At 43.0% G+C, this 61,958-nt stretch overlaps 1 protein-coding gene across 1 annotated transcript; it reads right to left on the reverse strand.

Annotated features, from left to right (window-relative positions):
* Positions 1-35,215: 35,215 nt before the first annotated feature.
* On the reverse strand, positions 35,216-58,419 carry TNFSF8 (TNF superfamily member 8). Its single transcript, XM_077835972.1, has 4 exons — positions 58,085-58,419; positions 49,762-49,807; positions 37,513-37,581; positions 35,216-37,002 (listed from the first exon to the last, which is right to left on the reverse strand). The coding sequence occupies exons 1-4, from the start codon at positions 58,277-58,279 to the stop codon at positions 36,545-36,547; spliced, it is 768 nt and encodes a 255-aa protein (XP_077692098.1). The 5' UTR covers positions 58,280-58,419; the 3' UTR covers positions 35,216-36,544.
* Positions 58,420-61,958: the final 3,539 nt, after the last annotated feature.

The raw sequence follows: 61,958 nt of genomic DNA on the forward strand, positions 1-61,958 counted from the left end.
TCTCAGTGTAGCTCTAGGATAGGGGAGCGTCTCCTCATTGCTTTGTGACCTGATGTCTCTGTCTATGCACGCCAGCAGCACAATGATTCTGTTTTGTTTTTGCATCTTTTCATCTCTTTCTTTTTGCTTCCAAGGAATTGGCGTCAGGTTGAGGTGAAGACCTTCTGCTCTCACTGCCTTCAGTGGATTGTAACTGTCTCCCAGGGTCAGGTACCCGTAGGCATTCAGACACTCTGAGTGGGTGTGTGTCAGGTGGCAGATTATGCTCCATTACAGCTCATGGTTGGTGTAGACAGGGAGCTTGGCGCTCATCCCGGAGCTTGAAAGAGATGTGGAAATGTATTCTACTGAAGTCGTTGACTCTAGAAATTGCAACACATAAGTTGTTATGTTGAAATGGCATATGAAAGTTTCAGTCCGGATCACAGGGTTTGCAAATCAAACAAGGCTTGGGACGTTGTACATTTCAGGCCCTGAGGTCCCATGACCCACCATAGTTTACTATCAAATAATACAGATGGGTGACCAAGAAAAGGGCAACTCATACCATGACTGGAGGGGTGTGTGGGGATGTGGGGGACAGGATTAAAAATAAAGAGGAGAAGAAAGTATTGCCATGGCGCACAAAGTAAGTTGTCATAGTTCCAAATGCAGAAGTGAAACAAGTGCTTCAATGCGGGTATTGGTCATTTGTAGAATGAGTAAGCTTTTCTTCACTTGTTTACAATGATGTGGTTTTAATGCCTGAATTTAACGCTCTGAGCTTGCTCTCGGAGCAGATTCACACATGGGACTGAGGAGGTAGTCAGAGCTGGAAAGCACTACTCACGGAGAGCAATACCTTTATCCTATCATTACAGAACATGGTAAATTCCGTGCACCTTTGGGGCTTACATGGTTCCTTCCATTGGAGGATCTCAATGTGCTTTGTAAATCGGAACTCACCGGGCCTCACAGCATCTTGGGACATAGGGATTACCTGAACCGTTTCACCCATCCCTTTGCGGAGTAGGTTGCTTTAAATGATAGCCTTAGAAAAATGCTAAGCACCCAGCCATTTTTCTGACAAAGGGAAGCGTTTTAAGGAAGACTTCAAAGACTTTTTTCTTGGTGACTTTCACAAGCACAATAAAAGGCAGTGTGGTTTAATGAACAGGACAGGAGACTCGGGGGGGAGAGGGGTTCTAATCCCAGCTTTGCTACTGACTTGCTGTGTGACACCGAGCAAGTTACTTCTTCACTCTGTTTTCCCTCTCACCCTTTGTCTCGCTGGTCTATTTGCTTGTAATCTATCCATGGAACCGTCTCTTGTGATGCGTTTGCACGGTGCCTAATGCAGTGGGCCCTGATTTTAGTTGGGGCCTCTGGGTTCTGCTGTAATGTAAATGAACCACGTGAAAAGCCACTTGTGTCTCTTGCCAAGAAGAGCGGTGCTTGAAACCAGCGGGAGCTGAAAATAGCTCTGCTGAGTTCAAAGAAAACAAGGCCCTGTTTGCATACAAAGGTCAACATGGTAGTTCCCTGACCATGTTATAAAACAGCAACTTCTTGGTCTTGTTTGTCTAGATGGGCCCAATCATGGCCCCGTCACTCCACCTACAGAACTTACCCTTCATGTACAGATAAGGGACAAGTGTCCCTGTTGTTACCTAAACCGCTGGAGGGCTGTCTATAGATGAGGGAAAAAGGAATGGGGAATGAGCCTGCTAGGGGAGATGGGCTGGCAGTGATGCTGGAAGAGAGGGACACATATTATCCCAACTTGTGCCCAGTGAAGTCAATACATCTCCAGACAAGCTGTACTAATTTTTTCTGCCCTTTCCTCCATGGATGGGGACCCACTGGGAGGTGGTTATCCCTGGAGCAGCCACCAGATGTAGAAACGTGCTGCCATGGAGCAAAGGGGCTATAAAGCTTCCATGGAAGCAAAGGGCCTCTGAATGGAAAGCTTTGCTTCCCTATCGATCCCCCTGGATCTGTGGGGAATGTGGGCCACTGCCACAGCCTTTTCTGTGGGGAGCAGAAGGCACCCTTCCCGGAATGGGATAATTGGCATGGACCTCACAGAGATCCCCCTGCCCTTTGCCCCTCCAGTGAGTTTCCCCGATTGCCAAATAAGGCATAGGCTGAACTCGGTTTGAGTGAGCTATGCAATAAAGATTTAGGAATAACTAATGTCTCTGCAAAGACCAAGATCCCTTCTCCAGCAATTCACATAGTGGTCAAATGGCTAAATGTGCTGGCTAATTTACTCACCGCAAATAAGCCGGCCATCCCCAGGTCCAGGAACATTGAGCCATGATTTTCAAAAGTGACAAATGATCATGTGATTCAGTTTTAGGGGGCCCAACCTAAGTCACCTTGAAAGAGGCCTGATATTTAGCAAATATTGAGGATCCACCCTCTGGAATTCAGGCCCTTTTAGGTATCTCAGGTTAGACACCCAAAATTTCTAGTCAGTTTAAAAAACCTTATCCCGTGTTCTAGTCTTCTAACCAGCATGCTGCTTGTGTAGCCAAGGTTTGATACTATTTATTTATGGCACTAGTTCAAAACTAATCCCCCTCCCCCAGTATGTAGCTGATAGTGGGGTTAGTAATTCCAAATAGCTCTGGCTTCAAGTGTAATTTTTTTTTTAAATCCCACCTCCATTCTGCAACATAACTTGATGTTGCCAGACACTATTGGGATGTAAAACGAAACACATGGCAACACCCTCCCCACAGAACCCATGTTCTCTGTCTCTACTGGAAATACCTTGCCTGTTGCATCCTAGAATCACATTAGCATCTTTCATGGCTGCATCACATTGGCGGTTCCTAGTCATCCTGTGATCAGCCAGTATACTCAGGTCTCTCTCCTCCTCTGTTGCTTGCAAGTGATACATCCCCAGCTTATAGCAAAAATTCTTGACATTGCACTTAAGAACATAAGAGAGGCCATACTGGGTCAGACCAAAGGTCCATCTAGCCCAGTATCCTGTCTTCCGACAGTGGCCAATGCCAGATGCCCCAGAGGGAATGGACAGAGCAGGTGATCACTGAGTGATCCCTCCCCTGTTGCCCAGTCCCAGCTTTTGGCAAACAGAGGCTAGGGACACCATTCCTGCCCATCCTGGCTAATAGCCATTGGTGGACCTCTCCTCCATGAATTTATCTAGTTCTTTTTTATCCCTGTTATAGTCTTGGCCTTCACAACATCCTCTGGCAAAGAGTTCCACAGGTTGACTGTGTGTTGTGTGAAGAAATACATCCTTTTGTTTTCAACCTACTGCCTATTGATTTCATTTGGTGACCCCTAGCTGTAGCTCACGAAAGCTTATGCTCAAATAAATTTGTTAGTCTCTAAAGTGCCACAAGTCCTCCTTTTCTTTTTCCTAGTTCTTGTGTTATGAGTAACACTTCTTTATGTACACTTCCTTATGTACTTTCCCCACACCAGTCATGATTTTATAGACCTCTATCATATCCCTCCTTAGTTCTCTATTTTCCAAGCTGAAAAGTCCCCACCTTATTAATCTCTCCTCATATGGAAGCTGTTCCATACTCCCATTTTCCGAACCTTTTCCAGTTCCAATATATCTTTTTTGAGATGGGGCGACCACATCTGCGTGCAGTATTCAAGATGTGGGAATATCATGGATTTATATAGAGGGAATATGATTTTTTTGGTCTTATTGTCTATCCCTTTCTTAATGATTCCCAACATTCTGTTTGCTTTTTTGACTGCCACTGTACATTGAGTGGATTTTTTCAGAGAACTATCCACAATGGTTCCAAGATCTCTCTCTCTCTCTTAGCACTATTAAATTTCATCCAGTTTTCAGGGTCCTCCAGATTTTCTTGTATAATATTCCAGTCCTCCTCCATTTTGGCAATACCTTCCAACTTTGTGTCATCTGCAAATTTTATTAGCACAGTCCCACTTCTTGTGCCAAAGTCATGAATGAAAATGTCAAATAAGACTTGCTCCAAGATTGATCCCTGAGGAACTCCATTAGTAACCTCCCTCCAGCCTGACAGTTCACCTTTCAGTATGGCCTATTGTAGTTCCCCTTCAAGCAGTTCCTTATCCACCTTTCAAAACTCATATTAATCACCATCCTCTCCAATTTAACTAATTTATCATGTGGAACTATATCAAGTACCTTACTGAAATCCAGGGAGATCTGATCTATTGTATTTCCTTTGTCTAAAAAAACCCAGTTATCTTCTCAAAGAGATTAGCTTGGTCCAGCATGGTCTACCATTTGTAAAACCATGTATTTTATCCCAGTTTCTCTTGACCTCTATGCCCTTAACTACTTTCTCTTTCAAAATTTTGTTCCAGGATCTTGAGGTCAAATTAACGGGCCTGTAGTTTCCGAGATCACTTTTTTCCCCTTTCTTAAAAGTAGGTACTATATTAGGAATTCTCTGGTCATGGAGTAGCACCCCCAAGCTTACGGATTCATTAAAAAACATCTCCCTCTTGCTCTGTTCTCTTCCCTTCTCTCCCTGCCCACCCCAAATGTGCTCTGAATCATTCCAATCATTTTAAACTATCTTTAGTATTTGTCGTCTCCTCCTTCCATGTTCCAAACTCCCATTGCAATCAGTAGGGAATATGCATGTGCAAGGATGGCAGCAACGGACCCTCTGGGTATTCTTTGCTTCTCCTCAACACTGTTCTCCCTCAATCCATTTCCAAGGGCCTGAAACTCTCCTCACAGATGAAAACAAGGGAAGTGGGGTCTTATTGTACACTGTAAAATACAAACAACTCCCATTGTCTTTCATTGGAATGGAAATTCTGTGGCAAGAGAATAAGACGCAAGGCTACAAGTCAGTGCAGAAACAAAATCTTTCTGTCCTCTCTCTGCATATTTCGCCTTTTCTTGCCACTATCTCTGCTTATTTCTTCTCTCCCTTATCTATTCTATGTTTTGTCCCTGCTAGATCATCCCTTTCAGGCCCTGATTCATTCAGCCTCAGCCACTACTATGTTCCATCCTTGCTTGGTTCTCCCTGCTCATTTCGCTCCCTTCTGTATAACTGACACGTTTTTTTGGGGGGGGGTGGGGGAGAGGGCGGCGGGAAATCCTGCCATGCAGTCTTGGATGCCTTGCTGCTGTATCTCCCACTGGAGCTGCTTACAAACAGCCTGCCAGCATGCAGGTCACGCCCTGAGCATCTCTGTATGGCCACGGTTCTGGTTCAGCAACTCTGATGCCAGAAGCCTGTCAGCAAACACCAGCCCCATTCTGGCTCCCACCACCCTTGGTTATTACAGGGTGGCAACAATACACTCCCAGGCCTGAATTTCCCCCCAAAAACAACTCTCCTGGCCAGTTCAGATACTTTTAGGCTTGTTGTCCCTGTAAGGGAACAATGAAGTAACTTGCCATCTTAAGTAGTTATCCACCACGTTCAAAACACTGGATTAATTTTCATTAAAGAACAAAACATTATTTCTTTGTAGTTAAATAGCTTAAGTGAGTACAAGTATTAAAATAAAAAATGGTTACAAGAAAAATAAAGACAAAATGCTTTCTAGTACTGAACTTAACAGACTGGACTTGGTTGAAGGTGAAATTCTTACCACAGTTTCCAAGTATTGTTGCTGACCAAGTTTCAGGTCAGGATCTGCCCCCAAGGCCGTAGGCTGTTTCTTTTGTCATCTTAGTTGGAAAAGAGAGATGGATAGGGAGAGAGAACTTCAGGTGTTTTTGCCCCTCACATTTATAGTTCCATTATGCCCTGAAATGTATTTTCCAGAGATCAGAGTAGCTCATCTTAATTAATTAGCCTCTTACAGTTTTTATGGCAACTTCCACCTTCTCTCTCTCTCTCTCTCTCTCTCTCTGTGTGTATATATATACATATATATAATCTTCTTACTATATGTTCCATTCTATGCATCCGATGAAGTGGGCTGTAGCCCACAAAAGCTTATGCTCTAATAAATGTGTTTAGTCTCTAAGGTGCCACAAGTCCTCCTGTTCCATTTTCCAGAGAGTGACCCTTAGGTAAAGTTCTCTCCAACAGAGAGCAAGGAGACATGGAGTTTGGTGAGGAAGAGGTGTTATGCTATTGCTTTTCACCTGTGCATGCTAAAATGCAGATTGTGTTTCTTTCTTTGCTCTCTTGCTGTCTGAGTTTATATGCAAACGGAGGTAAACACACATCCCTTTAAGACATGTTTGCTTGACCAGTTCCATGTGAGTTTGAATGTGTGCTTTTAACATCATACAGGGGGATTTCATAACTTTACACACAATGTTGCTACATACATTTCACCATGATACTACTGACCAGAGAATTATTTAGTTTTCAAATGATACCTTGTGGCATATTTTGTACAAAGATTTTAACGATAGTGCATGGGGTGTGAATACAGGGGTGCATTCAGGCATAGTAACATACAAGGAGGAGCACGTGTTCAATCATGCAGACAGAGAGCAACCAGGTAGTTTCTGCATGCAATTCATTAAAGCTAGATAACTGATGGGGAAAAGAGCCAGATAAGATAAAGAAGCTGTGGGTTCCAGGTGAATAACACCACTTACGTAACAGTTTCCATACACAGTGCTTCACAAAGAGAAATACATATAATTACCCCCATTTTACAGATGAAGTAACATAGGCATAGCAGGGAAAGGTCACATAGAAGAACCAGGAATTGAGCACAGCTCCCTCAACTCCTAGACTAATGCCCTAACGACTGGATCGTGCTGGCAGACTTAAAGCAAAGTTTGCTCCTTTCCATACATCAACCCATCCAGATCAGCAGGACGGTCTCCTCCTTTCTCTAAAGGGCTTCAGTGCCTCCACTCATCTGTCTGGGGTTCAGGGCTGGTCTATGCTTTGTTAGTGGTCTCAAAGTATTTTACCATCCAATTAATACAAATGTCACTGTTCAAAATAAAAGAGCACAATCTAATACAGTAGTTTCTTTTGGGCATCTCCAAGTCAAGAAAGAGAAATGGGGAAAAGATCCAGAAATATGTAACACAAATCAATGAAGGCTGGGAGAGAATGAAAGAAATGTGCTCCTTGGCTAAAAGACAGTTGTTTGATAATTGGTTACAACTAGTGGAAGGATAGTCTTAAAGTGGAGGTAGTGGGGCCCAGTGGATAGAGCACACTGGCCTGGGACTGGGTAAATATAGGTTCCATTATCAGCTCTACCATTGGCCTGCAGAGTAACCTGGGGCAAGTCACTTTCCTTCTTTGTGCCTCAATGTCTCCATTTGTAATATGGGCATAATGACACACCTCTTTTGTAAAGTGCTTTGACAAGTGCATACAAGGTGGTGTTGTTGTTTGTTATTAAAACAAAGGTAGAACAGGTAGGGGATTGCCAGATCAGGTTCTTATTACATGCTGAGCCTTTCCACCTACAACATCAGTCATTTAGCTTAATCAGTGTTACGTGTAGCTTTCTAAGGGTTGGTTTATACAGTGTTTGTACACCTACATAAATATATATCTTTACAAACAGATATAGTGAGCGGCACAGCCCCTGGGCGTGGATGTAGTTATACTGGGATAAAGGTACTTATGTGGGAATAAGCCTCAGGGCCTTTGAAAATCCTACTAAGTTACTGCGTGCATCTTTAGGTGCATAAATACCTTTACAAATCTGTCCCCCAGTCTCTCTGTGCCTCAGTTTCTCATCTTCCAAATTGGGGATAAAAATATTTCCTATAGAATATCAGGGTTGGAAGGGACCTCAGGAGGTCATCTAGTCCAACCTCCTGCTCAAAGCAGGACCAATCCCCAACTAAATCATCCCAGCCAGGGCTTTGTCAAGCCTGACCTTAAAAACCTCAAAGGAAGGAGATTCTACCACCTCCCTAGGTAACGCATTCCAGTGTTTTACCACCCTCCTAGTGAAACAGTTTTTCCTAATATCCAACCTAAACCTCCCCAACTGCAACTTGAGACCATTATTCCTTGTTCTGCCACCACTGAGAACAGTCTAGATCCATCCTCTTTGGAACCCCCTTTCAGGTAGTTGAAAGCAGCTATCAAATCCCCCCTCATTCTTCTGTAGACTAAACAATCCCAGTTCCCTCAGCCACTCCTCATAAGTCATGTGTTCCAGTCCCCTAATCATTTTTGTTGCCCTCCGTTGGACTCTTTCCAATTTTTCCACATCCTTCTTGTAGTGTGGGGCCCAAAACTGGACACATTACTCCAGATGAGGCCTCACCAATGTCGAATAGAGGGGAACGATCACGTCCCTCGATCTGCTGGCAATGCCCCTACTTTTACAGCCCAAAATGTGGTTAGCCTTCTTGGCAACAAGGGCACACTGTTGACTCATATCCGGCTTCTCGTCCACTGTAACCCCTAGGTCCTTTTCTGCAGAACTGCTGCCTAGCCATTCGGTCCCTAGTCTATAGTGGTGCATGGGATTCTTCCGTCCTAATTGCAGGACTCTGCACTTGTCCTTGTTGAACCTCAACAGATTTCTTTTGGCCCAATCCTCCAATTTGTCTAGGTCCCTCTGTATCCTATCCCTACCCTCCAGCGTATTTACCTCTCCTCCCAGTTTAGTGTCATCTGCAAACTTGCTGAGGGTGCTATCCACGCCATCCTCCAGATCATTAATGAAGATATTGAACAAAACCGGCCCCAGAACCTATCCTTGGGGCACTCCGCTTGATACCGACTGCCAACTAGACATGGAGCCATTCATCAGTACCCGTTGAGCCCGACGATCTAGCCAGCTTTTTATCCACCTTATAGTCCATTCATCCAGCCCAGACTTCTTTAACTTGCTGGCAAGAATACTGTGGGAGACCGTGTCAAAAGCTTTGCTAAAGTCAAGGAACAACACGTCCACTGCTTTCCCCTCATCCACAGACCCAGTTATTTCATCATAGAAGGCAATTAGATTAGTCAGGCATGACTTGCCCTTGGTGAATCCATGCTGACTGTTCCTGATCACTTTCCTCTCCTCTAAGTGCTTCAGAATTGATTCCTTCAGGACTTGCTCCATGATTTTTCCAGAGACTGAGGTGAGGCTGACTGGCCTGTAGTTCCCAGGATCCTCCTCCTTCCCTTTTTTAAGGGTGGGCACCACATTAGCCTTTTTCCAATTGTCCGGGACTTCCCCCGATCACCATGAGTTTTCAAAGATAATGGCCAATGGCTCTGCAATCACATCCGCCAACTCCTTTAGCACTCTCGGATGCAGTGCATCCGGCCCCATGGACTTGTGCTCATCCAGCTTTTCTACATAGTCCCGAACCACTTCTTTCTCCGCAGAGGGCTGGTCACCTTCTCCCCATGCTATGCTGCTCAGTGCAGCAGTCTGGGAGCTGACCTTGTTCGTGAAGACAGAGGCAAAAAAAGCATTGAGTACATTAGCTTTTTCCACATCCTCTGTCACTAGGTTGCCTCCCTCATTCAGCAAGGGGCCCACACTTTCCTTGACTTTCTTCTTGTTGCTAACATACCTGAAGAAACCCTTCTTGTTACTCTTAACATCTCTCACTAGCTGCAACTCAAGGTGTGATTTGGCCTTCCTGATTCCACTCCTGCATGCCCAAGCAATATTTTTATACTCCACCCTGGTCATTTGTCCAATCTTCCACTTCTTGTAAGCTTCTTTTTTGTGTTTAAGATCAGCAAGGATTTCACTGTAAGCGAAGCTGGTCGCCTGCCATATTTACTATTCTTTCTACACATCGGGATGGTTTGTTCCTGTAACCTCAATAAGAATTCTTTAAAATACAGCCAGCTCTCCTGGACTCCTTTCCCCCTCATGTTATTCTCCCAGGGGATTCTGCCCATCAGTTTCCTGAGGGAGTCAAAGTCTGCTTTTCTGAAGTCCAGGGTCCGTATTCTGCTGCTCTCCTTTCTTCCTTGTGTCAGGATCCTGAACTCGACCATCTCATGGTCACTGCCTCCCAGGTTCCCATCCACTTTTGCTTCCCCTACTAATTCTTCCCAGTTTGTGAGCAGTAGGTCAAGAAGATCTCTGACCCTAGTTGATTCCTCCAGCACTTGCACCAGGAAATTGTCCCCTACACTTTCCAAAAACTTCTTGGATTGTCTGTGCACTGCTGTATTGCTCTCCCAGCAGATATCAGGGTGATTTAAGTCTCCCATGAGAACCAGGGCCTGCGATCTAGTAACTTCCGTGAGTTGCCGGAAGAAAGCCTCATCCACCTCATCCCCCTGGTCCGGTGGTCTATAGCAGACTCCCACCACGACATCACCCTTGTTGCTCACACTTCTAAACTTAATCCAGAGACTCTCAGGTTTTTCTGCAATTTCATACCGGAGCTCTGAGCAGTCATATTGCTCTCTTACATACAAAGCAACTCCCCCACCTTTTCTGCCCTGCCTGTCCTTCCTGAAAGGTTTATATCCACCCATGACAGTATTCCAGTCATGTGAGTTATCCCACCAAGTCTCTGTTATTCCAATCCCATCATAATTCCTTGACTGTGCCAGGACTTCCAGTTCTCCCTGCTAGTTTCCCAGGCTTCTTGCATTTGTGTATAGGCACTTAAGATAACTCGCTGATGGTCTTGCTTTCTCAGTATGAGGCAGGAGACCGCCCCTCTTGCGTTCTCCTGCTCGTGCTTCCTCCCGGTATCCCACTTCCCCACTTACCTCAGGGCTTTGGTCTCCTTCCCCTGGTGAACCTAGTTTAAAGCACTCCTCACTAGGTTAGCCTCTCTTGCTATTTAGATTGAAAGGCTATTAGATCAGGGATTGGCTTACTGTATTTATACAGAACCTGGCAGAAAGCGACCTCAGTCTCAGATGATGCTATTGAAATCCAAAGAATAATTATGGGTGTCAATATTAAGCAGAGGGAAGAATGGCTATCCTAGAAGAATGCCATGAATTGAGGCCAGCATACCAAGGAGAAACTTCCTGATAATTGAAGGCAAATTAAACTGTGGGGTCATTTTCTTTGGGAAGTGGTGGAACCCTCACTACTGGAGTTAATCAAAGGCTTAGCGTAGCAATTGTCGACATCACCATAAACTGCACTAATCACTGGCAGCCTGAGCCAAATTCAAGCAAACTTTGCAGCTTTAGCAACCAGCTATAGAGATGTCTTTTCTGATTTACATTAATTAGTTTTGTTCCATGTGGTTAAGGTTCTAAGTTATGGAATTTTGCCCATTATTGATCAGTTTCTAAGTTTATTATGCTAATAGGACTCTAATTGCATTTAGTGATGTGGTCTTTGTTTTAAACAGCTGCCAGAAGAAACTGTGCTCGTCTGATCTGTAAATTCTTATTAGTAATCTTTATTTTGGAAATGGAAGTGTACATGGGACCATAGCACACTGTGGGCGACTTTGTTTTCTTCAGTTGCTGTGAATTGGCATAGCTCTGTCATGGGGTTTGTTTTTTTTAATTAGAACTGGTTAGGAATTTTTTTACATGAAATTTTTTTACAAAGGTGAATTCAATTTTTGTCATTTTTAGTTTTTACACTAAAAACCCTGATCTTAAAGGATTATTACAAAAAGCTGTAACCCATTAACTGCATGCTCCCCCCGCTTTTTTTGTCCTATGACTGAAAAGGTATTAACGGGCCACTTCACCTTGAATGGTCTCTTAGAATGTATTAATTACTAACGCTACACACTCTGTTCCACTTTGTATTTAACTGGGACCAGAGGCACCGATTTTCTAACGTGCCACGGAGTGCTCGACCCCTGCTCTGCCCCAGGCCCCACCCCCATTCCACCTCTTCCCCTATTCCCCCCCTTCCCAGAGCACCCACAGAGTCAGCACCTACGTCTGTGACCTTTCCCAGACCTCAAGAAGAGCTCTGTGTAGCTGAAAGCTTGTGTCTTTCACCAACAGAAGTAATCCAATAAAAGATAGTTACCTCACCTACCTTGTCTCTTTTCACCTGCATTATTTTGTTTTGTTGGGAGGGAGGCAAAATTTCCCATTTACTTGAAAGTCGTCCACTTTCTGTAGTTTTTTTTTTTTTTAAAAAAGATGCAAATGTTTTGATTAGCCCTTAATGTTCTCTGGCCCACTTTACAGAAAGCTCAGCCCAGCCAAGAAGGCTGGGAGCTTTAATCTGCTCCAGGAATCTTACACACATTGCATTCGGTCATCACTCTGTGCTGCTTAAGTGCTTTCAGCTTGTCTTACTAAGAACTGGCAAAGCCAGCAGACAAAAGCATAACAAAAGCCACTGGGGGAAAGCTGAATCTAGAAAAATTCAGACTAGAAATCAGGCAAGAACTTTTAACAGTGAGGGTAATAGACCACAGAAAAAAATTACACAGGGTTATAGCGCAGTTTTCATCCTGTCTCTTTAAAACTGTAGGGGAGGCTGTGAGGTCAAGTGTCTGCAGTACCTCTGTAGGGGTCAGGAGAACTTGGTTCTATTCCCAGTTCGGCTGCTGGGTGACCTGGAGCAAGTTACTTCACCGCCTTATCACTCAATTTCCCTATCTGTAAAAATGTGGCTAGTAATGGTGCCCAGTTGGCTTATAAAGTTGCTTTGAGGTCTATGGACAAGAAGTGCTAAGTAAGAGCTAGTATTTTTAAAAGACGCTTTATTGCTCATCTCAAACGTATGGTTTTGATGATGGAATGTTTGGGGACAGTTAGTTTTATGGCTTTTGATTGGCAGGAAGTCAGATTAGATGATCACGATGGTTCCATGTGGCTTTAGAATCTGAGTTTAGCCCGAAAGAGATTCAACTGCCCCACCCCCAGCTAGTTTCTTTATTTAAAACAAGAAGTGGTTGAAGCGTGTAACTGAGAAAGGAATATGACCCAAAGTGTCTAATTTCCTTTTTAGAATGTTGTAAACCAGGAGTAACTGCAGTGGAATTACACTGGTGTAAAACAAACATGAGAATTAAGTCCTAAATATGTTTCATGTTGTATCTTTCTAACTCCCTCCAACTTGTTCTATCTCCACCACTGTAGGGTGCCTTAGATGATAACAGGTTGCATATAAGCTGTGCCTGCTGCATGCTAAGTATGTCCCTCTGTATGCTGTCCATAATGGAACAGCACTCCGGCCCCATAGTTTGACCTATCAGAGTTTGCGTCATCTGCATGTTCCCTTGGTTGAACAATTTCAACCAACTCTATTCATTGCAGTTTTCCCTCATAAAATGCTGATTCAGCTAAACTGAAATGTTTTATGGGACGGTGTTGGTTTTTTTGGTCTAAAATTTCAACAAAAAGGAATTTCATTTTAATAAAGGTGAAACTTTGCTTTACATTTTTTGTTTCTACTTGTCTTGTTTTAATATAATGATAGAAATTTAGGGCTGGAAGAGACTTTGAAGTCAGGTCCAGCCCCCTTTGTTGAGGCAAGACCAAGTAAACCTAGACCATCCCTGACAGGTGTTGATCCACCCTGTTCTTTAAAACCGCCAATGATGGGGATTCCACAACCTCCCTTGGATGCCTGTTCCAGAGCTTAACTACCCATAAAGTTAGAAAGTTTTTCTTAATATCTAACCTAAATCTCCTTTACTGCAGATTAAACCCATTACTTCTTGTCCTGCCTTCGGTGGACACGGAGAACAATTGTTCTCCATCCTCTTTAGAACAGCTCTTAGGGTTAGGGCAGCCCTTCACATATTTTGAAGACTACCAGGTCTTTTATCGTGACTAAACATGCCCAGTTTTTTAGCCTTTCCTCAAAGTCAGACTCTTTCCAATTTGTCCTCATCTTTCCTAAAGTGTGGTACCCAGAAATGGACACAATATTCCAGCTGAGTCCTCACCAGTGCCAAATTGTCATAAATATAAAGGGAAGGGTAACCACCTTTCTGTATACAGTGCTATAAAATCCCTCCTGGCCAGAGGCAAAACCCTTTCACCTGTAAAGGGTTAAGAAGCTAAGGTAACATCGCTGGCACCTAACCCAAAATGACCAATGAGGGGACAAGATACTTTCAAATCTGGAGTGGGGGGTGGAACAAAGGGTCTGTCTGTGTGATGCTTTTGTCAGGAACAGATCAGGAATGCAGCCTTCCAACTCCTGTAAAGTTAGTAAGTAATCTAGCTAGAACATGCGTTAGATTTTCTTTTGTTTAATGGCTGGTAAAATAAGCTGTGTCTTTTTGTAGCTTAAGGTTTTGCCTAGAGGGATTCTCTATGTTTTGAATCTGATTACCCTGTAAGGTATTTACCATCCTGATTTTACAGAGGGGATTCTTTTACCTTTTCTTTAATTAAAATTCTTCTTTTAAGAACCTGATTGATTTTTCATTGTTCGTAAGATCCAAGGGTTTGGGTCTGTGTTCACCTGTACCAATTGGTGAGGATTTTTATCAAGCCTTCCCCAGGAAAGGGGGTGTAGGGATTGGGGGGATATTTTGGGGGAAGATGTCTCCAAGTGGTCCCTTTCCCTGTTCTTTGTTTAAAATGCTTGGTGGTGGCAGCATACGGTTCAAGGACAAGGCAAAGTTTGTACCTTGGGGAAGTTTTTAACCTAAGCTGGTAAGAATAAGCTTAGGGGGTCTTCATGCAGGTCCCCACATCTGTACCCTAGAGTTCAGAGTGGGGAAGGAACCTTGACACAAGTAGAGCAGCTCCTGTGTCTGTATCACACTCCTGTTACTACCTGCCAGAATATTAGTGGTTTTTACAATTGCGTCACATTGATTCGTGTTCAAATTGTCATCCACTATAACCCGCAGACTTTTTCAGCAATACTACCCCTTAGCCAAGTATATTTCATTTTGTAGTTATGTATTTCTTTTCTCTTCCTAAGCATAGTACAGTGTGTGTGTGTGTGTGTGTGTACGTGTGTGTACACAATTTGATAAGATTGTTTGGACACTTCCAAAACAATTTTTTTCAGGATTTTTGATTTGCAGCATTTTTTTTTAAACTGGTTGCAGAGTAACAGCCGTGTTAGTCTGTATCCGCAAAAAGAAAAGGAGAACTTGTGGCACCTTAGAGACTAACCAATTTATTTGAGCATGAGCTTTCGTGAGCTACAGCTCACTTCATCGGATATGAAGTGAGCTGTAGCTCACGAAAGCTTATGCTCAAATAAGTTGGTTAGTCTCTAAGATGCTACAAGTCCTCCTTTTCTTTTTTTAAACTGTGACTTTCCATTCCAATTCAGGATGAAAGGAAACTTCAAAATGTTGACATTTTCTCGCAGAATGAACATTGTTAGTTTTGATCAGCTCTAGCAAAGACAAAGCAGGAAGTTGGAGGGTGTCTTAACAATCACACTTTCCAAGGGGTAAAAGAGGGTGTTGTTTTGGAGTACAAATTGTATTGCACAAGCAGATCTACACATATGTTCCATATGCCCCAATTCTGCTGGCACAGAGACTGCTGTTGCAATGTTCTCCTACGTAATAGCTGAAGTTTGTATTCATGGAAAAGGGAATATCTTAAAATGAGAAACAGAAGTTCAAGCCTTTCTATGCAAGAACTGCTGTGATTGGCGTGTGGTCAGCATCCCTTTGTGAAATCAACGTCTCAGTCTTTGCACGCTTGCCCTGTTTAGGCGACTGCTTCGCTTTTCCAAAGGTAATTTATGAATTCTAACTCTCATAAACACCAGTGTAAACTTAGGAGCAATTTCACTGATTCAGTGACTCCAAATTTATACCAGGGTAACTGAAAGCAGAATTAGGCCCAAAATATTCACCTATATAGCACTTTTCATTTATATATAGTACCTCCGGACTTTTACAGAATCTATACACAGCCAGCATTCTGGCCTCTCATGCATTCATGTGGGAGGACATGGATTTTTAATGATCTAAGAGTCGGTAAGAAATATCTAGGGCCAGGCTCTAGGATATGGCTCAGGGACTCTCAGTGCCCATCTAGTGAGCAGTATGTGTCCAGAAATGGTTTACACTCCCTTGGAATTGTCAGGATCTTAGGGCTTGCCTATACTACAGGTACTATACTGGCATAGCTATGGGGCCATAGCTATGCTGGCATAACCTTATAGTGTAAACCAGTGGTCGGCAACCTTTAGCACGCGGCCCATCAGGATAATCTGCTGGCAGGCCGCGAGACGCTTTGTTTACGTTGACTGTCCACAGGCACGGCCCCCTGCAGCTCCAAGAGGCCGTGGTTTGCAGTTCCCAGCCAATGGAAGCTGCAGGAAGCAGATGAATAAATTGAGTTCCATACAGCGTATTCTGTGTGTGTATGTGGTGTTAAACATTGCATAGCTCCCGTCCAGTAGGGTGTGCTTTAGTATCTTTGGACAAAATATGCCTTTCCTGGTTGTTCAATGTGGTGGTTGCATAACTCGTCACTCTCCTCCCCAGAGCTGTGGAATGGAAGGCATTCTGTGAATGTAAAGGATGATTATTGAATCGAATCTGGCTCTCAGTCACACTGCGACATGTGTACCAATCGTTGAGCTTTTCTGGCCTGCTCTATACTAACAATGTCCATAAAAATGGAAATGTTTCAGAAATATTTTTGCACTCTAGCCCCATTTTCCAACCAGGTATGGGAATTCCGTTTTACTTGATATTGGTAACAGAGCTCACCTTAAAGATATATACAGTGATCAACAGCAAAAAAAAAAAAAAAAAAAAAAGATATTTACCAAGAACAACCAACTAATAACTGAGATCAGTTTGTTTCCATGGTAATCAGAAACCATAGCATCACCTATACTGTTGGCAAATATTGACCTTTTAGTGGCGACCACTTGCTGGACTAGTGAAGTACCTTTCCAGTTGGCAGCATGCCTGAGAGTGGTGGCATAAAGCTGGCTAATATAATACACCACAGCTTCTGTCAGTCACTGATTTTTGATGAACGCAAGTTCCTTGTTTGGCTATTGTAGTAGAGCGGGTTGAGTGGTGGTGCAATTTTCATTGCACTGATCTGGAGGCTTTGAAAAGGAACAATTTTTAATTCCCCCCCCCCCCACATTTTTTAAAACAAACTTGAAAAGGCGGGAGGGCTGGGGAGGCAAAGAAAAGGAAAACAAAACAAAAATAAACTTCCTCTTAAAATTTCTTTTTGAATCTTATTTTCAGTTTTCCTTCCCCTCTCCAACTTTCTCTCCTCTTCCCTCCACATTGCCACTGATACAGAAGGGTGAGAAAGCGGGGACAAGGAAAGAAAACAATATTCAAGCAAAGATCTAAAAAGGAAAAGAAATAAACAAGACAATTGTTTGATTTTGGAAAAAAAAGAAAACTTAAAACAAAGTCACGATATTCTTTCGAAAAGTTCCAATTCTTGCTGATAAAAATGCTCATTCAGGTTGACAAGCTCTATTTTATTGTGTGGGTTATGAGTACAACATTGTAGGGAAAATACACAACGATGTATATGGACTTTACAAAAATTGAATTTTCAGAGCCTGTCTCATGTCCTGTTACAAGGAAATGGAAGTTCCATAGCCTCTCCCTTACTACTTCCCCCCTCCACCCTCCACACACACACTCCCACACAAGCTTTCTTGTTAAGCCAACTATAAAATGTCTGGGAAGAAAAGTGAGATAAGCCCACTGTGCTTACATGGAGAAACTGGTGTATACCTTCAAAGTGACAGAACTAGCTAGGAATGTGGTGGGTGTTACAAACTATGTCAGGTTTGAAGTTCACAAGAGAACCGAGGAATGTTTAAAATAAACTTCCTGTTGGTTATCTGGGCAGGAAAGAAAGAGAGCATGTCTGAGTAATCAGGGATGGATAATGGTGTCAAGTGGACAGGAAGGAAAAAAAGTCACAAGCATCCTGTAAGTCCTTATTATGGGCAAGTTTAAACCCGCCTTTCATGGGTAGCTGAGAGGCCTGTCTATTGGAAAACTAGGACCCCACTTGTAAAGCTTGTAACATCACTAAGATGTTAGCACTTAGTCCACACCCATTGAAGTCAGTGGCGAGACTCTCTTTCACTTAGAAGGACTTAAATCAGGCCCTTATCGAACTGAATTAAAGTATGCATTTGCAAATGAGAATTAATTGCCTTATCGCTACACTGCGATAACAGATAGGTTCATCAAAGAGATAAACACTCTCTACCATAGGCACAGACTCTCTAGTAATTTGGGGGAAAAAATTAGTAAGGTGCTTAGCACCCACCAGCAGCCAGCTCCCACCTCCCACCCAGCGCCTCCCGTCCACCGGAAGCCCTGTCAATCAGCTTCTCCCCATCCCTCCCAGTATCTTCTGCCTGCCATGATCAGCTGTTCCGCAGCATGCCAGATAAATAATTCCTTCAATAATGACCTCTGTTCCATGACATTTGCGTGCCTCAATTGGACCTTTTCTGTCCCATCTCCCCAAAATATATATTTTTTCAGGGGTCATGACACAAAGACACCCATTGCCTAAATCAAACACACTTGTACCATTAGGGGCTAAATACTGTATTATACATTGCCCACTTGAATGGTTTAGATGACATCCCTCTAAAGACCAAGTTAGCTGTGGGCACACCCATTTATTTCCCCCTGCTGCTCACAATGGTTTATCAATTCCACTAATTTAGAGCCCCCCCCCCTTCCTGGATCAAGTGTGTTCCACTTATTTCTAATTTTCCGTTAATAATCTTCAGCAGCACCCAGGCCATTGCCGCTCTTTTCTTTTTTCCAGTGTGACGTGATAGCATCCTTCCCTTCCAATCCCCTTTTAGCTTGGTTTGATTCCAATTAAACCTAAGGTGGTTCTTCCATCCTATAATTCATTGTTTCCATATATGGGAGTCTTTGAACCATTAAAAGGGCCATTGCCCATTATTCAGTATATTGACTATTCTCTCTATATACTGTATCCCATAAGCTTGAATCATTTCTAACACAGTCTTGTTATTAATTTCTGACACACTCCATAAACTTGCATTTAAAGATGTTTCCAAGGCTTGTATCTGTTTTAATTGGAACATTACATTCCTTATTCCTTGCTCTGATAATGTGCTGAAATTTTGTTTTACGTGCATTTGTATGGCTCCCAAAACCTCACCCAAGACATTTTCCCTCCTAACACCTCAATATCAAATGAATTCAACACCCCAACCTCTGCACCGAGGCCACCCACAATAAATTATCCTATACCTCTTTGACTTTGACCCATTGTTGTTGCCATGCTAGTAACAGAGGCAAACATATTCATAGCTCTACACGCGGGCAGAGTCTGCTCCCCAATATTCCATTCCCAGCTCTGATGCCGCAGAGCCTAGCCTGTGTCCCCCTTCCATCATTCTCTTTTCCAGTTCTCTATTTTGTTTTTCCAGGTGTTCCAGCCGAGTCTGCATTGCTTGTGCTTGCCTTACTTCCTTCTCTAAACTTCCCTGGCAGAATTTAGAACTTTCTTGCAGGGTCTGTAGCCCTGTACATGCCTCCCCCTTGTATTCAATTACCTTTTACGTAGCCTGCCACAACAACCATGTCACAGCTGCCTGCTTCTTGCTGGCATTATGCATGTATAGCTGTACATACTTCTCAAACATGTTTTCTAATGTATCAATTATCACATCAGGTTCCACTGCATCCTCCATCCAAGGCAGTTCCCAAATGCAATAATCTCCTTCTCTAACATAGAAAGGGCTTTAACTTTAATCCACTGGGGTGCTTCCTCTACCCCTTTACTCTTTGTTAAACATTATCTCAATAACCCCACGCAGTATCTCCCCACATGCTCTCACTCACTTATCCTTAATGTAGCATGTTCCCAAAACTCCACGCAGTATCTCCCCATCTGTACTTTTAATCTCACAAATCCCACAAATAAGGAGTCACCCTTTAGACTCCCCCAACACTGTGAGACCCCGTCTCACAATCCAGCACTCCTTATATCTCTCCCCCTAGCCCGTCCCCCTCCTCCCCCCCCAATTTTCCACTGTGTCCAGTATCTGTCCGCATTCTCCTCCAAATGTTAGACTCTGATAGAGGCCTACAGGATGGGGGAGCAGGCAGATACCAGACATAGTGTTGGCATATAATATTCTAAATATTTTTATTGATTACAATATAAACCCCATTCACTCCACATTCACAGTCCTTTCATACTACACCAGAATCTGAACATCCAAATGAAATCCCAATGGCCAGTCGAAATTCAGTCTGATCACAAAGTCTGGGGAGCTGGTGTTACACACCTTTTCTTTTTCAGAGCTCTGAATCAATGTCTGACTCCAAATTTCAGATATGTCAGGCAATTATTTATAGACCAGTTTGTTGCATCCTCAACTTTGTTTCTGTTTACAAAGCCTTTCACCCATAACTCCAGGCAAACAGTTCTGGGCAGGCCACCATAATCCAAGAGGTTCCATTTCCCCCAATTTTTGCATAACTGCACAGCTGGTGTTATTCCCTTCTCTGCTAATTCCTCATATTCCCCATAGACATAAAAGTTGGTTTTGCAGATCACTCATAACCTTGAATGCTTGCTTCAGCTGCCAGCATGCAACTCACGTGCTCATGTCAAACATACAGCATTTATACTAGGCCCATATGGCCTATAGCATATAGCATACATCACAACACAAACACTTCCATGCTGCAAGCTCTGCTGCTCCTTCTAAGTTCCATGCAAGTTGCTGCAGCCTAGGCTTTGATATTATGTCACTTAACTGCATTGTTGTTGTTGTCTTGTGCTATTGGCTGAGGAAAATCTGAGCATGTGGTCAACCGGGATGTCACAGTGATGGAATTTATGACCCAAATGCTGGTCTATGCTCCACTACTTCCTTTACTATTTTTGAACCATTCTTGGCCTGAATTCTGTCTCATGGAAGCCAAAAGCACACTGGACTTCAAGGAATGCAGAAAGAGGCCTGTTTGTTTTTGCACAGGGCTAAATCCTGGACCCATTGAAGCCAATGCTGAAATTCCTGTTGATTTCACTAGGGTCTGACCTTTTTTCTCTCTCTTTTTTTTTTTAAAAAAAAAAGAAAGCATCATTGATGCATTGAATGAGAAAGAAGCCAAATACAATAGGAAAAAGATTATTATCTGTGCTACAGACTTAAGCAAAACCAAAGGAAACAATAAAGTGTAATGTACAATGCAATGGTCAAGTCTTTGCCTTTCAATTTTAATGAAAATTTAGCATAATTAAATGTGAAGTGGGTGCCTTGTTATTGCTCTGGTCCTTTTGATTAAGAGGCAGGGTGCTATCTGCTTATTACTTCCTGGACCCTCTGAGTTGGGGAGGAGCTAAAGCGTGACTTTTCAGGCTGTATGCACTGAGTTGATGGAATATCGGAGGCAGTGGATCTCGTACATCCTGGACATGTCTATGTGCATGGGGGAAAAAGGAATGAAAACGATCCTTTATTGTGACAGCATGGTTGTAAGGATATGTGGAACGTTTATTTAAATCTGTAGCAGGAAGCCAGGCCAAAGGGGGAAGCAAGGAATGTTCCAAATAGAGTTCTAACACAGAGCGAGAGAATGTAGCTTCCAGATAATATTGTTTTCACTTGTTCTAATGAAGCTCTGTGTTCAGTGTCAGAAGCCAATGGTTCTTTCCGTGATGCTGTACCATTGCCATACGACAGCAGCTGCTGAATTACTCCTGTCTAGAGGGAGGCCGAAGAGAGGGGCACACAGCTAAGGATCTCATTAGCATGTTAGTGATTATGCTTAAACTCATGTTTCCTCAGCCATGCACATTCTCCTACCACCCTGTGCTCTTGTAAGGGAGTGGCTGTGCAAGAGGCTTGAGTTGCACTTTTACTGAGGGATCAGGATTATGCCTAGCCATTTTACCCTACTTTCACCTAGATGCAGCTACCACTCATGCTTGCACTGGGGAACAACAGCGTTGTACATCCTGTTGCCCACCACATGGAGGATCAAGAAAAGGAGTACTTGTGGCACCTTAGAGACTAACCAATTTATTTGAGCATAAGCTTTCGTGAGCTACAGCTCACTTCATCAGATGCATCCGATGAAGTGAGCTGTAGCTCACGAAAGCTTATGCTCAAATAAATTGGTTAGTCTCTAAGGTGCCACAAGTACTCCTTTTCTTTTTGTGAAAACAGACTAACATGGCTGCTACTCTGAAGGATGAAATGATTTCTCTTAGATCCCATGATCCAAGGCACAAAAGAACCCCTGTGACATTCCCCTCTGGTGTTATCTGGACCAGTGATCTTCTAGGCCTCTCCAATCCTTGACTCTGGAGCCAGCCTTATCCTGCTCTGCTCTGAGAACCCCCCACTCCTGGGCTGTTCACACACAGCCTCTGGTATGTAAGCTGCTCCCAGCTACTTGCAAGTGAATGACACTAACCAGTATCTCCGGTCCCAGACACAATCCTAGGAACCTCCGTCTTCCAGTGTCCAGTTATGCCCGCTGGACTCTGCAAGCTTATATGAGTTCATCAATTTAACAAAGAAATTGATATGTACCATGCTTCTTATCCCAAGGTGAGCCTCTGACACACTTCAAACCAAATGCACTGCTTCAAGTAGAATAAACAAACAGATTTACTAACTATAAAGATAGATTTTAAGTGATTATAAGTCAAAGCATAAGAAGTCAGATTTCGTCAAATGAAATAAAAGCAAAACACATGTTGGTGATTATGCTTAAACTCATGTTAACTTCGGGATTCTAGGTGTTCCCCAGAAGTACAGAGCATCACAACCCCCCCTTTCTTGAATTCCAAATCCTAAAAGTGCTCCTATACTTGGAGAAGTGACTGTAGAAATAGCAGCACTGCATTCTGCAGTTGTTCCCTCCTTCCCTTCTAGGTCCAGTTTCTCCCTTTACAAATCAAAGGCTGGCTTTGCTGTCTGCAAGGGTCACTAACTCAGCCTGACATCTGAAAACTCACCTGTGCCCCTTCTGCCTCTTGCATTACAAGAGCTTCTAATAAATGTTCTGCAATCTGAGCTGATAGGCAGGTTGTCCCTGGCTGCAGCACTGGGACAAGGAAGAAGGAAAGGTGCAAAGAGCATGCCAATTGCGGTCAGTGTGCAATGGGGAGTCCACTGTGCACCTGCTGGAGACAGAATCTATCCCAAAGGGAGAGACAGGGCCATGGTCTCAGTCCCTCTTCACACTCAGTGTACCTATCCCTCTGAAAATGAGGCCCTAAGAGACTTGGTCAGGGTCACACTGAGTCAGTAGCAAAGCCAAGCCTGACCCATGTCTTTTTGAGTCCCAGTGCAATGCGTGAACCACAGAATCACCCTTCCAGCTGTAACATTGCTATATCAGATCAGCATCCTCACCCTGCACAACGCAGGAACTTGCTAAATTGTTAGCAAGGTCCAAAATTGCCCTATTAACAACACACTTGCTTTCTTTAGTAAGGAGAGCTAGAAGGGCTCTGGTGAAAGATCATAGACTGAGAATATGTCCTTTATCTGCTTTGCTATGATTTATGTTAATTAGTAGGTGAATGAAGGAGGCTATATAGTTGTAATTTAGAAATGCACAATGGGGTACCTTAAGCAAAAGGTAAACACGCCTTTTTTATTGAACAAGTGTATAAATAAATGCATAAAATATTACTTACAAGATACAGGGTCTGATCCAATGTCTGAGAAAGTCTATGGGAGTCTTCCTTAATTCTGATTGGGTCAGACCCACAATTCCTATTTCCTGATATCCTACAGAAAAAGATAAGAGGAGAATGTTTTCATTCATTCCTATAAGATAATAGAGACATTAACTGATCACACCAAGTTGTCTCTCTCTTGACTTCTTTTAAGCATCCCTTCTGAATCATCTTGTTTTCAAGTCTTTCCTGTCATCTATTTGTCACTGACTTGAAAAATCCATTATCTCCAGGAAGGAAGAGATCGAAACATTTCCAGTTCCGTAAGTTACAACAAATGATTCCAGGACTTGGAGGGCTGCAGGAAAGTTGGCTACAACCCAATTTTCATAATTAGACCTCTGAGATAAAGGGGTTTCACCTAGTGTTTCACGGATAAGGTGTGTGGGTTTACATAAAGTTGATCTTCTAGTCATCTTCCTTCTATTTTAGACCTAGCAGGCTCATGATGGTTCATCTGTCCCTTAGGTGTTTCCTAGCTTTGCATCTGGGTTGCCGATCAGTGACACAATGGGAAGTAGGAGTACTTGTGGCACCTTGTAGTCTAACTGTCAGTGGGAGTTTAAGAACCAAGAATTATTGGAGGTAGGGAAGACTGATCTGAGCCCAACGTTCTTAAAGAGATGCATATCCTTGAATCATTTGTCTCTAAATGGTCATCTACCAGTATTGCTAGAGTGTCATCCTTTGCATTCAATCCCTTATCTTGGAATGTATGTGGTGCCACTATTCCATTATCATCAAGTTCTAGTACATTCAAATCTCTTTATAATCACAGATTTTTTTTTAAATTCGAGCAACTCCCAAAATAAAAGAACAAAGATTATCAATGAATCACATTAGAAAGGCCGTTGTCGACATTTTCCATGCCAGGACCCTGTTTAGCAAGTGGTTGACTTTTTTTGGACACCTGTTTACAACCCTCAGGTCCAGAAACCAGACTTTGCAAAAAGTGTCTTCCTAAATTGGAATTGCATTAACTCGCTAGGTTTTTCTACAATGTTCAGACACTCTCACACTACAGTGATATCTGATTAAGATGACCAACGACAAATATTGTTATGACCTTTCTTTCTAGGTAGGAGAACCTAGGGCACTGGTAGGATTAAGTCAAGAGTTCTCAGAAGTGGCCACTGACTGTGGGTGTCCCTGAGTTCTGGGTGCCATCACAAGCTTTGCTCCGGAAAATGGAGTCAGCCAATATCAGTCACTTCTGAAAACATTGTCCTGACTCTCACTATGTGACCTTTAATAAGTCAGTCAGTCAGTAGAGCTGGGAGGAGAGGCTGGGAGTTTCAAGGAAGTTTCAAAGGAGTTTAGGAAACCAAATCTTACTGAATTTCAATGGGACTTGAGCACTTAACTACCTTTTAGGTTAGCTGTAACCCACAACGAACATGGCCTTTCTTGTAACAGCCGCATTGGCCTGTTATAAGACCAGGAAACAGGCACTAAGATGTTCTATGATTGCGTGTACATGCTGCATCACTGCTTAAGAATTCCATTAATCTTCCATTTCTGCTTCTTTCACTTTCCAACCGACAGAACATCTGGTCTGAGCAATATCTCCTATGTGGGAGTGGAAGGTGGCAGACTCAGCAGCTGGGATAAGCAGAGCAAAGAGTGAGAACAAAACAATTGAGGAAATGAAAAGAGGAAGTGACAGTCAAAAAAGATTGCTCACACCTTCCTCCCTCCTTCATGGCTGAGGAAAACAGGGGGCTGTAGGGCTGGGGAACTCTCTCTAGAAACCTCCTTCACTCTTCCTTTGTGACCATTACCAGTCTGCTCTTGAAAGGGAAGAGAAACTAGAGTTTAAAATCCTACCCTTGCATGTCGTCATGTTCCCTGCCACTGGTATTGGGAATCTTCTCAACAGGGCCAGTGCAAGGAGGTTTCACACCCTAGGCAAAACTTCCACCTCGCGCCATCCGCCCCCTCCCCTTGGCCTGGGGAGCCCCCCCTGCGGCAGCTCCCCACCGTCCCCTCCCTCAGCCCGGGGAGTCCCCCCTGAGGCAGCTTCCCTCCACCCCCTTGCTCCCCTCGGCTCAGGGAGCTGCGTGGAGCAGCTCCCTGCCCCAGCTCACCTCTGCTCTGCCTCCTCCCCGAGCACGCTGCTTTTCCCGCCTCCCAGGCTTGCGGCGCCAATCAGCTGTTTGGCGCAAAAGCCTGGGAGGGAGAGAAGTGGAGCAGGCTTATGACTAGTCTAGAGTAGATGTGTGCCTCTCTCTTTCTCCCTCCCCCACAAAAAATATTGAAATGTCTTGGTTTTGATCCAACATGGCATTAAACCAAATTCTGAAAGCTCAAAGTTATTTTACAAACGGGAATTCTTGTTTTCTAGCCAGCCTTAATTGTAATGAATCTATTGCCTCCTTGGACTCTTGGGGCCAGCTGGATTAGGCTACATACCCTGGCTGGCCCCTTGGAACTTCATATTGATGGTGAAGATAGAATTCAGATCTTCCTGCTCTGAAAACACAGCTCCCTCTAATCTGAACGAAAGGGAAATCCTCATTATCAGTAAAGAGCTTCTGGCATATGATTGAGCGTTCCAATTCCATGCAGTGCTGGAGTGCAATGGCAAACATACAAACTAACCTGGGAATTATGACCAATCCATATGCACTGCTTTAAAAAGCTAGATCTAGATCTTCAGGTGATGTAAACTAGTGTAATTGACTTGGATGGAGCTACGCTGCTGTAAACCAGCTGAGGATCTGACCCTAAAGTGTAACTTGGGCTACCCAATCAGTTACATTTTAGAAATGAAAGGGAGCCTATGAACTTCATCACACTATCGTTTAAAATTGTTACCTTTGCCAATACAAATAACCCCTATGAGTCCTGCTACTGAAAGAGATTAGAGAAAAAAAAATATCCCCTCTCCCGCTTCTCCCCCCGACATACACACACTTAGTTTTTCCAGTGTGTTCACATCCAGTAAAATGCATGGAGTAAAGCCAGATTTTCGTAAAAGTTCAGCCACCTGAAATTCCCACTCACGTTGATGGGCAGATTTCCGAAAGGGCTCAACTCTGAACAAGCTGTGCTCTTTTGATAAATTGGTCCTCTCTGTAATATTTGTTTCTTCTGCATGAGTAGTCAGTTTCACTCTTTCCTCTTTGTAGTCAGTATCCCTTGTTGTTTGTGGAGTTCTTTCACAAAGCAACACAAGACAGGAAAACATTTTTGGAATGTGATTGGAAATCCTCAATAATAGCCCAGTTCAAAACCCAATAAAAGGGAATACGTTTGAACACAACTGTATAATTAGACTGGAAATCGCTAAGGCTGAGAATTTAGCAAGATTCAAAAAGGGATTGGACATTTATAGGGATATCAAGAATATCCAGAGTTCTTCTTAATGCCAGCAAACATTTTGGAGCGGATATAAACATGCTTCATGGTTTAACCGAGCTCTGTTACAGATAGTTGGTATGAGGGTGGGGGAACACCTGGCAGATTATCCCACATCTGTTGACTTCAGGTTTCTTTTTCATCTGAAACAGTTGGTACTGGCCACTACTGGAGACAAGATGGTCCTTGGGTCTGACTCAGTCTGGAAATTCCTATATTTCTGCAAAAGTACCTGAAACTACTTTTAACTTGCTTTTTGTTAAGTTGACAACGTCTCTTTAGCCATCACTATTAACGAAATATAGCCTTGTCAATTAATAAAATCCCAGCTTCTTCCCTTTTTATATAACCAGGAGGATTATTAAATCCTCAGGATAGTAAGTTCACACTACTGGGAAATCTCACATTTAACTACAGACCTTAGCAGAATTCTCTTTATAATTACACAGGCATAACTGTTGTGGTGTATACCATAGATTTTAAAGACCAACCTGGACCCAACATTTCTCCACTAACAAACCTGTATCAACAGCCTCATCTCTGAGGGTGAGCTTGGGGCGGGGGGAACCCTCCGTTCCCAAAGGTACCCCTTCCCTCCCAACACCCGCTGCCCTTGTTCTATCTCCGGCTGCCTCCTGTCCACGGGATAGGTGTGGCAGCAGCTGCATGCCCCTCTCCTCATGGCCACTGCCTCAGTGTTCTGTGTGTTGTGGAGAGAGAGGCATTGCCTCACTAGGTGGCCCACGCCCAGAGCAGGGAGGTGGCGGGGGCCAGCAGGAGCAGGGCTCCCATCCTTTCCCGTGCCAACCCCAGAGGCTGGAGGAGGTCATCAGAGACAGCCCAACCTGAGCATGAGCGGGTTGCGTTTTTTCAGGCCTGACCTGAACATGACGCTTGTTGTTTGGTCCCAGGGGGGGTTGAGTCAGGTTGCAAGGCTCTAGTTTCCTGTCTGGAAAGCGGTTTCCTAAGTAGTGAACCTTTAAGAGTCAGTTGGCACGCCTAGAGTGTCTACAACATGGAATTCAAGATGGATGCATTTACAGAATGCATCACTCACACTGTTCACTCTCTTATGGGGACATTATATTCGTTCTTTCTTTCTTGATTTCTCTTACTCTGCAATAAAAACTATCCAGTCTGAAAGCTACTGAGCTCTTTGCCTAGGGAAACATCACAACCTTCAGCTCCTGTTAGCCTTTGAGTGGCTTCAGTGAATAGTAAAACAAAATTCACACTGAAGTCACTGTTGAATATTGGATTTCACAACCTTAAAATTGCATTAAAGTTATTCAGGGTTTTTTTGTGGTTTTTTTTTAAACATTTAATATATATGATAATGAGGAATCAAAGTGCTTGAGCAATTGTTTAAAGTATTAGCAGAAGGTAAATGTACCAAGATTGAATCACCTTATAGCTTTACAGGCTGAAATGGCATTGGCTTTGGAAAGCACCCAAGCTGCACTTAAGTCCAGTCCCATTCAGGACAGCCCCCAAACACATGCTTAACTTTAAACATGTGCTTATGACCCACTGACTTCAATAAGACATAAGCATGTGCTTAAAGCTAAACAAGCGTTTAAGTTTTTCTCTGCATCAGGGACAGGTTACTGAGCACCTTGCTGGATCAAGCCAGTGGAAAAGCGGCAATGAATATATTAAAACACCATTATGCAAGCCATTAACTCTTGCTACAGCCATTTTATTGATAGAAATGTCCTATAGCTGTCCCAGAGATGGATAACCTTTCTGCAGAAATTTTAAACCAATCTTTAAAATTCCACAGCAGGGATCTCATTCTCAATTAAATTCTATGGGCCCAATTGTCCTCTCATTTACACCCATGTAACAGCAGGGGAATTGCATTGCTTTCAATGATGTTACTCCAAATTTCTGCTGGTGTAAGTGAGCCCAAAGTCAGGCCCTGTGTGTCATTAGAGTAATTTGTTTTAAATCCTGGTTCATTTCCATAGACCCAAATTATGTGTTTTAAAAACATGGGGTCTGATTTTTCCCTTCACTTATACCAGTTTAACTCAATTGCCTCTTGATTTACACTAACTGAAGAGTTTCCATGGAGTTCCATTGGTCTCTGGACTTCTGATCAGTGGAAGCAGAACGCGAGGATCAATGCCGGAACAATTAGACTTGCACACAAATCTGTTCCCGCCCTCTGCGCCCCCCCCAAGAACTTACATGTATTGAGTTAACCAACACTAAGCCGAAGTCAGCTGAATACCAGTCCACAACCCTGTCTGCAGTCTGCACCAGAATGTCTAATGCTTGTCTGTACCATGGGGCTTGTATCTTTATCTCTGATACTTCCTGAGATTAAAAACAAACCATTACTGAGTTACCAACCAGATCTATTTATTCAGATTTCTAAAAAGAAAATAACAATTTACAAAAAGTCTGCTTCATTTTAGTTTGTTTACATGACATTTATTTAGACGTCCTATATCTGTGTTCATTGCTAAAGCCCCTGGCTACACTATCTCACTGAACACAATCCTGTTTATACATATTTTGTTTAAATAGCCTTTAACGGTAAAGGCTTTGACACACTAGGCCCAATCCTGCTCACAATGGGACCTGATTCTGATCGGCATCAATCTGGATGAACTCATTTGAAATCAGTGGAGTTAGCACAGTGCAAGATTCTCATCCTTCAAGGATTTCCACATGTACGTAACCCTAAACATGTGAATAGTCTCATCAATTTCAAGCATAGGGACACTTATTTTCAGGATAGTGACCTAAACTGGGATTAATTTTAAGTGACGTCAATGGGGATGCAGCAGTACTGGAACTGAAATTGTTTGAACAAAACCATTGTTTGTTGAACATTTTCAAGAAAAAAATATTGGCTTTCAAACTTTTCTTTTTAAAAATGTGTTTTTAGAAATTGGCAAACAAACAAAAAATGGCTGTTTGGAGAGTTTTTTTTATTGCGTGTGGGGGTTTTGGGGGTTGGTTTTTCCTTTGTCCTCCCTTCCTTCCTCCCTCCTTTCTCCCACCCATTTTTCAGTGGAAAAAGGAAGACATTGGGGGGGGGGGGGAGAAGGAGGGAGAGGGGAAAACAAAGAAACTAAAAAATCTGAAAAGTTGAAACATTTCAAAAATGAATGTTTGGAGAAAAAATATTCAATAAAATATTGATGAAAAGGTAGAGTAAACAATAAATTATTCCTCTTCAAAACCTGCAGCATTAAAATGACAGGCATTTTAATTTTGGGGGGGCTCCCCGCCCCGCCCCGCCCCGCCCCCCCTTCATTTTTGACCATTGGTGATGAGTGTAAACTGGTAAAAGTGAAATCTGATTCAGCCATTGACTGCAATAGCATCCACTCTCATTCCTTTTTCTTTTCTCTCTCCATGTACTGGAAAAATAAAATCTAAACATGCCCTAACCAGGAACGCAAGCACAACTATCTAAATATTCTCCAGCCCTGCTCTGCACTTGGCATCAATGATTTGCTGCACAAGCAGATGCCACTGGGAAGATGTGGGACTGGCCGCTGCTCTGAAATGTCATACTTTCCCTAGATAAATTCAGGGAGGATAGGTCCATCCATAGCTATTAGCCACGATGGACAGGGATGGCGTCCCTAGCTTCTGTTTGCCAGAAGCTGGGATTGAGCGACAGGGGATGGATCACTTGATGATTCCCTGTTCTGTTTATTTCCTTTGGGGCACCTGCCATTGGCCACTGTCAGAAGACAGGATACTGGGCTAGATGGACCTTTGATCTGACTCAGTATGGCCGCTCTTATGTTCTTAATACCAAGCAATCTTCTGTTGGGCCTCTACTGTAAGAAATGATCACACGTCAGGGCTAATTACCTTTATAGTAATCTTGTATTAAACAGGATTGAAGAAGACAAGGGCCCTGGAATATCATTGGTATCTGAGCCTATCATTGGGTAGAACACTATCATGACACTAGTTAAGGGCCTAATCCTGCAAACACACAGGCCCTGATCCTACAACCACTTACACGTGTGCTTATCCTCACATAAATGAGATGCTCATGAGTAATCCTCTTGGAGTCAAAAGTTGCTTCCACTCTTAAGCATTCGAAGGATCAGGTCTTAATTTAGTAGTGTCCCAGCAAAGAACAGGGCCTACATTTGTATTTGCACAGTGCCTAGCACAATGGGAGTCTGGTCCATGACTAGCGCTCCTAGGCAAAATAATAATGCATTTTCAAAATTAACCAGCGGTGCCAGGTGTTTTGAAGGCACCCAGATTAAAGCACCTTAAAGAGACCTGAATTTCAGAAAGTGATAAACTCCTATCCTCTGAAAAGCAGGACCCTCAAGGAGGTGTCAAGTTGGGCCCTCAAAATCATCAATTGCTTCTGAAAAATTAGCCCTGGACATTTCTGCATGACATTTCTTTGGGGGGGGGGGTCTCTAAAAGTAATATTTTCCAAAAGCATCCAAGTCCCACTGACTTTATATTAACCTTAGAGCGTGTCTACACGGTGTGCCAATGTGCACTATGGGGGTGTGATGTCTAAAGCTCACTAATGTGTTGCACATTAATTGGTCCGTGTAGACCAAGTTGGTGCACACTAAAGTTTCCCTAGGGTGCTTTAACACTGTGCTGTTTCAAACCATTTTTGCACATCAGCAGGGCCTACGTGGACCAATTAATGCACTTTAGAAATCACATCCTATAGTGTGCATTACACTCATGTAAACAGGCCCTTAGGCTCCTAACTTCTTCAGATATGTTGGAAAATTGGATTTGGCCCAGATTCTCAAAAACTCCATTGATTTCAATGGGAGTTAGGCACCCAAATGCCATTGAGGATCTGGGCCTAAATTACTCAGGCTCCTATGAAAATTTTACTCCAAGTTTTACTGTACAGCCTCAGGCATGTCTACACTTACAGTGCTGCAGTGTGTATGGTGAAGATGCTCTATGTTGATGGGAGAGAGCTCTCCTGGCAGCATAAAAATACCCGCGAGCCGCAGAAACTATGTTCGTGGGAGATGCTCTCCTGCTGATATTGCGGTGTGCACATAAGCGCTTATGCTGGCCTAATTTATGTCACTCATGGGGGTGGAATATTCACATTCCTGAGCGACATAAATTAGGCCAGCATAAGCTGTAGTGTAAACGTAGCCTTACTCTAACGGCTTAGTTCAGTCAGTTTGGTGGAAGTTGTATCTTTATTATTGTTCCCTCTATAGGAGCCCCGTTGTGGAGGACCAAAACAAGGCCTATGCAACATTTATGTTCAACTTGGATTCTCACAATATGGAGTTAGTGGGATCGATGTGGTGCATATACCCATGCCAGCCCTCAGCATAGTGAAGAATTTCACGCAGATTGTGTGGAATCTTGCCCCCAGATCCCTGGCCAGGAAGATCTGAAGAATGGACATAAATGGAGAAGAAAACTTCAAGACACCTGATGAAACCACCCATTGCCTAGGTTAAGAATATGTAACAGTTAGAACACAACTAAATCCCTCAGACCTGGCCACCTCTGAATTTTGGGAAAGTTTGGATCAAGATCAGAAGTTTGCAGGTGACCTCAAGCTTTATAATGGTGTGAGTCAAAAACCTGGCTCCCAAGCCTTCCTCCTTTGGGGAAGTTCAGGTCCACCTCTGAAATCGATGACTCCAGCTCATCCCTCTGATTTTTAATTATCAGAGGGTGGGATTATTAAAAGCACTCAACTCTGCTCCTATTGAAGTCAATGGTAAAGCAACAGGAGCAGACTTAGACCAATGCTGAGCATTTTTGAAAATCTCGCCTATATTTATCAGTGACAGACAAATCTTCCAGCACCTGTAGACTCAGGTCAAGAAAGCATAAAAAGATTCAGAGGACTTAGATTCTTTGGTTTCTGAACAAGGACCAGAAACCCAGAAAGAACAGACTGCTGTGTGAGGTTTCTGCTGCTTCCCGTTTCTGGTCAAGTTAGGAACAGAGAGTACGCACAGAAAGCCACAGGACTGCCACATCTGAGGACTATGGGGAGGGATAGTCAAAAGCGTCTATGTGACATAGGCTCTTTCAATCGTCCAAGATTGTTCTGTCTTTTGAGGGAACCTCAGAGAAGGTACATCCAGAACTTGTGGATTTGAGAGACAATGAGAAGAGCAAAAGAGGAAAAACTCCTGATTCCAAAGAGCTCTAGAGGTCTTTGGGAGTCTTGCTTAAGTAAGGACTGCAGGGTGGGCTTCCACTCTTACTGAAGGAACTTTGCATAACCAGTGTGTCCTGGGACTAAGACCAACCTAATTAATACAGGAGAACAACCACCTTCTGAAAAGTGGCCTTCGTTGAGAATTTGGTCTTCGGCAACCCGTGAAGTCTAGGCCTGTGGAATTATTTGTCCTCCAAAGGCTGTTGCCACGGACCTTGCTGAAAAGGCATGATGTAGTTCAAAGAACTGAAATGGGTTTTCTTATTCTATAAACATGGCCAAAAACAAGGAGAAGAGAGGGGGCAGGGCAGAAGATGAAATAGTAAAGTGGTTTGGAATCGGCAATGAAGTGTGGAGTCTGATGCCTGGCCCAGGGCTTTGTTTTAATGAAAGCCGTTTGACACACATTTAGCTGATGGTCTGACTTTCTGGCTATAATTTATGCTTATTTCTTGGATGTGGCATGGTAAGGGCAAGATTGTTCTACCCTGCCATCGTGCAAAGCCAGGGACTGATCGGTCTAGTTCCACTCTTCCATTATTTCCCCCATTTGCTGAAAGAATAGTGACATATCGTCCTATGCAGGGGGATTTTTTTTTTTTTAAAAAAGAGCTATTTTCCCCTTCAAATTCAAAGCCTTTTTTGGTGTCAGTGCTGCTCCTGCATTCACATTGGCTGAGAAATCAACTCTTGTTAAAGGTTCCTAAGAGGGACGAGCCTCTTTAACCTTTGTTGGGTTCTACTCATATGACACACAAGTGCAGGCTGATGCTGGATAGAAAGCCATTCAGAGACCAGTATAGATTTTTAAGAGCAGAGGGATGATTTGATTCTACCAAGGGTCTGAATGGGTAGAGCTAGGTGAATGCTGCAAAAAATATATGCCTTTAAATAAAAAACATGGTTTTGTTTCCACAGTATCTGTGATCCCTTTCACTCATTTTTTGCAAGTGTGTGTATGTGTGTGAAATATTTTTCACATGCATGGTCACCAAAACAGAATGATCTAAAACAGTGGTTCTCAAACTTTTTTTTCTGCGGACCAGTTGAAAATTTCTGAGGGTCTCAGGGGACCACTTAATGATCTTTCCAAATGTTATTTGTACTGTTAGCTAACTACTGTAAAGCACTTTGTAGAAAAAAACCCCTTAATAATAATGGTTTTTTTTGTTCTACAAATAAAAGCACACAATTCATATTTTAATACCAATAGTCTTACCTTTCTAATGCAATGGATGTGCCCTCTCTTCCCCTCTGCAGCAGCACCCGAGCTGGGACTGTGAAGGGTGGCGGGGGTCTCTCCCTTTCTTTCCCAGTGCAGTAGCCCCCCGAGCTGGGGCTGGGAAGGAGGGCCGTCTCTCCCCCGCTGCTACAGCCCTGGCTCTGGGGAAATTTGCCTCTTTCTCTGGCCACCACAGCCTTGCACATCCCAAATTCCTCCCACCCCCTCTTCTCACCCCACTGCCCCCTCCCACCTACCCCCTAATCCCCCCAAGGCCATCACCTCACCTTACATGTGCGTCTTCTCCAGGGTCCAGGCACCTAATTAGTGGAGACACCTGCACATCTCCACTAATTGGGTGCGTGGCCCTTTATTCTCTCATGTGTGGCCGCCCAGGCATGCACTTTAGAGGGAACTATCGACAGACCATCTGAATGGAGCTCGCGGACCACTGGTGGTCCACGGACCACAGTTTGAGAACCTCTGATCTAAAAGATATACTCTAGTTCAAACAGAAATTATTTTGGAGGAGTTCTATAGCCTGCAAGACTAGATAACCACACTGGTCCCTTCTGCCCTTGGAATCTATGACTTATGTAATTATGTTCCCCCCCCCACACACACACATTTTTGTGTGACTGTGTATTTGCACAGATGAAGTGGATGTGTTTTGAAAGCTCTTTGTGCATTTTGAAATCATCTGACCAGGGAGCAGAAACCATACCATGTGACTTGGGTGACCAGTTACATGGCACAAATAATGAATGATTAATATTACAGATATTCTGAATGTGCTCACACAAGCCATTAATCAGAAAAACCTGAATGACAAAACCCATAGTAAAAACTGTAGTCTGTTTAGGGGAAATTCACAAAGACACAAGGGAGCTAAATCCAGTGAAAAACTCCACTGTGAACAGTTCACCCAGGTCCAGTCATGTGGCTAAAACAAAATATAGGTACTCATGAAAAATCTTTATAGCAGTAGGCTTTTGATGGTGAAAAGAGAGTATGATCTAGTGCTTGCTTTCTTAATTTTACATTTTCTGCTGTCACCAGTAGTACAGGAATTACATTTTAATTAAACATGTTTGTGAAGCTGGAATTTCACGTAAAACTCTGATTTACTGTACTATAGATAAATAACTTCATCACTTTAGAGCATGGTCGTCTCCTGTCGCATCCTCCATCCTCTACACTCAGAAGTAACAGATGCAAGGTCAAACCAAAAGCACAGTGCAGCCCTGATCCAAATGCCAGATCTCGATGGTGGCCCATATCAAAACTCCAGATGCAAACATTCCCAAATATGGGTGCTCAAATCCAGAGCTCAGTCTAAAATGTCACAAAATGGCAGGTGTTTAGTGCAGTGTGGGCCATTCCTTCCTCCTCTGAGCCCCCTAAAAGCAAATGTTTATATGCATGTATGCTGTGGTGACATTCAGATTACATTTAAAACTTGACTTCACAAAGCACTTCAACATATACTGTAAGGGACAAGCCTGTTACATGGCACATGGACTAGATTATTATTACTACTTTTAATATTTGTATTATGCATGTACCTAGAGGTCCCAATTGAGATCAGCATCCCATTGTGCTGGGCACTGTACAAATACATAGTCCCTGCCCCAGAGAGCTTACAATTTAAATACAAAAGATGGACCAATGGTGAAACACCTTGTGCAAAGCCACCCTGCAGGTCAGTAGCAGAATAGGGAACAGAACCCAAGTCTCAGTCCAGTGCCCTAACTGCTGGGCCACATTGCCTCTCATGACCTAACTTCTTCCCACCTCTGCTTTCAACGATGCTGCTCACAGGCTATCTCACAGATTTACAGCTGCTTGCTCTAGTTGTAAAGAAAGCATCAGTAATCAGCTTTGACTGCTAGTTTTTGGAAAAAACTAGCTCAAAGTACCATCGTGTATAATTCCAAAATCCTCAGATGACAAGAGGTTCCATTCCCCCCAGGCTAGTTATGCTTGCCCAGCTGCTTCTGTAAGTGGAAGATATCAGATATCTGATCATTTTCAGCATGGAAAGTTCTTCTCCTAATTTGGTTGTTTTTGTTTTGAGGCGCCATTGTCATGACTGCGAGTCACTTGCTGGCCTCGTTCCTGACGGACAGTCTTCTGGCATCACAGGCAATCCCACTTTCGGCCAAAGCAGAGTGTTTTCCTATGTTTATTGGGTGAATGTTTTATTGTGTTTTAGATTTCTCTTTTGGACGCTTGGAAAGTTCCTTATTTCCCCTTAGGATGAGGTAATGTATGTCAACTAAGACCAGGTATTGTCCAGCAGAGGCATTGTCATTGAAGGTAGGTTACTTTGAGCTACAAGGAGCAGTCAGAGCACTCCTTACTTTTATCACTGTACCTGAGGACTGCAAGAACATTGTCATTGGGAAAGAAATCTAAATCCAAATATTTGTACTGCTTAGTTTTTACTGATATCCAGTCATTTGCATCTAGGTTCACCAGATGGAGTATGGAGAGCTCCTGAAATATCCTGTTAGAGTCTGCAACTGATGCACACTGCTTGAATACTGTTTGCCTGTTGGTGGTGGGACAGTGTGTGAGTAACGTTTGCCTGTTGGTGGTGTTATTCACAAGAAGCTCCACATGTAGGTCGATTGTGTTTGAGAAGTTGGTTAGATGAAAGTGCAAGTTGCAGTAGACCAAGTACAAGCCTGGCGTCTGGATCACTGGGTCTCCGTTGCTGTTGTACGTGATGTCTTGGAGAATACGATTTTTAGTCCACTTCAGTTTTGGACTATTTATTGGCTTTGACACTAGAAAGAAAAGGAGAATGAGCTAATACAATATACCAATACAGTGTATATTCTATTTAAACACACAAATGAGAGCTTGCTGGACTTATTTGCTGGTAAATGGTAGCCATGTATTCTGTCATTCTCCTATAGGAGACAACCACTGTCCTAGGCCCACTAGGCTTTAGGCTGAGAATTTTGAACACCTCTCTTCCCAACTTAAACCTCTCCTCCCAACTTAAACACAAGCAGATGTAGTCAAAATGTTGTCAGGAACATGTGGTGGGAAATAGTGGGCACAAAGACATTCGTTCATTCAATTTTTGTTTTCATCATTTAAAAACAAAATATTTGGTTGCTGAAAACTTAAAAAAAATAAATAATTTTCCCCGCAAAACCAGTACTATTTTCATGAAAATATCCACTTAGTCAAAAGGCCATTTTCCAGCAAAATTTTTTTTATGGAAAATCTTCAGCCAGTTTGAGATATAGGCTCCCATAAACTTGAATTAACTTGACTCATTCACTGACCTGTCATGTATGCCGCCGCTTTCTTAAATGAAGCATTCTGTAGGGTTGTTAAAACATCTAAATCATTCCCTGGAGGAAACAAAAGATAAATAACCATTGCAGTTTCATTTCCATTAGAGGGTTTGCTACCAGTATTCTTTTGCAGTGATTCTCCAACCCACACCATCATGAACCGTTCCCCATCCCAAGTAAAAAGACCAAGTCCCATGGTTCTCAACGCAGCATAATCCTATTCTAGCTTCATTTCATTTTTTAATGAATGGAGAAAATTCATTCCTTGTTTAACTTTACTGAAGTCAGGGAAGACTTTAGCTCGGTATTGCTTTAAATTCATTCTGCTGACACCCAGATGGAATACTTGTCAGCTGAGGATGCCAATAAAAGACAACAGAGAAAGAACTTGAAAATAAACCAAATATTATCCCAGAAATTAATTTGCTGGGAGTTAATAAATCAATGTTCTGGAAACATAATTGTCCCTATATTAATACATTTTGCAATAATTGTCCCTATTGTACTGCAAATGACTTAGCCGAAGTACCATTTTCAGAAAAGATTTTGGCATCTATGGGCATGTCTGCACTTGCCATTTAAAGCGCAAAAAGTCCCTTTTTGTGCGCAAAAACTGTGGGAGCATCTATACTTGCCAGTGACTTTTTGCAGTGAACTCAGAAGTTTCACCGCAAAAAGAAAACCACCTCCACGAGAGGCGTACAGCTCTTCCCGATGATGTTTTTGCACTGACGGGCATGTGAAGACCCGTTTTTCCTGTTTACAGTGCTTTTAGCCTCCACAGAATATCCCACAGTGCCTAGGTGACCACTCTGACCAGCAGCTTTGCTGCTCTGAGGCCAGGTAAACAGACGTCCGCCCCTCCCCGTGTAAAGCCCCGGAACTTTGAAACTCCCCTTCCTGTTGTCTTGGCAAGTGCTCACTTCTCCTCTGGCCAGGTGACAATGGCTGCTCCATGGAGCAAAGGATCCCCTGCTTGGAGCAATGCTGAGTTACTGGAGCTGTTTGGGGACAGGCGGCTGTGCAGGGACCCAGGATGCCCCGCCATCACCCCACACTTCCCACAAGACAAGACCTACCCTCAAAATGGAGAGATAGCTGCCCTAGAGCGCTGCTCTCATCAGCAAAGGAAGTGCTGCAAATGTGAACACTATCTGACGCCGGTGGAAGTCAGTGAGAACACAAACCAGTGCTTTTCTTTCACCGGTTCCCCATCACCGGTGAAACTGACAGCGCAAAAACTCTGCAAGTGTAGACATAGCCTAAGCCTTATTAACTTTCTAAATAACACCTGACCACACACAGATTTCGTATCAGTATAACTATCTCATTTAGTAAAAAGAAAAGGAGGACTTGTGGCACCTTAGAGACTAACCAATTTATTAGAGCATAAGCTTTCGTGGGCTACAGCTCACTTCATCGGATGCATACTCACGAAAGCTTATGCTCTAATAAATTTGTTAGTCTCCAAGGTGCCACAAGTCCTTCTTTTCTTTTTACGGATACAGACTAACATGGCTGCTACTCTGAAACCTATCTCATTTAGGGGTATGATTTTTTTACTGATATCATTATACTGGTGCAAGCCTTCGGACCCAGTTACGCTGGTCTAAAGGTGACATACACGGGTACCCCTTCTTCCCCATCCCGTATGGGGATAAGTTATAAGAGTATAAGCACATTTAACCACCCTAGCGAGTTTCATTGCTTTAACCAGACCAATGTAGTTAAAGCGGTACAGCTTTCTAGGGTAGACAAGGCCTTGCTTTTGAAAAGGGGATTTAGGCTCACACGGGCACTTTTGACAATTTTACCCTATTTCTTTATAATTAGAGAAATGTTAAGATGAGCTCAAAGATGTTCATGGGAGTTTGATGACCCTCTAGACCTGAAGGCCACAGGTTACTTCATACAAGACAATTTGATTTTTGTATACGTTTCTTCCTGCATAACAATAGTGAAAGAGGAATTGGTACACACAATGCAAGCACCTTCAGTCAATCCAGGAACTGAAGCTGGGGAAGAATGGGGCATGGGGAAAGTCAGTAAAACCCAACAAAAGATGCTTGAGATGTTTTCCATTAGCTCTTCAGACTCCGTTGCCATCCTTGAGCCTGGAACTACTATTTGCTCATTGTCATGCCCTAAATCACTGCCCTATCAGCATAATCAAGCTGTAGACAGAGGACAGAAGGACTGTATAAAGAGGACTTTAAATTTTTTTAGTGGTTCAGGAACTCTTGCAAACTCCCTAAATGTTATGAAACAATTGACCCTTTTATATACCATCTCAGAGGTTTTATTTCCATTACGCACAAATGCATTTCCCCCACATCCTTTTCTCTGATGATGAGGCAATAAGAAATGGCTGATTTGCAAGCGTGAAGCTGAGCGACTCAAATTATGCAATGGAGAGGTGATCTCATGCATACTGCGTGTGAACCATAGACTGCAGTGAGTAGGGCACTGTACTTCTGTAGCTGCTTTACCGTTGCTCAAAAGCAGGAGAACAGGTCCCCCTACTGGGCAAAAATAGTGCAGCATAGCTGAATTCTGCCAATACAAAAGGGAGTGAATTTCACATTCTACCACAGTGTGGATGCAGATGTTTGTAAGCCAGACCTCCTCCCTTCTTAACCAACGATCCTGTCAGCTCTTACCCTCTTGCTCACCTGTCCCCCAATTCTCCTTCTTTTATTGATTACTGCAACAGCCTTCTCCAATGTAATCTTACCCCGCTCCTATCCATTCAGAATGCTGCTGCAAAGACCATTTTCCTAGCCCGTCGCTTTGAGCATGTCACACTTCTCTTTGAATCACTCGACTGGCTCCCTCTTCTCTAGCGTGTCCAATAAAAGGTACTTTTCTTCATTTCCAAAGCCCTTCACAACCTTGCTCCATCCTACCTATCATCTCTCCTTCACTGTCAATGCTTGCCTCCAGTCTACCTATGCTACCACCTCCACTGCCCACTGTTTCAATTTTCAAACAAGCGCCTTCAGGCTTTCTCCCACGCTGCCCCTCACGCTTGGGCGTTGCTCTCCGTTAACATCTACAAAGCTACCTCATTTAGCCACCTTCAAATCTCCCCTTTGCTGGGATGCCAACAAAAAACCTTGACACAGTTCAGCTGCTGGTGTGCTGACTGCCAATTCTGTCTCATTGTTTCCCTGCACTCATCCCCTCTAAATATAGCTATTTGTTGTCTCTTGTATTATACTGGGATTGTAAACCCTTGGGGAAGGGAATGTCTTTTGTTCTGCGTTTGTATAATCCCTAGCACAGTGGGACCTTGCTCCGTGACTGGGTCTCCCTTGCACTATGGTAGCACAAACAATAAATAGTAATAATAACCATTACTTCGTGATTAAGACAGACAGATCTTGCATCTCTTGTGTTTCACCCCCCCCCCCACCCCCGCTCCATAGTTTCCCTGACTGTTTTGGCTATAAACTAGGTGTTATAAACTAGTGCACACGGTCCAGGAAATATATTTCAGTGCACAACTAATCATTTCCTCCAGATGGATGAATGCTACTTTCACATAGTACATGAAAGCCCCATTGACTAAGTCACATAGAATTACACAGGGCATAAGTAAAATCTGTGACCTGTAATCCAGACGCGGAGAGTGTGTTGTCTAGTGGCTAAAACAGGAGAACAGAAGTCAGGATTCATGGGTTCTGTACCTGGATCTGACACTACAGGGCCAAATTCTCCAGGTGTAAATGGGCTTTAATGAGCTGTGTCATTTTATACCAGCAAAGAATTTGGCCCAAGATATACAGCCCAAATGCAAGTCACTTACACCTTTCTATGCCTCAATTTCTCCTTCTGTTAAACTGGAATAATACTTATCAACCTCACAGGGTTCTTACGAAGCCTTGTTAATGATAGGGCCAACTTCTGCTGTCAAAGCACATCAGTAGTAAATCTGGAGTAACTCCACTGGGATCAGTAGAGTTACTCATTTACACCGTGTAAATGAGAACAAACTGTGGCCTGTGTGTAAAACTAGTTAAGATTTTCAGATAAAATTTGCTATAAAAGTGTAAGAAAAGAGATCCTAATGTCTAGGTCTCAAGAACATCGGCTTAGGCTGACTTTGATGTCAGAAGGTAGAGGTTGCCTGTCATTGGGGAGGGCAAACAGGGGAGCAGTTGAGCAGCTATAGATAATCCTACTGGCTGGCCATTTGTAATGTTGCAATCTTTGTACGCATACCACCAAACCATTGGCCAGGCAGGTAACGAACACAGGAATGAATTAAATTAGATAACACTAAACATATGACCGAGGCTGGGATTTTCAAAAGGGCCAAAGGTAGGTGACTGTTGCACACAAAAAGTCCATGACAGTGGGTCCTTTATTGTTGAAAATCCCAGTCAAAGAAAGACCAAAGCACAGTCTTAATCACATTGCTTCATGCATGACTGGAAATTGCCCAGATACTACAGTGATGAGAATAGAATAGAATAGAATAGAAAGCTTTATGACTATCCTAGATACTTAAAACCTGCATCATGATGAAAAATAGGATTTGGTAATATACATTCATAGCCCTGGACCCTAAAATCTTCATCTGTCCTACAGGAGGGTAGAGTCTGATTTTGGGGGTGGGAGTTTAACAGAAACTCAGTGTTAGTGAGTGGAATTCACCTTTCAGATCAGAAAAGCCCCTGTAGCATTTAAAGCTCCAGCACTCCAAGCTCTATTGATCAAGCAAAGAATGCTGCCTTGAAATAAAGAGCATGATTGAGCAAAGAGCTGAGTACCTCACTAGATAACTTCAGGCGATTCAAGGCATCTCCCATGATCAGCTCTGAGCTGAAGTGACTGTACCTGGCCTTTGTAAACCTGAACTTGCTTTCATTGACGTCAGTAAGTTTTAATAGCATTTATTTGGTGACATCAGCTGTGTTTCTGAGAAAACCAAGCATGGAAAAAAAAAGTCTGGTTGTAAAGAAGCATTTCCTGAGCTCAAGCTGCCACTGGGGCTGCTTATAACCATTTTTCAGTTTTGCTTTTCTAGTTAGTTATTCTGATCGCAATTGGCCCAGTGCAAATCAAAGGAGTTCCATGAGCATAAAACTAGTGTGAGTGTGTTCAGAAGCACAGGAAGATCCGTGTGTGCAGGGCTTAATTCTCTTACGTACAATGGTGTAAATCAGGAGTAATGCCACTGAAGTCGGTTGGGTTACATCAGTTTTAAACCACAGTAAGTATGAGGAAAACCAGGGCCAGACTCTGGAAACAAGGGTAAGGGAATCTTTGCTGGCTGCATTTTTGTCCCCTGAGATGTGTGGTACCTGAAGGTCACATATGGTGCAAACTTGAGAAGAGTCTGACAGTGGGAGAGAAGCCCTAGAGGGAAGGTGTGTAGACTTATTCTGTCCTGAAGATGCTACTTATGTCATGAGACTCTCAACATTTGTATGCCATTGCCATGGATGCTGGGAGTAAGTTACATGTGGCTCCCAAAGGAACCTATCTTGAGGGATGCGGTATCTGCATACTGAAAGACAGGAGACAGTAACAGCTCACACAAGCCTAGTGTATCTCCTTGGGGTCCAGATCAAGGGAGGCTCCCTGTCTGATGCGACCAATAGAGCTCGCTATGTCTATGGAACATGCGTCTCAGGTGGGCTACAGCCACATCTGCAGTAACGTTGAGAACATGACTCAGATTCCACCAGTCATGCAAGAAGGCGGGTGTCTATAACAGGTACATAATGTTATTCAGTGGACTGTAGCTTCAGGACAGGAAGAATCTGAAGGCTATACACATGCATCTGGTCTTTCTGTCTCATACACACAGAACATGAAAAGAAAAGGAGGACTTGTGGCACCTTAGAGACTAACCAATTTATTTGAGCATGAGCTTTCGTGAGCTACAGCTCGCTTCATCGGATGCATCTAAGGTGCCACAAGGACTCCTTTTCTTTTGGCGAATACAGACTAACACAGCTGTTACTCTGAAACACAGAAGATGGTGAATCCAGCCACCAGATGGAGCACTCTGGCAACAGGATCAAGGAGTAAACAGGAGAAGATGCTTAGACAGGATGTCTTGGCAGATGAAGTTTACCCTGATTACGTAGTCGCCCCATTTCAATGAAATTCTCCTGCACATGGTGGAGCATCAGGTTTGGTTGGAGCTGAAGATTTGTGATTCTTATGGAATTATTTAGGAGGTTCATAAAATGTGGTCAGCTTATTTGAAGTATAATTTGAACCAAAATGATTCTACAAGTCTGATTCAAATAATACTACAAATTTCTAGCTAAACAGCTGCCTGTGAAGAGACCCCTGTAGCTAGGCAGCCACAACCTGAGTGATCTATTTTTGGGATCCAGTACACAGTGTATCTGCTTTTCAGCTAGACCCTCTCTCTTCTCTGGCTGTTCCTCTCCATCTCCTAAGGGGATGGTGAACCCACTAGCCATCACCTACAGCCCCCAACTCAAACCTCTCCAAAGGATCATCAAGGATCTACAACCTATCCTGAAGGACGATTCCTCACTCTTACAGACCTTGGGAGACAGGCCAGTCCTTGCTTACAGACAGCCCCCCAACCTGAAACAAATACTCACCAGCAACTACAAACCACACAACAAAAACACTAACCCAGAAACCAAACCCTGCAACAAATCCAGTGCCAACTCTGTCCACATATCTATTAAAGGGACACCATCATAGGACCTAAGCACATGAGCCACACCATCAGGGGCTCGTTCACTTGCACATCTACCAATGTGATATATGCCATCATGTGCCAGCAACGTGCCCTCTGCCATGTACATTGGCCAAACCAGACAGTCTCTACGCAAAAGAATAAATGGGCACAAATCTGACATCAAGAATTATAACATTCAAAAACCAGTAGGAGAACACTTCAATCTCCCTGGTCACTCAATAACAGACTTAAAAGTGGCCATTCTTCAACAACAAAACTTCAAAAACAGACTTCAACAAGAAACTGCAGAACTGGAATTAATTTGCAAACTGCACACCATCAAATTAGGCCTCAATAAAGTCTGGGAGTGGATGGGTCACTACAAAAACTAATTTCTCCCCACTGATATTCACACCTTCTTGTCAACTGTTTGAAATGGGCCACCTTGATTACATTGGCCTCATTAGCACTACCAAAGTGATTTCCACCACTTCTTGTCAACTGTTGAGAACAGTCCACTTCCACCTTAATTGAATTGCTCATTAGCACTGACCCCCAACTTGGTAAGGCAACACCCATCTTTTCATATGCTGTGTATTTATACCTCCCTACTGTATTTTCCACTCCATGCATCTGATGAAGTGGGTTTTAGCCCACAAAAGCTTATGCCCAAATAAATTTGTTAGTCTTTAAGGTGCCACAAGGACTCCTCGTTGTTTTTGCTGATACAGACTAACACAGCTACCTCTCTGAAACCTGTCACCAATAATGTTTGAGTCACACGTCCAAACCCACTATTGTTTAAGTTGCCTTTGAAATTAGGCAAAACGAGTTCACCCATCTCTAGCAAATATCTGCTTAGCTATCTGAGAGTATTTTAATTAAACCAGTAGGTTTGCTTTTGTATCCTGCCGCCAGCTGCAAGACACGGCACCCGCTGCTGCTGTCAGATCCTAGGGGATCTTACAAGCTGAGCAGAGCTCTTCAGCATGACCTTCATGTACTGCTTTCACTAGGGCACCGTCGTGGAGGAAAGCAGGTAGCATGGTTGAGAGAATGGGAGTTCTAGTCCCAGCTCTGCTAATAACCTGCTGAGTGTCCTTGTCACTTCATCAGCCTCTGTTTCCCCTCCCACCTTTTTGTCTGTCCTGTCTTTAGGGCAGGAACTGCCTTTCATTATGTGCCGGCAAGGTACCTAGCACAATAGGGCCCTGATCTCTAGGCTCCTTTGTAATACAAATAATCATAACGAACTAGAGATGGTGGCAAAATTTCCAGTGGAGCAATTTTTTGTTGGAAAATGCTGACTTGGCGGAATCAATACGTTCCATTGATTCTGTCAAAACTTTCACCAGAAACTAAGCTGGCTGGGGCAGGCTGTCTGCCTGGTTTCCTGCTATCTGAACTGCTTGCCCAAGTCCCCTGGCTCCTCAGCATCACAGCTGGTGGGACCTCTTGTATATCACAGGCTATTAAAAAATGTATTGAACCAAGCAGCTTGGGTTAGACTAAAACGTCTCTTCCACAAAAGCATCCAGTCTTGATTTCAAGATCTCAGGAGATGGAGACTCCATCACTTCCCTTGGTAGTTTGTTCCAGTCGTTAATCACCCTCACTACAAGCAAGAGGTGGTTTATTTCTAATTTTAATTTGTCTGGCTTTAACTTCCGGCAACTTCTTCATGTTATGCCAGACATATTGCATTGGTGGTCAGGTAGGGAAGCCTGGTTTAGAAGTAAACTGAAGGACCTGATTAGCATTTGCAAGCCCAGACTTGCCACCACCCACTTTTTCTCCTAAAAGGAAACAGAGGAAGAAACAAAAAACGGTTTCTATAATTGGGGACTAGGAAGCTCTCAGAGGGCAATACCAAACCTGTCTGTGAATCTCCATACTAAAGTCACGGCAAGGTAGCCTTCTCCTCCCCACATTACATATACAAATGTACTGACTGTGACTTGCAAAGACAGGTCAGTAAAGTTGCAGTCTTTCCATATCTCTCAGTCCAGACAGACTCCTTAGAAATTGACTATCATCATATGACTGGATTCTGCTTTCACTTACATTATTTTTGCCCCAGTGTAACTCCAGAGTCTTCAGTGGAGTTGTACTGGATTTACTCTGGTGTAAGAGAGACCAGATTCAAACCCATAAGATGAAATTGTGCTCTTAGTTCTTTTGGTATAAATCTGGAATTACTCCACTGACTCCAAGTTTATTCTGATTTACTCTGGCATAATAAAGATCAAAATATGTCCTGCAGTGTCTTATCACTCAGCTCCTAATGAATTTCAATATCTTACTTCCAGGCAAACAATGAAGTATCTCCTGGTATACCCCGGGGTCAATGAGAGCAGAGTTTAGTGCCATGACTTCATGATCCAGAGAAGAACAAGAGAAGTCAGCAAGCTGGAGACATAGAACTTGAAGGGGAATGACAGATGGAGAGGTTTGTGGAGCCCTGATAGGTAACTCTCACCAAACAGCTTCTGACAGGTAGAAATCACTTGTTAAGCAAAATGGTCAATGCATGCCAAGAACCGTGGAAGGGATTTCACAACTGCAGAGACTACATTTCAGGAAAGATTTATTTTATGATAATCTTAATTTTTTCCCTCTGTTGCTTGTGCCATTCCACCGAATATCGAAAAGAGATTTATCAATGCTTCAGTGGCGCTTTTTCAAATAAACATTTAATTAGTTGGCAAAGCATGCCTCTAAATTAGATGCCATTAGACTATTTCAAACCTATCCCCAGAGGATTGACAGCTGAGTAAGGAATATGTACACCTGAATAAATTTGCTGTTAAGTACCCATTGGCATTTAGTTAATAATATGCAATAGTATGTAAACTCTAAATGAAACATGAGATGAAAATATAATGCATGTTTTTAGTATCACTCAATCAACTCTGGAAAGTAGCATATGTCTATCCCACTGTGAATTTGCCTGATGATACATTTTTTTAATTACTTGATAATTTGCTATTTTTTCCACCTGCCTCTTTCAGGACACAGAGGGGTAGAATTAAGGTTGCACTGAAAACCATAAATCTGGCATTTCCTAACTTTTGAATGCTTGACTTTACAACCTAACTAACTTTCTCTGAATGTAGCTTTTTGTATATAGAATGTATATTTACATGAAGGCCACTTTACACCAACTGAGTCATGGAAAGGGGCCTCAAAGTGCACACAAATCCCACTTTGAGTATGTCTACACTGCAGCTAGGAGCAAATGAAATGACAGCTTGTAAGCACCCTGAGAGTGCACATTCCTTCTGTCTGACATTCCCCTGGTTATTCGAGCTGAGAGAGAGAGCAATTGGCAGGAGCTGGCTGGGAAGGAATGAAGGTTTCAATGTGTTTATTTAGAATCATAGAATTGTAGGACTTGAAGGGAACTCGAGAGGTCATTTAGTCCAGTCCCCTGCACTCATGGCAGGACTAAGTATTATCTAGACCATCCCTGACAGGTGTTTGGAGATTTTTAAGAGCAGATAAGACAATGATGGAGATTCCACAACCTCCCTAGGCAATTTATTCCAGTGCTTAATCACCCTGACAGGAATTTTTTCCTAATGTGGAACCTAAACTACCCTTCCTGCAATTTAAGCCCATTGCTTCTTGTCCTATCCTCAGAGGTTTACAAGAACAATTTATCTGTTTCCTCCTTTTATGTACTTGAAAACTGTTATGCCCCCCCTCTCAGTCATCTCTTCTCCAGACTAAGCAAACCCATTTTTTTCAAACTTCCCTCATAGGTCATGTTTTCTAGACCTTTCATTATTTTTGTTGCTCTTCTCTGGACTTTCTCCAATTTGTCCACATCCTTCCTGAAATGTGGTGTCAGAACTGGACACAAGACACTGGTTGAGGCCTAATCAACATGGAATAGAGCAGATGAATTACTTCTTGTGTCTTGCTTACAACACTCCTGCTAATACAAGAATAAGTGAGCAATCTACCTTGCACCACAGAGAATTGTATTGTACCATTAGCTTTGGATTAAATATACATTAATTGATCGCCAATTTCGTTGCACCTGGTTTTCATCAATTACTCTGTCTATGGTAAGCATCCACTACTGCAGCTCCCTCTGCCTCTTACTAATTAGGGCTAAAGCCTCAGATGGCTGTAAATCAGCATCACTCCAATGATGTCAGTGAGGCCATGTCAACTTACAATTGCCAAGGCTCTGGTCCTCTGAGTGTCTCTTTTAGTCCCTATCTTCACACTGCCAGTGTCTGCCTTTCCTTCTCTTGGTGTAAAGATTAGAAATGGTCCAAACTTGGCTGATGACGTTTTGCAAATCTTCGGAGGGCATTTGTAAAGCTTACTCAGGTTCTGGTATCAACTCAATTACTATGGTGTAAAGCCAGGGTAGCTTCCCTAAAGCCATTACTCTGGATTGGTACTCGGGTGACTGAGAGCAGAATCTGAACTTCAAGGATCTAATCTTCTCTTTACCCAAACCTGGTTGTGTAAATTAAAATCTTGGGTTATTTCCAGAGAGATTCAATTTGAAAACAATAAGAAGTGATGAGACATTTATGCTGCCAGGAAGTTTGTGATGGTATAGTTGGCATGTGACAGCAGTTTGGTATGCTGGAAAGCGTATGAACTTGGACAGACATTGCTCTGAGTTACCTCTGTGTAAATGCTGAATAAGAAAAACACTGATCTCGTAATTAAGGTACTGGACTGGCACTCAGGAGTTCCTGGTTAAACTCTTGACTTTGCCACATGCTTTCTGTGTGATCTTGGGCTAGCCAATATAAATTCTCGTGCCTCAGTTTCCCCACATGTAAAATGATAATGGTAATGATGCTTTCCTTCTTCTTGGAGGTGGAGATAAATTCATTAATATTTGTGAGATGCTGAAATACTTGGTGATGAGGACCATATAAGCAGATGGATAATTGCAATGAAACCAACAATTACTCCAGTTTTATGATGGTTTAAGTGACAGCAGACTCTTGGCCCACTGTATACACTATTCTCATTAGAATTGTCTCCCCCTCTGTGCTCTGTTTTCCCCCACATATTTCTCCCTCTGCCTCTTTTGATGCCCCATTTTTCACCAGCCTCCCGCCTACCTCCACCTCAACTCTCCTTCTTTCTTGCATCCTCTCTGAAGCAGAATGTGAACCCAGTACTGTTTGAAGTCATATCAAACCCATGAACCCATGGTGTCCCAGTGGTTTTGACGAGAGTGACAATGACCCATCCCTAATAAAAACAGGGTAAAATGTGTCTCTGCATGCAGGAATGCAGGACTGAGCTATCCAAGTGCTGCCATATAATCAGATTAATGTTCACATCCTCTGGCAAAAAACACACTGTACCGAAGACAAGAAATGCTTGTTATTTGCTTAGCTGTGCACTGGTTTCCGGATGTACCGAGTAACTTATAAGCTTTTTCCACTGGCTTGGCTTTTACAACAAGAGGAGAGTTTAGGTAAGTGATTAAGAGTTGCGCAAACAGCTTTTCGTCACCCTCGGTGGCATTTGCATTATAAACCAGGCAAATTATATTGATAGTCAGTTACAGGCCTTACCTTTTCTGCTTGCATGTGTAATGCCATCCTCTGGGGGAGCCAGGCCCTGAAAGAAAAGTAAGGAAGCCGATATTTATTCTAGGCCCTATGAATATTTGTGTTCAAGGTATAGAGTGGTTTTAAGTTATGTTCTATTACATTCTGTCCCTGAAGAGTGAAATTCAATCTGAGCAGCAGACCAGCACAAGGCCTTATCCATCACTTGTGTCCCGTGGTGTCCTACAAGCAAGAGGTGGTTTATTTCTCATTTTAATTTGTCTGTCCTCCAATTCTGGCTGTGACTAGAACCAGAAGTGCTGAAATGACAGGCAAAAGGATCTTCGTTCAGTGGCCACAAGGCAGAAATACCTGAAAATGTCAAGGGAACATACTTGACAGTGGGCTAAAGTCTGGTGAGTCCTGCGATGGTTAGGTGGAAAGAGGGAAGAAAGGTTGAGAGTAAAAGGCATTACTTGGTCTGATGTTCTGTAAATCTGTCTGAGGCACAAGGATCAGCCTTGTGATCCCTTCCACTCCTTCAAGTCCTGAGGTGCTAGTCCTAAGTGTCCATGAATATTTTTAATATAACACCTTGGCCAACTCTGCCTGTGACCCCCTTCTGTGACTGACCCACAGATCAGCTGCTACAGCTATCATCTAAGGCACTTCCTCTTTTAGTCCAAATGGTAGAAGTTTGTACGACGCAGCTAGAGATCTATTTAGGTACTTATATGACCCCTGTTACTGTAACATCTGAGGGCCAGATCCCCAAAGGTATTTAGGTGCCTAACACCCTAAGGAAACTAGTGGGAGTTAGGTGCCTAAATGCCTCTGACGATCTTGGCCTGAGTGACTTTCAGCCATTAATGGATTTTACCTTCTAAGGATCCCCATGCGGTAGGGAAAAAATGCTATCTCCATTTTACAGAGGGAGACCAGAGGCATGGGGTAGAACGGCTGACTTGGCCAAGATCACTAAGGGAAGCTGTAGCTGAGCTGGGAATTAAAGGCAAGTCTCCTGTGCTTCAATCCAGGGCCCTAGCCATTAGACCGTCTTTCCCACCATGGGACCCCACAACCAAGGACTCAGGGCATTACATCTCAATGCAATATACCTGGTTCTAAAAAGAGGTGGGCACATTTTGCCCTGTGAAGAAGGAACTTTGCATCTACAATTACATTTCACATGGGCTGTTAATCACAGTTAACTCACGCGATTAACTCAAAAAAATTAACTGAGATTTAAAAAATTAATCGTGATTAATCGCAGTGTTAAACAATGGAATATCAGTTGAAATGTATTAAATATTTTGGGATGTTTTTCTACATTTTCAAATATATTGATTTCTGTTACAACACAGAATACAAAATGCACAGAACTCACTTTATATTATTATTTTTTATTTGAAATATTTGCACTGTAAAAATGATAAAAGAAATAGTATTTTTGAGGTTTCACCTCATACAGGTACTGTAGTGCAATCTCTTTATTGTGCAAGTGTAACTTACAAATGTAGATTTTTTGTTTGTTCCATAACTGCACTCAAAAACAAAACAATGTAAAACTTTAAAGCCTACAAGTCCACTCAGTCCTACTTCAGCCAGTCGCTCAGACAAACAAGTTTGTTTACATTTACGGGAGATAATGCTGCCTGCTTCTTATTTACAATGTCACCTGAAAGTGAGAACAGGTGTTTGCATGGCACTTTGTAGCCGGCGTGGCAAGGTATTTACATGCCAGATATGCTAAATATTCATATGCCCCTTCATGCTTCGGCCACCATTCCAGAGGACATGCTTCCATGCTGATGACGCTCGTTAAAATAATAATGTGTTAATTAAATTTGTGACTGAACTCCTTGGGGGAGAATTGCAAGTCTCCTGCTCTGTTTTACCCACATTCTGCCATATATTTCATGTTATAGCCGTCTTGGATGCTGACCCAGCACATTAGTGTTCATTTTAAGAACACTTTCACAGCAGATTTGACAAAACACAAAGAAGGTACCAATGTGAGATTTCTAAAGATAGCTACAGCACTCAATGCAAGATTTAAGAAACTGAAATGCCTTCCAAAATCTGAGAGTTATGAAGTGTGGAGAATTCTTTCAGATGTCTTAAAAGAGGAACACTCCGATGTGGAAACTACAGAACCCAAACCACCAAAAAAGAAAATCAACCTTCTGCTGGTGGCAGCTGACTCAGATGATGAAAATGAACCTGCGTTGGTTCACTCTGCTTTAGATTGTTATCAAGCAGAACCCGTCATCAGCATGGACGCATGTCCCCTGGAATGGTGGTTGAAGCATGATGGGACATATGATTCTTTAGCGAATCTAGCATGTAAATAACTTGTGATGCCGACCGACTACAAGAGTGCCATGCGAACACCTGTTCTCACTTTCAGGTGACATTGTAAACAAGATGTAAATAAGCATTATCTCCAGCAAATTGTAACCAAACTTGTTTGAGCGATTGGCTGAAGTAGGACTGAGTGGACTTATAGGCTCTAAAGTTTTACATTGTTTCATTTTTGAATGCAGTTATTTATTGTACATAATTCTACATTTGTAAGTTCAACTTTCATGATAAAGGGATTGCACTACAGTACTTGTACTAGGTGAATTGAAATATACTATTTCTTTTGTTTTTTACAGTGCAAATATTTGTAATAAAAATAAATATAAAGTGAGCACTGTACACTTTGTATTCTGTGTTGTAATTGAAATTAATATGTTTGAAAATGTAGAAAACATCCAAAATATTTAAATAAATGGTATTCTATTATTGTTTAACAGTGCGATTAATCCCTATTCATTTTTTTAATCGCGCGATTAATTTTTTTAATCGTTTCACTAAATGGAATCAGGCGATGGTTGTTTATAAAGGAGTGTTTTGCAAAGCAATTGAGCCATTAGTGTTCGAGCAAGGCATTCACCTTTCAAACCTTCCTCTGCGATAGAGGTTAGGAGAAAAAATATATAAATCTGACGACTTGTAGTTTGCTATGCAGATGGGGGGACTTGAGAGAAATTAAAATGCACTAATGTGTCGCATTCCTGCTTGGAAAGTCTCAGAATGGATGGAAAATAACAGAAACTAATGCATCTTATTTCAAGAATAATTGAGTAGACACCCAAATAAAACTTTAGTGCTTGCTTCTAAGGGGGGGGGGAGGCGTTTCCTTTCCCACAGCAAGAAGATTCAGTTTAATGCTCTAATTTGAAATGTAAAGCATTCCCCTCTAGGTGCTCAAAGAGATGAAAGTGTATTGTACAGGCCTGGGAAAAATTCATTATAAATCTGCAATGGCAGTGTGTGCGGGTGATGAATGGTCTCAATCATCACAAGCAGAATGATTTGCGTTTGCTTCATCAGAGAAAATGATAATCATGTGCCAGGGAAAAATCAGCTTTTAAAAAGTGCTTTTATAAAAAACCTTCCCAAACCAAATCAGCCTGGTGTCTCACTTGTCATCTAATCAAAATCATCTTGATAAATGGCTCTTGCAGACCCCGCTCCCTGGGAGAAAAACTGCAAAGGTCTCATATCCCCTGACTGGAAAGGAATGATACCCATAATAATTAAACAACCACACAATAACAAACAACGAGGTATGAGGATTACTGTTGCATCAGATGCCACGACATGCCCTGCAGAAGATATGAGTAGGGGTGGATGAATGGGCTTGGAAAAAAGAAGTACTTTTTCACCAGATTCTATGCCTCTTTCTAAAACTGAATTTGAATGCAGAGCCAAATTCAGCTACTATAAGTAGGTGTTACTTAGTTGACTTCAGTGCACTTGCACTGGCATGAGCCTGTTCTGAAACTTTCTTTCTTTCCGTTCAGATAACTTTTTTCAGCCACTTGTGGGTATCTCAACATCCAGACTCCAACCAGAACCTACAACACTGAGCGGTCACCAAAATCTCCATTCCCATCTGGGCCCACACGTGGAGAGAAAAACTGTTATTATGAGCAATTTAGCCTAGATTTTGCAGACCCAAGCGGTTTGAATTCAGTAGTTGGGATAAGATTCAGATAAGCATCCTGACTTACAGGTGTTGTCAACCTGACTCCAAATTCCCTGGGGTGAAATCCTGAGCATTTGAACGTAGTGGGAGGGTTTGCTATTGACTTAGTTGAAGCCTTGAATTCACCCCCAACCATTTGAGATTCACCCTTGACTTGTGAGGATACAGGCTGAGTATCTTTAGCTGCCTTAGGATTGAAAGTCCATTTTACCTGCATTCATTGAAGTGTGGGATTGTTCTTACAAAATCCATGTAAAGGCACTTAACTAACATAGTGCTATACAAACACATCGGGGCAGCATCCTTAGTTCAGGAGTTTTGGGGTGCTGAGCCTACACCACTCTTATGCACTTCAGCCAGAGCCATGCATGTTCAGCCGCTCTGAAAATGAGGCTCCGGGGGCGAAATCTTGGACCTATCAAAATCAATGGGAGTTTTGCCCTAGGACGTCACCCTACTTAAACCATCTATTATTAAAACAACAATTCCCCATTTTTCTGCCTTTTAAGAGGTGCAAGAATATGAAGACAGAAAAATTAATGACTGAGTCCCAGCCATTACAGCTAGCCCCTATATTCCCACAGGGCCTATAAACAGCTACCTAATTCTTAATCTTTGTATTTGCTTGTTACAGCAGAGGCTGTAAAATGTACATCCCAGTTGCAACAGCATCATAATCCTTCATACTTTTCATCTGTGGACCTCAAAGTGGGTGAGCATCATTACTTTCATTTTACAGATGGGGAAACTGAGGCAGAGGCAATTTAAGCAGCTTGCCCAAACTCTCACACAGTCAAAGGAAGAACTGGGAATAATGATCCACATCTCCTGGCTCAAGCCTCACACTTGAGCTGACAAGGGGCATCATTACAAATGCAGGTGTAACTACAAGGAATGATTTTAGTATTGGTGAACGGTATCAGGCTCACAGCCTGGGACCGTGAAGGATACTGTTTAACCATAGAAAGGTTACAGCATGGGTTCGAGCGGAGGGGGTCTTGCTCCTATCAAGATGCCTTAGTCCTGTTCTGTAGGGTTCTATTTTAGCAGGTGGCTCATTTTCCATGGTATTCAGTTCTTGCTGTCTCTGCCACGTTTGCCCACTAGGGGGCATTCTTTAATGCAAATTGCAACATTTCCACCTAGGAAATGGAGTGAAATTTTTAGAAGTCATGTTCTAAACAGCCATCAGATAGGAATTACTTCTGGACATTACTGAGCCGGGCTGGATTCCAGCTGGTGAAATTGTTCTAGAATTTTAACCATAACAGGTTTGAAAACTAGATCATTCCGTATAATTACTGGGCACGTACGTATACAATTTTACATTATTGCTGGAATAGGGCTGAATGGCTCTGGGGAAAAAAACCCAAATCCTATCAGGTTGGAAACATGAGCATGTAGAAACCCCTGAAATGTCATGTCCCGGTGTGTAGTTATGATGGCTGGTAAAATACAAGCTTAGGGATGAATAGGGGGTCTACTATTGCCACGTTCACGGCAACATTTTGCTACAACCAGGTAACTTAAGGCTGGCGCTCCATAATAATTATTGTTTACAACACACCCTCTGCCCCAGTGTGCTTCACTGAGGAAATACATACAGCAACAATGAAATGCAGACACCTCTGATGTGCAGGACATCAGCCTCACACAGCTGCAATGAGAAAGAGAAATTTGGTCCAAGGTCCCCCATGGCAAACCCTTCTGCTTTTATGAAAAACAAGGTCTCACATAAAAGAGCAAGATACAGTAAATGGGAAGATGCTCGATGTATCTCTAGCAGAAGCATGAAGAATTGAGTTGGCTGTATCCCAATACACAGTTCCAAGGAGTCTAAACTTACACTGCTAAGCCTTTGCCGCTAGAGAAGTGGGTGTGAGGAAGATTTTTTTGCTGCGCTATGAAATGAACTAGGACAGATTATTATTTAATAACATTTGTATTAGATCCAGAGGGATGACTGGATTTATGGGTGGTTGTTTATTGTGATCTTCCATGTTGTATAATCCATGTCCGGGGTATCTTGATTTCAGGTCTGCAGAGTTTCTCTGCTTTTTTATCGAATTTCACCCTATGTAAGGTCCTTAATCGTGAACCATTTTTTTTTAGTGGAAATTTGTTAAGAGGGAGATTTTCAACAGCACAAAAGAGGGATAGGCAGCCAACTTCCATTGATGGTCAATAGGCATTGGCTACCTAACTTCCCTGTGTGCTTTGGAAATCGCCCATCAATCCAGCTGAAAAAGACACTTTCGAGACAATCAAAACAGCCCCTGGGTCTGATCCAACGCCATGGTTGGGTACAGTGTGTCACAGGACTGAGCCCCATGAGCCATGTGGTTCCAATGATGAGACCTTCCGAAAAACACTTGCATTGTGGGGTGCATTAAGAAAGCACCTAGACTAGAGGATCCCCTAACTCAACAGCAACAAACATAGCTCTCGGAGGAGTTCCTGCCCCATCTTACACTGAGCGGGGGCATGACGGCGGATGCATGTTCCAAATTAGAACCTCATCCCACTGCGGAACTGCTCCTGGGGTGTCAAAGTTCATCATTTGGGCTTGAAGGTTAGTCACTTCCCCATTGAAGGAGAGTAAAGGGACCATAGGGAGAAGATTTAGGCATGTGAGTTCTTCAGCGTCTTGAAAGCAAGACCAGGAGACACATTCCTTACTCCCTAATTCCCCCATGCAGAACAAAATTGCAGCATGATTCTCTGTATCACACACCTGAGCTATCAGCTTGCTGCTTTCTCCTTTTGCAAGCTCTGTTTCCAAAATGAACAACCTTAATCCTTCATTATCATTCCTCTGGCATTCAGTGTGACAGCATTTATCCTGATGCAGCACTAATTCAGTGTCAAATTTAGTGTTAATAAGTATCACTGGAACCAACATTATGTGGGATCTATGCAGTAATTAACGAAACCATTATTTTAAGTGTTTCCTTAATGTCGCACTAGTTGATTATTATGTTAAACTATGTGAGTCTCATTCTGACATTGCTTACACTGGTTTTATCATAATGTAACAACCTTGATTTCAATTGGGTGACTCCTTATTTACAATGATGTAACAGAGAGATGAATTAGGCCCTGAGGTTTCATTTTTAGGTAAATTCCAGATAGTTCCACACACACTTGATTTAGTAATTCAAGAGAAAAGAACATGATGGGTAGCATTTTTCAACTCAACTTTCTCCCATAAAGCGGGGTCTTTAGCTTCTGTAGCTTTCCTTCTAACAGGTGCAGTGATGCATCTTTAGCACTTGGATTTATAATAAGATTTCCAACCCCACTGTGTGAAAGCCTGGCTACACTGAAGATAATGGCAAAACTCTCGCTGATTTCAATAGCTTCAAGATTTTATCCACTATGTGCATAATCAGCTGTACAGAGAAATATAGCCCCATCGCCCAATCCTGAAATACACCATTGGCTCCCCGTTCATTCCAAGATCCAGCTCAGAGCTCTCCTCTTTTATTTTAAAATACTCCACAGGCTTGTTGACAACCTACCTCAGAGTTCCCCATTTTTCTTGCTCCTTATCTGCAGTTAGCACTGCCCTGCTCGCTTGTTCCTTCCCCCAAACTTGACACTCAGTTCAAGAGCCTTATCCTCTGCAGCTTGTGCTAGTTTGGAATGGCTTCTCTGCATCCCTCTACCTCGATGACCTCTCCATTGCTTTCCAAAGCTAATCTGAAAACATCTATCCTCCATGTCTCTCTCCGTCCATTAATGAACTTGAAATCTGCATGCTTGCAGGAATGTACTATGCAATGCCTTTGAAGCATTACTTCCCCCCGGCCCTTGCAAACTACCATTCCTTGCAAATACATGGTATCATACACAGTGGTTCCTTCTATCACATCAATCAATAAAGCATTTTGGCAAAGCATCACAGCACTATAAGAATTGCTATGCTGGCTCAGACCGCAGGTCCCCCTAGCCCCGTGTCCTGCCTCTGATGGTAGCCAGAACCATATGCATCGGAGGAAAGTATAAGAACCAAGCAGTAAAAACCTGCCCTCTATAAAGGTCTCATTCTAGCCTCTCCTGATGGATTATGTCCTGGAGCATGAGGTTTTCTATTTCTCTTGTGTGGAAGATAATGTGCACAAGAAACCAGTATTGTACTGAGAGAAAATAAATAATTTCCTTATAACATCTCTCTCTTTCTCTGTTTTGCCTTTATCCTAATCTACATTTTTTTGTGGGCCAGTGACTGAATCTCCAGTTGCAAGGACCCTCTTAGAGAGCAGGAGTAAAAAAGAGACTGAAGGAGAAAAGCTGTCAGTGACTTACCTTCCTCTGAACGATTAGGACCATGACGGTTGCTAGAGCAAAGACGAGGCACACCGTGAGGGAAGCTGTGGTGAAATAGAAGTATCTTTTGTTAGTGGCACGGAGCCTCCTTGGAACACCGGCTTCAGTCATGTTCATGGCTGCTTCATGAGAATCATTCACCGGGAAAAATGTTTGCTCTGGCGAGGAGCACATTCTTATATAGCCCTCAGCTCACCACTCCGTATCTCCCCTTGATCAGCTTCTCATTCACAGCCCATCTCTGTTCCTAGCAGGATTTTCCCCCTTCATCCTGGGCTCATGTGACCTGGAAAAAAAGCTTCATCATTTGTGGTACGAAGAAAAAGGGACCCGGGGGCGTGAGGCAGGATGCAGCCGTGAAGAGGGGAAGGAGCTTCATGTTCTTGATCAGGGATTTCGTGAAGGCAGCCGCTCATACTGCACCGGTTTCTGATGTCAGAAGGTGAATGGTAACCAAGGTTGGTCCGTCCCCCCCTCCCCTTCCACCCTCTTTCTGTGAAACTGAGTGCAAGGCAAATGCTGTTTCACTTCCTACTCAACTGCAGGGACAGTTCAGTACAGTAAATCACCCCAGCTGGCATCCTCCTGTTTCACAGTGTAGTTCCTGCTGATTCTTAGTCAAGTGTTATAGGACTGCAAGCTCCTTGTCTCTTGTCGAGATCCGGGTCCAGGTGTGATTGAGCCGACACGCGTTTGGTGACCATCCGTCCTGACAGTCATGATTTGGAAACATTGGGTGGGATTTTCATAAGTGGCTACATGACTTAGGAACACAAGCCCCATTGAAAGTTAGTGGGACTCAGGGTCCTAAATCACTTTGGGCATGTCTACACTGCACTTGGAAGTGTGGCTCCCAGCCTGGAGAGACAGACCCACACTAGCTCTGCCTGAGCGAGCATGCTAAAAATAGCAGGGTGGCATGTGCAGCATGGGTGGCACAGCAGATTCAGAGCTGAAAAGACCTTGCAATGGCCTGACAGCAGCAATTATGCTGGGAGGGAGTGCTGGATGGACTCCTTTCCTGGTGGAATTCAGAGAAATAGCTCAGGTAGGAAGATGGCTGCCTAGAAAAGAAGGGTAGTTTTGTGGTGAATGAAGTAGGCTGAGTCTCAGCAAAACCAGTTTTGTTTCCAGTGAGCTGTCGCACACCACACAGTCCATCTGTGCCTCAGTTATCCAGCTGTGAAATGGGGACAATAATGCCTTTTTACTAAACTGTCTATTTAGACTACATGATGTTTGCACGGAGACTTGCTCTTACTATGTACAGTACCTGGCACAGTGAGGCCCCAGTCTTGGTTGGACCTCAGGCACCACCGTAATAAACATGAGTAAGAGTAATAATTATACCTGTACTGTAATACATATAATCGTTCTAATAGGCGGGCACGCAGATACGATGCTGGTGACGGCTGTATAAGTAGATAGATTAATGAAGTTTGGTGAAAAAAAATGGCTGGATATCTTAGGTCAAATTCAGCCCTGGTGTAAAGAAGCACAATGCTCATTGAACTGTTTCTCCACCATTTTTTGCGCTAAGGTGAAAACTGGATGTTAACCCACTCCTTACATTGACATTAAACAACTGCATTATTTGGCCCAGCCGTTCTTTCTCCAAGATGTTTTCAGCAGTTTTCCAATAAAATAAAAGAGAAACATCTTCCTCTATGAACGTTCCTTTTTCTGGTACCCATTCAACCCCCGGCCACTTCTTGTAGAACTCTGCTCTTAGTCTCATGGCTGCGTCACTCACGACTGCAGGCTGCTACTTAAAGACAGCAAACACAACAATGTAAACGTAGGCACAAATTCAGCTTCCCCTTTCATATGAAAAGTGCATACTTCTGTTAGGCAGCACTCTCTGGTTTCCGGTATAGGGTGTTGTTTATATGACCATCGCTTATTTGCACTGTAGTATCCAGGAAGTGAATCTCTTGTGCGGACTGGTCCAGGCTGAGGTTGATGGTGGGGTGGAAATTGTTGAAATCCTGGCAGAATTCCTCAAGGGCCTCCTTCCCATGGGTCCAGATGATGAAGATGTCATCAGTGTAGCACAAGAAGAAGTAGGGGCATTAGGGGACGAGAGCTGAGGAAGCTTTGTTCTAAGTCAGCCATAAAAATCTGGCATACTGTGGGGCCATGCAGATACCCATAGCAGTCCCGCTGACTTGAAGGTATACATTGTCCCCAAATCTGAAATAGTTGTGGGTGAGGACAAAGTCACAAAGTTCAGCCACCAGGTTTGCCATGACATTATCAGTGATACTGTTCCACAAAGTCCATCTTTGTGTGGAATGTTGGTGTAGAGAGCTTCTACACTACAATACCAACCTGGTGAAGTGAAGAAACAGATTGACAGAGCCAGAAGGGTACCCAGAAGTCACCTATTACAGGACAGGCCCAACAAAGAAAGTAACAGAACACCACTAACTGTCACATTCAGCCCCCAACTAAAACCTCTCTAGCGCATCATCAAGGATCTACAACCTATCCTGAAGGATGATCCCTCACTCTCACAGACCTTGGGAGACAGGTCAGTCCTTGCTTACAGACAGCCCCCCAACCTGAAGCAAATACTCACCAACAGCTACACACCACACAACAAAAAGACTAACCCAGGAACCAATCCCTGCAACAAACCCCGGTGCCAACTTTGTCTGCATATCTATTCAAGGGACACCATCATAGGACCTAACCCTATCAGCCACACCATCAGGGGCTCGTTCACTTGCACATCTACCAATGTGATATATGCCATCATGTGCCAGCAATGTGCCCTCTGCCATGTACATTGGCCAAACTGGACAGTCTCTATGCAAAAGAATAAATAGGCACAAATCTGACATCAAGAATTATAACATTTAAAAACCAGTAGGAGAACACTTTAATCTCCCTGTCACTCAATAACAGACTTAAAAGTGGCCATTCTTCAACAACAAAACTTCAAAAACAGACTTCAACAAGAAACTGAAGAACTGGAATTAATTTGCAAACTGGACACCATCAAATTAGGCCTGAATAAAGACTGGAAGTGGCTGGGTCACTACAAAAACGTAATTTTCCCTCTGTTGATACTCACCCCTTCTTGTCAATTGTTGGGAATGGACAACGTCCACCTTGACTGAATTAGCCTCATTAGCACTACAGAAAGTAATTTTCCCTCTGTTGATATTCACCCCTTCTTGTCAACTGTTTAGAATAGGCCACTTCCACCTTGATTGAATTGGCCTCATTAGCACTGACCCCCCACTTGGTAAGGCAACTCCCATCTTTTTATGTGCTGTAACATATATACTGCTTACTGTATTTTTCACTCCATGGATCTGATGAAATGCGTTTTTGCCCACGAAAGCTTATGCTCAAATAAATTTGTTAGTCTCTAAGGTTCCACAAGGACTCCTCGTTGTTTTTGCTGATACAGACTAACATGGCTGCTACCCTGAAACCTGTCATTAAGCTAAGTGGTTATCTTAGAGAAATTAGCAGCTTTCTAATGGTATCCATTGTAGGATGAACAGATGCTTCAAAAATTGCCCCCATAACTGAGTAATAGACCCTGCACCTCATCAGTCAATCAAATCAAGGTGAGCTTGTGGTGTGAGTGGCAAGCGCTGTGTGTAGGGAGCTGGGAGAGGATTCACTACCATTGAAAACAGGCTTGTGTGTCCCATAAACACTGGCCTGAGTACAACTACAACATTTCCAAACACATCCCCAGAGTGATGCTCCATCACTGCCTGGATTCTGTCATCAGCTCTGGACGCGCTCCCCTATCATCTCCCTGGTTATCTAGTGACCTTCTGGAATGCAGAGCTGCAGGCCAGTGTGCTGCGTGCAGCTTCAAGGAGCTTCA

Source organism: Eretmochelys imbricata, chromosome 16 (assembly GCF_965152235.1).
Source record: "Eretmochelys imbricata isolate rEreImb1 chromosome 16, rEreImb1.hap1, whole genome shotgun sequence".
In the NCBI taxonomy this organism is placed as follows: Eukaryota; Metazoa; Chordata; order Testudines; family Cheloniidae; genus Eretmochelys; species Eretmochelys imbricata.

Bases quoted from the DNA above. Each gene is read 5' to 3' on its own strand.
- TNFSF8 (XM_077835972.1), bottom strand. From the start codon at position 58,279: ATGTGCTCCTCGCCAGAGCAAACATTTTTCCCGGTGAATGATTCTCAT. The intron at 49,808-58,084 runs GTAAGTCACTGA...CTTTTCTTTCAG, and splicing joins TCCTAATCGTTCAGAGGAAG to GGCCTGGCTCCCCCAGAGGA. The intron at 37,582-49,761 runs GTAAGGCCTGTA...TGTTTCCTCCAG, and splicing joins TACACATGCAAGCAGAAAAG to GGAATGATTTAGATGTTTTA.